Here is a 72089-nt window from a genome sequence, read left to right as displayed (position 1 = left end):
TTCCTTTGATGATGGTTCTCCAATGTCATGTCTAAATTCATTTGTATTTATAACACATACATCATCATTCACACAAGAATCCTTCCTCGGAAGGGGATTATCATCGAAAACAACATGTATAGACTCTTCTACAACTAAATTCCTTTTATTAAATACTCGATAAGCTTTAGAATTTAAGGAATAACCCAGAAAAAATTCCTTCATCACTTTTAGCATCAAATTTGCCAAGGTTTTCTTTACCGTTGTTTAAAACAAAACATTTACATCCAAAAGGATGAAAATAGGTAATGTTAGGCTTTTTATTTTTGAAAATTTCATATGGAATTTTCTTTAAAATTGGCCTAATCATTACTCGATTTACAACATAACAAGTGGTATTTGTGGCTTCCGCCTAAAAATATTTTGGCAAATTATTTTCACAAAGCATGGTTCTAGCCATTTCTTCTAAAGTTCGATTTTTCTCTCAACAACTCCATTTTGTTGAGGGGTTCTAGGTGCTGAAAAATTGTGACTAATACCATTAGAATTACAAAACTCGGTAAATCTAAGATTTTCAAATTCAGTGCCATGATCACTCCTAACACTAGTTATAGAGTAACCTTTATTGTTTTGGATTATTTTTGAAAATGTGATGAAATATTATAGTGCATCATCTTTAGTACTTAAAAATAGAACCCAAGTATATCTAGAGTAGTCGTCTACCAAGACAAATGCATATTGTTTTCCACCCAAGCTAGTAGTCCTAGTTGGCCCAAAAAGATCTATATGGATCAATTGTAATACTCTACTAGTTGATACGTCATTAATGGATTTAAAAGAAACTCGCTTTTGTTTTCCTTTAGCACAAGCATCATAAATTTTATCATTATCAAATTTAAGCTTAGGCAACCCTCTAACTAAATCACCTTGAATCAGCTGTTGCAAAACACTCATACTAGCATGTCCTAGTCTCCTATGCCATAACCAATTATCATGTTCATCCTTAGCCACTAGGCACAAATTAGTCATATCAACATAATCTAAATGCACCATGTATATGTTTCCTATTCTATGACCAACAAGCATAATCTGATTAGATGCAATGTCAATGACTTTACAACCATTAATATCAAACATGACATTGAATCCTTTATCACAAAATTGACTAATACTCAATAGATTATGCTTTAATTAATTCACATATAAAACATTCTTAATTTGTATGGAAGAGGTATTACCGATAGTACTAATACCTTCAATGTGACCTTTTGAATCATCACCAAAAGTCACTTCTCCTCCATTTTTGGCGTTAAGCTTAATGAACCGGCTTTTGTCTCCGGTCATGTGTCTTGAGCATCCACTATCAAGGTACCATGAGTTTGAATTTGTTTCTCGTGCCTTGTAGTAATGCTCCTTTTCCTACAAACATAGATTAATTTCTAATTTTTGGTACCCAAATTCTTTTGGGTCCATATTCATTAGTTTCCAAAATCCTAGTCCCCTTAGGTATCCATTTGTGTAGGATATCCTTATCTTTAGTAGTAATGAGCTCCTTAGGAACCCATATACTTCTATCGATTTTTCCATTAGAGGTTCTTTGGGGACCTCTATGATTGTAGTTTTTAAAACTTTTTCTAACAAAGTTGGATTTTGAATTTTCTCCACTTTCAAAATGTTTAGTTCCAACTTTATCAAAAGAAGCTTTAAGATCATCAATTTTCTTTTGATGATCATCATTGACCTTTGAAAGTAAATTTTGCAAATCTAAATTTTTCTTTTAAAACTCTTCTAGTTTGTTTTGCAGATCTTTGATTTTACTTTCAAGATCGTTATTGGTTTTGGATATGAGTTTATTTTCATTTTTCAATTTTGAAACATCATTTTTATATTTTAAAAACAATTTCTCATAATCCGAAGACAACCCATTATATTCCTCTAATAGCTCATCATAGGATAAATCATCAAAATCAGATGAGTTAGAGGTTACCTTAGAATCTTCCCCGAATGCCATCAAGCACAAGTTTGCTACTTCTTGTTCCTCTTCATCGGAACCTTCTTCATCGCTCCATGTAGCCACATGAGCCTTGTGCTTATTCTTTGATTGACCCTTCCTATTTAATTGTGGGCAATCATAATTGACATGCCCTGGCTTTTTGCATTCATAGCAAATGATCGGGTCCTTTTCTTTTGGTTCATTTTTTAGGCCTTCATTTCGTTTGAATTTTCTTCCTCGGTAAGGTCTCATCATTTTTTGAACCGTTTGGCAAACAATGCCATTTCATCGTCATCGTCATCTTCATCCGAATCACTCTCATTTTTGGTGGATTTGAGAGAAACTCCAATATTTTTCTTCTTCTCCTTCTCCTTTGGTGTCTCTTCAATCTTATCAAGGTCCACCTCATCTTCAAGCATCATTTCATGAGTGAGGAGTGGACCAATTAGCTCTTCAAGAGTTAAGGATATTAGATCCTTAGACTCGATGATTGTCGTCTTATTTGATTACCACGATTTTGGGAGGGAGTGGACTAACTTCCTCACAAGCTTTTCATTTGAAATGATCTCTCCATATGATTTGAGACCATTGACAATCGTTTAAAATCTATCCGTCATAGCTTTGATATCTTGATTTGGTTTCATCATGAAATTTCATAACTATGCGTTAGAATACTAATTTTAAATTTCTTTACCTCATCGGTACCTTCATGAGTGACTTGAAGTTTGTCCCATATTTCTTTGGCGGTTGTACAAGATGAAACTCTTCTCGTATTCATCTGGTCCAAGAGCACAAAATATGATATGGATGACTTTGGAGTTGAGCTGGAACATTTTTGTCTCTCTTTCACTCCATAATCTTGGATGAATGAGAGGCTTGAAGTATCCTTCTTCTACGACATTCCATACTCCCATGTCACTTGCTTGAATGAAGTACATCATTCTATTCTTCCAATAGGCATAGTTAGCCCCATTGAAGAAAGAAGGCTTGTTGACGGGCATCGAATCGAGACCGGAGTCGAAGTTTGAAGCGGAGGCCATTGATGGCTTTGATTATCGATATAACTCTTCCCGAATTAACTCAAGAAGCGATTAAACCTTCAAATGAGTTAGGCTCTGATACCAATTGTTGAGTTAGTCGATTGACGAAATCGGCCAAGAGGGGGGTGAATTGGCAATAAAAATTTGATGAAAGCTTTTGCAGAAAATTGAAAATAATTGCAAAGCGATTTAGAGTGGTTCGTCTTTCTCAACTGAAGTCTATGTCCACTACCTTAGCTATCCACAATAAGGATTTTCCACAAATTCACTAATTTGTCTTTCTTTTGAGGACAAAGAGTAACCTTACAAATCCTCAAGAATTATACCCCAAATTCTTGAGAACACTCTCTCCCAAAGAGAAAAATACAAATTTGCAAACTTACAAGGAAATCCTCACAATGTAGATTGTTTGCACAATTCTAGAACAAAGAAAAGAATACTAAAAATGAATACAATTGAGCACAATAAGTGTTCTTGAAAGCAAGATGAATATTGAATGAAAAATAGGCTTGAAATGCTCAAACTTGAGGTTTGATGCTTTCTCTTTGATTTTCTCTTGATTCTAGTTGCTTGATATTTCTTGTTTTTGATCAATGGCTTCTAAGCTTGCTTAAATACACCTTGAATCACTTTTGAACGTTGGGGATCATTAATGAAGATAATATAGCTGTTTTAGTGTGAAAACAATTAATTAAAACAGTTGGGAGCATCAGTGCATCGATGCATATCCATGGTGCATCGGTGCATCAATGTAAAATTCAAATATTTTGACCGTTGGACCCTTAGTGCATCGGTGCACTAAGCGTGCATCGATGCATCAAGTGCATTATATGTTTCAAAACAGCCAGAGTGCATCGATGCATGGCTGGTGCATCGATGCATGGCTGGTGCATCGATACATCAAATGCATTCGATGTTTTCATAAAATCCTCAGTGCATCGGTGCATGGTATGTGCAACGATGCATGAAATGCATTTGATGTTCAATTTAATTCATGATGCATCGATACATGGATTGGTGCATCGGTGCATCACTCTGAAAAATTGATTTTAGGCTTGATTTTGGTTCAAAATACTTTGTGAAAATTGTTTCAAAAATATATTAAGTATAAAACATATTTTCACATTTAGTAAGATTTGAAATTGATCTTAAAAGACTTGGAGTAATAATTTGATATTCAATTAATTAAATCGAATATACTTAGAAAATCATTTATAAAATCTTAAAATTCATTTAAATTTAATTTGTTATATCGAAACACAAAATGTTTTCAACACTTATTTTGTAACCACTATGCGAGAAATTTATAGTCACTTGATTCAACCCATGAGAGGCCCCAATCAGTGGCTAACTGACACCACTTGTGAACCAGTTATACCACTAACAATTAGAAGACCACCAGGAAGACCTAAAAAAAGAGGAGAAAGGAAGCGAATGAGCCTACAAATTCTCATGCTACAATGAGCAAGAAAGGTCTGATGATGTATTGCTCCAAGTGTGGTCAACCAGGGGAACAACCAAAGGACCTGCAAAGGGATAGTTGGAGGCAAAATGCCACCTAGGCGACCTAATTTCAACTCAACAAGGGAAATCAACAAAATAAGGGTTGAATCAAGGTACATCCAGAGAAAACTACATGTATATATTTCTTATTCTTTTTTAACCTTATATCACAATTACAATTATGTTTTGAGATTTTGGTACACTTATGACTACAGGTTAGGAGAAGAACTACAACAAGGATTACACCATCATCAAAGACTGCAACATCATCACAAGCTGCAACATCACAACCACCATCATCATCACAAGCTAAGCCTCCATTTGTCTTTATTCCTACTCCAAGCCACACATTTTATCCAACCAACCAGCAAACAGAAAATGTAATGTCAGTTAAATGGATGCCACCCTCACAAGAAGATGTGACTTCCAGCCAACAATTAAGCCAATTAAGCACTATAACCCAGACTTCCCAAGAAGAATGTCGAACTGTTTTTGCAAAACGACCAAGGATGTTATAGGTTGATATTCTCCAATTTTATTTGGATGATTTTAGAACTTAGATACTTGGGTTGATATTTTGGATTGAATACTTAAGTTTATGAACTATGTCTTTTGAACACATGTTTTTATACACATTGATATTTTGTTTCATATTTTGCTGGGTTTTATAGGTTGATACTTAAGTGCTTATGTGCACTTTATGTTATTGTACACATGTGTTGATTATCAACCACAACTCTTATTGAATGACATTTATTTTGTTTATCATTCATGTTTGACATTTTAATGATAAAAAAACTGTAAGCATCAAAGCACCAAAACACCAAGTTTTTTAACAAGCAAAGCTCATCAGCTAATTTTACAAAACCATCTAACAAGCACCATCATATTTAACAAGAACAAACCCGTTAATCCTAAAATTTTCACCCTCAATTTTTCATCCCATTACAAACCAAGAAGTACTATCATCACAAATTCCACCCTAAAATTTTTTCATCATCACCATTTGTTTTACGTACCAACCCACCCTAAAATAAAAATAACACCCCCAAACAATTCTCTCATTCCTCCTCCTAATTTCAATTTCTTTGATTTTCTTCAACAATCCCACAAGAATAACACGTGCTCGTGGAGTCATAGGAGGGTCAAACCAATAGAAAAATCGACAACCGGGTACAACCAAACTCCCATAGTTTTTACAGCCAAAAAATCTTCTCTCGGGATTATCATTGGACCATGATGTCCTCAGTTGAGCCGGATATCCACACCCACAAATTGGATATGCAAGGGCTTGCTCCATTATTCTGCTTCTTCCACCGCCGAACTTCTTCCTTCTTCCTATTTCTTCTGCTGCTGAAAATAAGAGGAGAAAATAAGCAAATGGGGTAATATAGGGTTAAATTAGGTATTTATATAACACAAAATACCAATCAAATGCCAACAGCGATCCTATGTGGACTAAAAAACTTTAATAAACCGCCCATGTCATCGCCGTCACGACATTCGAACGCTATGTCATAGTGTCGTTAACGGATTAACTACGGAGTGGCAAAATTGAAGTGAAACATAAACGTCCGTGCTAAAATTGGCAAAATTGAAACGTCAGTGGCATTTTCGATCCCGAGCATAAAGATGAATAGTATTTGATATAGATTACCTTTTTTTATTGTTCAAATTGGATTATATTGGAAGATCAGGTTGGTCATATGAACTTTGATGAGTTTTAAGGTGTGTCTGGAAAGTTATAATTAATGGAATAAATTATAATATTCGATTAAACATGTAATACTTGTACAATTATATTTAAATCTAATTAGGGTAGTATTTTAAACGTGCTAATATTTTGAAATGGATTAAAAATTTAATATTATATTTTGATATGCAAATATTTAATAGTATATTTTGGAGGCTATTTTTAATATTAATTTAAATTAATTCTAAAATAATTTGAGTAAAATAAATTTTAGAATTTAAGGTTTGATAGTATTTCGCAATTCTTAAATATATGTTGCATTAATCCTTTAAAATGTTAACAAACTTCCTACGTATAGTATAATATATATGGTAAAATTTAGTTTATGACAACATTTTGGTGGAGAGTTGTGGCCCGTGATTTAACGAAGAATGATGAATTGAAGATGAAGTATGATACGAGTCAAGGAGAAAATAAAGAGAGAAAAAACTTTTAGTCAAATTTGAATCAATTAGATTTAACGAAAATTATTTGACATGCCAAACTATTGATATCATTAGTTAGATTCAAAATAAAATATGATACTATAAAATTTAAATTCAAGATTTATGTTAAACTATCGATCACAACAAACTAAATGAGGAAGAATCCATTTGTAAATAAAAAGGGTAAATTATATGTATAACCATTGAACTATTGTTCTTTTTCATTTTGACTGTCAATGTTTTTTGTCAATTAGACAAGTTAACTATCTAAGTGTTTCAACCAAACCACTTATCATTAATATTTAACGGAGAGGATGATGTGCCTGTTAAAAAATTAGTATAATTATTTATTTGGTCTTCAATATTTACACATTCTAACAACTTAGTCTTCATTTTAATTCAATTAAATAAAATTTGATATCCAATTAGATGATGACACTTGTTGCCATCTTATTGGAAGGAAAGTAAATTGAAGGGGATGAAAGAGATTATGTTAGTACCTAAACCGCTCAGCCAACTCCAAAACTTGATATTAAAATAATATTTTTAATATATTCTATAACAAAATGAATGAAAATAAGGAAGTGAAAATACTAATGAGAGGACTCGAACTTGGTACTCTAACGAAAAAAAGAGGTAAACTACGTATCTAACTACTTAATTATGGTCAAAAATCATTTTGACTACTAATGTTTTGATTTGATCAATCATACCACTCAAATATTTCAATGCTTAAATCTAGCCACATATCGTTAATATTTAATAGAGTTACTACCGTTAATATTTAACGGAGTAGGTGACATGGCAATTACAATATTTTGATAAATTACACAATTGGTGACACATGACACATCCTAATTCGAGGGTTAAATTTATTTTAATTTAATAGATTTATTTTCCTCAAACCAGATGGTGGCACTTTAGTTGAAACAAAATAAATCCATACAACATAATGTAAGTAGAGAGAATTAAACACAAGACTCTTAGCTGAAATAGTACGAGTCAAACCATTGGGCCAAGGCATTCACTTGGCATAGGTTAGACAACAAATAAGATCTATCTTGTATCTTAGGGTCCCCGTTTGTTTCACGAAAATATATTCATGAAAATAAATTACATTTCCAGGAAAACATTTTTTAGAAATCATTTTAAGGTGTTTGTATGATGTTGTGTAATTCATTTTCCACTGGTTGACAAATCTTTTAAAATTCTTTATTATAAACGTCAAATACAATGAATAATATTATTTATTAACAAAATAATAATAATATTTTTCAAATATTAGAATAATTTATTTAATATCATTTATGTCAATATTATTATTAAAATATTATATCTACAATTTTATAAAAAAATATTACGATTATTATATTTTTATTAAAATAAAATTATTTTAAATATATTAATTATTTATTAAAATTAGAATAATATATTATTAATTATATTAATTATTTATTAAAATAATAATATTATTAAAATATTAAAAATAAGAATATTATATTATGTTTTAAAGAGTATATATTAAATATTCAAAAATTCAATAATATTATTTTTATGAAATTAATAAATAATATTAATTTTATTAATAATTTATCATATATTCTTAAAATAAAAGTATAATATTACATATTATACTAATATAATTATAACAATAAAATATAATTTTATATTATTAAAATTATCAATAAATATAATTTAATAATTAATATTTATATTAAAATTATATGAAAGTAATAGATTAATATATATTAAAATGATAATAATATATTATTAATCATATTAATCATTTATTAAAATAACAATATTATTAAAATATTAAAAATAAGAATATTAGATTAAGAATATTGTATTATATTTTAAAGAGCATATATTAAATATTAAACAATTCAATAATATTATTTTTATGAAATTAATAAATAATATTAATTTTATTAATAATTTATCATATATTATTAAAATAAAAGTATAATTTACATATTATAATAATATAATTATAACAATAAAATATATAATTTTATATTATTAAAATTATCAATAAATATAATTTAATAATTAACATTTTTTAAAAAATGAAATTAAAATAATATATTAATATTACATATATAAAATAATAATATTTTGAATTTTTATGATTTGAAGTGAAAAGTTCGTAAAATAACTTACGGAAAATCAGATGGTAATTCATTTCCATAAAATACAAAGGAAATTGAGTTGACCAAGAAAATAAATTACATTACCTATCTGTTTTTCACCAACCAAACACTGAAAAATGAGGAAAATATTTTTCAAAAAACCAATTACAAAGAAAGAAACAAACCCTTATTATGTAAAATTTATACTAAAAATTAATAATATTTTATATATATTAAATTTAAAAATATATTTTATATTCTTTTTAACTTATTAAATATATTTTATTTTGTATTAACTTATTAAATAAATTTTATTTTATTAGAGTAAAAATATATATTTTATCTTTATCTTCACTTAAAAGTATATTTTATTTTTATCTTAATTTTTAAAAATATATTTTAAAAATATATTAACTTAAAATATATTTAAATATTTTATTATTATTTTAATATAAATATATATTTTATTCTCATCCTCACTTAAAAATTTATTTTATTCTTATTTTAAATTTTAAAAATATATTTATTATTATCTTAAATTTTAAAAATGTCTTTTATTTTTTGCATTAACTTATTAAATATATTTTATTTTTTTGATAGAAAGTCACTAGTTTTATTAAAAATAGAAAATATTCAAAATTACAATGAAGATTTAAAAGCATAACTGTAAACCTAAAATATAATAATGTCATTTTGCTATTACTATTGAAACAAAAACTAGCCACCTAAATTACATAAGGACCAAAGAAGGAAAAGATTAAAAAACCTAACCAAAGAGCTCGAGCAAAATAAAGATATAAATAAATCTAATTGTATCAGTGAACGAACCACAAAAGAGGATGAAGCTATTTAAAGACCACCGACAAATTACAAATCAGAGTCGAGCGACATGAGAAAACTATACACGAATGCAAGACGCGTATCCAAATTAATCTGAGGGTCCAGAGCATGAGAGATCAACTTGATAACAAATAAGCGTCATATTGATCAGTCGTGGCGATGTCAAATCTAACCCTGAGAAAAAAGATAAACGAAAATGATGGTAAAAAAAATCAAAAGCTGTAAAAAATTAGAGATAAACGTGCCAAAAAGACAGAGATAAACGTGTTGCAAAGATAAAATTATTTTTATTAAAAACTAAAAGAAAAAAGACAACTGGCGGTCGACAACTAATATAAAAAATGTTTCCGCCGTCGCCTAAACAAAATCAAAGAATATAAAGTTGATTCGAACTATAGAAAATGACAAATTATGAAGAAATAAAAAAAAGGGAAGAGGGTGAAGGGAGAGAACGACTGGAAATATATTTTATTTTTATTTGAACATAAGAATATATGTTTTAATCTTATCTTCACTTAGAGAGTATATTTTATTCTTATTTTAACTTAAAAATATATTTTATTCTTTTTTTTATTAAACTAAGGTGATTATAAAGTAGTATATGTTCTAAATACTTTCAACGCTTTAAAAATGAAGGCTCAATCACCTTGCTACTGCCACTGGTACTTAAACTCGTGACCTCTAAAAACAAAATTGATTCCTTTAACAACTGAGATAAATAAGTTCATGCATTTTATTCTTAACTTAACTTTTAAAAAATGTATTTAAAATATCTTAACTTAAATATATCTTCTTCTTAAGTTAAAATATATTTTGAAGTTAAGATCTTTCAATATATTTTTAAAATTTAAGATACTAATAAAATTTATTTAATTTACAATTAGAATAAAATATATATTTTTAGGTGAAGATAAAAATAAAATATATATTTTTATAATAAAATATTTAAATATATTTGAAGTTAAGATATTTCAAAAAAAGAATATTTTTAAGTGATGATAAAGATAAAATATATATTTTTACATTAAAATAAAAATATTAAAGATATATAAATAATTTTGTTAAAATATTAAAGATAAAATATATTTTAGATGTAGCTTATTCTAAGATTTAATATAAATTTTGTATTTATTTTTGTTATTGTATTTAATATTATATTTTTCTTTTAAAATATGAAATAATTTTATAGTTCTTTTAATAATGTTAAAATGTTGACTTTTGAATAAATTTTAATTAAAAAGTATCCAATCATGTAGTGACACATGTAATCATTTAAATGAATATTAAATTTTATTTAATTGAATTAAAATGAAGACTAAATTGATAAAATATGTAAATATTGATGACTAAATTATACCAATTTTTTAACAACCACATTATCCCTTCTGTTGAATGCTAACGACAAGTGACTTGATTAGAACAATTAAATAATTAGGTGGTCTGACAAAATTAAAATATTAATCAAAATAAAAAAAGACAATAATTCAGTGGCCATACAGATTATTTATCCAATAAAAAAAATTTTGAATCTTAACGTTGAAATCATAATATTTCTGTTTTGAGTTTTCAAATTAGCAAATAAGTATTTAGAAAATACATCGAAATATCAAAAAAGTTAATTCATATGTAATTTAAGGATCATAACCCTAATAAATAACCTACCACATCAAGCATAATTTATAATTAGTCCATTTAATTAGAAATCAATCATTTGAGTATCAACTCATATGTTGTTCATTTTTTATTTAATTATTAAAATCCAATTAACTTATATATTAGAAAAAAAAGGATGTTTAAACCTCTGTGCTAGGGTTTTCTTTGCTCTTTTGGCTGCCATCATTCTGCCTAGTGATTGTTCCTATGAGATTTTCTCAGTTCTTTCTAACTTTTTCTAGTTTTTCTCTCCTTGTTTTTCTGCTGTGTTTTCTTGGTGCGTCAAGATTATGGGTGAAATCGAACGAGATTTGGAGGCTTTAAATTTCGATGAAGAAGAACATGAAGCTTTGATATTGGATAATTCATCGATCCCTCAAGATGTATCATTTGAACACTGTTTGGTAGGAAGATTCATTACGACTACATTGATTAATTTCCAGGCAATGAGGTCACTTTGGCCACGGTGTGATGGCCGATAGGGGGATTATATTATGGAATTGGAGGATAGTAGGTACCTTTTCCAGTTGTATCATGAGGTAGATGTTGATCGAATTGATTTGGAATGACCGTCATATTCAATTCTCATGTTTTGATTATTCATCGTCTTAAAAAGGGCAAAAATCTGATGAAAGTTGAATTGAATACAATATCATTCTCGATGCTTGTGAATGACCTTCTGGTGGGGTACATCTCAGAGCAAATCGAAAAATAGTTTGGCATCTTTATTGGGACTTTTTTATATTATGATGCGGCTGCAGTGAGTCTGGGATATAAAGGCAGATTGAGGATCCGGGTAGGTGTGGATGTGCGAAAACCCTTGAAATGGAAAAAATGGCTTTGGCGAATGAGGCTTTTACATATGCATCTTTTTAATATGAGAAACTTCGCTTATTTTGTTTCTACTGTCGAAAATTGGGTCATGGTGAGAATTTTTGCCCGATGAGAATTTTAAAAGAGAAAGACCAGTTAGTCGCCCAGTGGGATCTATCTATCCAGGCCTCCAAGAAGAAAGGGTAACGTTCATTTCCCTTGGTTGAGAGAAGAAAATGGCTGCTGGATCTGTAAGTACGAATGTCTCTCAAGGCATTACACTAGGGGATTAGGTAAATGATCAGGATGGAAAACACGGGAATGGGTGGAAAGGACGTTCATGGGATATCATTTTATACAAGATATAGCTATGAATTTGGATGTGAAGATGGCGTCCGTTGAAGAAGAGTATCCCTTAATGAAAAAGGACACCCCGAAGTGTCAATGAAGTAACTTGGAAAATATGAATAGTTCGAATGAAAATCTCAGTGCTAATATTCCCCCACGACATACTCCAGTTAGTAGGGATGAGGTGACGAGGACACCAATAATTGGAGTGAATACAGACACATAGGAAGTCCTATCATATCAGGCCAGCCAGATCCAATGAAGCTCTTAAGTTGGAATGTTCGGGGCTTGGGGAGGCTGTTGAAAATTGGTAAAAACACATGCACCGAAAGTGCATGTTGAAAAAAAAATGGAAATTGTCAAAAATGGTAGACACCAAATGGTATGTGCAAAAATTGTTGAAAATGGGAAATGGTAAAATCTTAATTTTAGTCACTATACTTTAGGATATTTACAAGATTAGTCCTTAAGCTTCAACTAGGAATACCCTAACCCATTTAGCTTCAAAACCATCCCAAATCATTCTAGCTTTCTCTCAATACTAGAGAATTTAGAGAGTTTTCTTGAGAGTTGTTTTCATGTTTTTATGAAGAGAGAATTGTCATTATTTTCTCCTTGGTAGATCGAGAGATGTTGTAATTCCTATTTTCTCATAGTGAAATTCTTCTACCGTTGCCCGTGGTTTTTACCCTATATTATTTAGGGGTTTTCCACATAAATTTTGTGTCTTCTTTATCTTTATTTTTATTTTCTCAAATTATCAGTTGCAATTTTGCTCTATCCAATAGCCGTCTTCCGCAACAATTGGCATCATAGACAAATTAGAGTGTGTAATATATACCTCCAACATAAGAATGTAAGAAGGTATTACCCTTTCTTTGAAGGTTCTAGAGAACTATTAATGATAGTTAAATAGTGAGAGCTATCCGTAATAGAAGCTATGACATCGAAATTTGATATTGAAAAATTCAATGGGAGAAATTTCTCATTGTGGAAATTGAAGATGAAGGTCATCATGAGGAAAGACAGTTGTCTAGCAATTATCAGTGAAAGGACGGTAGATTTCACAGATGACAACAAATGGATCGAAATGGACGGTAATGCTATGGAAAACTTTCATCTAGCATTAGCAGATGAAGTATTGTCAAGCATCGAGGAGAAGAAACAACTAAGGAGATATGGGACCATATCACCAAATTGTACAAGGCCACATTGTTGCACAATAAAATTTTCCTTAAGAGGAAATTGTATACTCTCCGGATGCCAGAATCTACTTCAGTGACGGAGTACTAAACACTAAACACTTTATTTTCTCAGCTTAAATCCTTAAGATGTACAATAGGAGAACAAGAACGTGATGAACTTCTACTTCAAAGTCTACCTGATTCGTATGATCAACTCATCATCAACTTGAAAAACAGTAATGTCACCAGTCTAGTCTTCGATGACGTTGCAGCTGCTGTTCTACAAGAAGAAAATCGGCACAAGAACAAGGAAGATAAACAAGTAAATCTGCAACAAGCAGAAGTGTTGACAACGATGAGAGGGAGATCAATAGAACGTGGCCAAAGCAGCAGTTACAAACATGGTAGATCGAAGTCTAGAAGCAAGAAGAATTTAAAGTGCTACAACTGTGGAAAGAAGGGTTACTTGAAGAAGGATTATTGGAGTCTAAATAAAAGCTCCAATCCACAAGGCAATACCACAAACACTTCAGATGATGGAGATGCTTTATGCTGTGAAGCGTCAACCACCGTGGAAGGTAGAAAGAGATATGCAGATATATGGCTCATTGATTTGTGAGAAACATATCACATGACCTCAAGAAGAGAATGGTTCCATCATTATGAACCTGTCTCAGGAGGATCTGTGTATAGTTGCAATGATCATGCCTTAGAGATATTTGGCGTGGGAACCATCAAATTGAAGATGTATGATGGAACAATTAAAGTTGTTCGAGATATGCGGCACGTAAAAGGCCTGAAGAAAAATTTATTATCCTACGGATTGTTGGATAATAATGCTAGCAAGATTGAAACACATAAAGAAATCATGAAGGTGTTCCATGGAGCGCTTGTGGTGATGAAAGGCGAAAAGATAACTGTAAACTTGTACGTGCTGATGGGAGAGACTTTGCTAGAAGAAGAAGCCTCTGTTGCCTCATGTAGTTCAGATTCTGCAATGTTATGGCATCAGAAACTTGGACACATGTCAGAACAAGGAATGAAAGTCCTTGTGGAGCAAAAGCTACTTCCAGGCTTAACAAATGTATCACTTACTTTGTGTGAGCATTGAATAACAAGTAAGAAACACCGATTGAAATTCAACACGTCAAATTCTAGAGGCAAAAGTGTTCTAGAATTGGTTCATTATTACGTATGGCAAGCACTAGTTACATCCCTATGTGGAGAAAAATAATTTGTCTCATTTATTTATGACTACTCTAAGAGATGTTGGGTGTACCCTATTAAGAAGAAGTCAGATGTGTTTTCAACTTTTAAAAACTTCAAAGCACGGGTGGAACTTGATTCTGGAAATAAGATCAAGTGTTTCAGAACAGATAATGGAGGAGAATACACAAGTGAAGAATTTGATGACTTTTGCAGGAAAGAAGGCATCAAAAGACAATTCATAGTGGCAAACACTCCTCAACAAATGGAGTGGTAGAGCGGATGAACAAAACCTTGTTAGAAAGAACAACAACAATGTTAAGGGATGTAGGCCTAGAAAAATCATTCTAGGCAGAAGCAATCAATACCGCCTGTTATTTGGTGAATCAAGCTCCATCAACTGCAATAGAGCTGAAGACACCAATGGAGATGTGGACTGGTAAACCAGCTGATTATTCAAACCTCCATGTATTTGGAAGTATAGTACACGTGATGTACAACTCCCAAGAAATTTCAAAGTGGATCCAAAATCCAGGAAATGCAAATTCTTGGGGTATGCTGATGGAGTACAGGGGTATCGCTTGTGGGATCCCACTGCCCGAAAAGTGATCATCAACAGAGATGTTATCTTTGTAGAAGATAAGCTACAAAGAAAAGAAGATGGTAGCGTTGGAAAGTCAGAGACTAAACAAATACATGTGGAAAAGGAGTTTGAACAAGGAGATTCTTCTGAAGCAGAACCAGCACATGATGAACAAGAACCAGAGAGTTCTGAAGCTCCAAACAACTCGTCAATCAGATCGTGTAAGAAGACGTCTCAATTGGAACTTAGATTATGTTATAGAAGGAAATATTGCATACTATCTTTTAACAGAGGACGGTGAGCCATCAACATACCAGGAGGCAATAAACAACTCAGATGCTCCACTGTGGATGATGGCGATGCAAGAAGAAATTTAAACCTTCATAAAAATAATACATGGGACATTGTGCCACTACCACAAGGAAGAAAGCCAATTGGTAACAAATGGGTCTTCAAAATCAACTGAAATGGTGACGATCAAGTGGAGAGTTATCGTGCAAGACTGGTGGTCAAAGGATATGCTCAAAAAGAAGGTATTAATTTCAATGAAATCTTTTCTCCTGTGGTTTGACTAACAACAGTTCGAGTAGTCTTGACAATGTGTGCTAAATTGAACTTACATCTAGAGCAGCTAGATGTTAAAACAACTTTTCTTCATGGAAATCTTGAAGAAAAGATTTATATGCTCTAGCTTGAAGGTTTTGAAGAAGAAGAAAATAAGAACTTGGTTTGCAGGTTGAACAAATCTTTGTATGGTCTAAAGCAGGCGCCGAGGTGTTGATATAAGAGATTTGATTCCTTCATTATGTGCCTTGGATACAACAAACTTAATTCAGACCCTTGTGCTTATTTCAAGAGGTTTGGTGATAACGATTTTGTTATATTGCTGTTGTATGTGGATGACATGTTGGTTGCAGGACCCAACAAAGATCTATTGAAGAATTGAAGGAACAACTTGCTAGGGAATTTGAAATGAAGAACTTGGGATCGACAAACAAGATTCTAGGGATGTAAATACACCGAGATAGAAGTAATAGGAAGATTTGGCTGTCACAAAAGAATTACTTGAAGAAGATCTTGTCACGATTCAACATGCAAGATTGTAAGCCAATTTCTACCCCTATTCCTATTAACTTCAAATTATCCTCCAGTATAAGTCCTAGTAGTGAAGAAGAGAGATGGAGATGTCTCGAGTGCTGTTTACATCGGAAGTGAGAAGTTTAATGTTTGCTATGATATGCACAAGACCAGACATTGCACAAGCAGTGAGAGTGGTTAATCGGTACATGGCGAATCTAGGCAAAGAGCATTGGAATACAGTAAAAGGATCCTTAGATACATCAAGGGACCTCAAAGTTGCATTATGTTATGGATGATCAAACTTACTTATCAATGGGTATGTCGATTCTGACTATGTAGGGGATTTGGATAAAAACATATCTACTACATGATATGTGTTCAAAGTTGATGGTGGGACTATAACCTGGGTTTCAAATTGCAGTCAGTTGTGGCTACATCCACAACAGAGGCAGAATATGTAGCAGCTACACAAGCCAGTAAAGAAGCAATTTGGTTAAAGATGCTATTAGAGGAGCTTGGGCACAATCAAAGTATGTCTCTCTGTTTTGTGACAGTCAAAACGCCTTGCATTTAGCAAGGAATCCGACATTTCATTCAGAAAAAGCACATACGAGTTCAGTACCATTTCATTCGTGAAAAGGTAGAAAAGGGACGGGAGATATGCAGAAGATCCATACCAAAGACAACATAGCAGATTTCATAACGAATGCGATCAATGTTGATAAATTTACCTGGCGTCGATCCTCTTGTGGCCTGTCAGAAATGTAAGCAACATGAATCGTATAAGGTAGAAAGAATGGTGTGAAGATATTATTGTTCTAATCAAATCTTCAAGTGGGAGATTATTGAAAATTGGTAAAAGCACATGCACCGAAACTGCATGTTGAAAAAAATGGAAATTGCCAAGAATGGTAGGCACCGAATGGTAGGTGCAAAAATTGTTGAAAATGGGAAATGGTAAAATCTCAATTTTAGTCACTATACTTTAGATATTTACAAGATTAGTCCTTAAGCTTCAACTATAAATACCCTAACCTATTTAGCTTCAAAACCATCCCAAATCATTCTAGCTTTCTCCCAATACTAGAGAATTTAGAGATTTTTCTTGAGAGTTGTTTTCTCTTTTTATCAAGAGAGAATTGTCATTATTTTCTCCTTGGTAGATCAAGAGAAGTTGTAATTCCTATTTTCTTATAGTGAAATTCTTCTACCGTTGCCCATGGTTTTTACCCTATATTATTTAGGGGTTTTCCACATAAATTTTGTGTCTTCTTTATCTTTATTTTTATTTTCTCAAATTATCAGTTGCGATTTTGCTCTATCCGATAGTCGTATTCCGCAACAGAGGCCTCGGACAGTTCGTCATCTCCAGCACGCATTGAGAGACGTGAACCCCTCGGTGGTTTTTCTGATGAAAACAAAACTACCGAGTAGTAGGATGGTTAGAGTGAGACGTAAGTTTGGTTTTAAAATGGAATTGATGCAGATGAGAATGGAAGCAACGAGGGTCTTAGTTTAGCTTGGAGGTAGGGTTGTATAGTAACTTTGAGATCGTTTTCGTTTTCGTATTCGTATAGTGACGTGATGATTTTTGATGATTTGGATAATTTGAACTGGAGATGCACTGGCTTTTACGGAGCTACTAAGGAAAGTCAGCGTATTGAATCTTGGAATCTCCTTAGACAATTAGATGATTGCCTTGATATCCCCTGTTTTTTTTATGATTTTAATGAAATTATGTTCTCGCATGAGAAAGCTGGTGGCCGTTTACGTAGAGATAGATGGATGCAGGATTTTCGTTCGACTCATGGTGACTGTGGTCTCGAAGATATGGGTTATATGGGTGTATGGTTCACATGGGAGCGAGGAAGACGAGCTGAACAAATGTTCGGGAATGGATGGATCGGGGTATTTCAAATATGCCTGGTGGAACCTATTTCCAAATTATAAACTTCAGCACTTAGTCCATGCTATGTCAAATCATTGTCCTTTGCTTTTGCATAGCAGTCTTATGCTGCAAGATCGTCGGTTCTAGCACTTCAAGTTTGAGGCATCGTGGTTGCTTGAGGAGTTTTGTGAAGTAGAAGTTTGCAAGCTATGGAGTTCATCAGGCTCTTTACTTGGTAAGCTTGAAATGATGTTCCGCGGTTTGGATAGATGGTTCAAAAATTTGCACCGTGAACAACGGGTTACTAGTGCTCAGATGTGGCAGAAATTACATGACCTTCTAGAGATGTTTCCGACTGATGAGGTACTGGATGATATTATGGAGATGAAACTTTATCTGAATATGGAAGAAAAAAAAAGAAATCTTTTGGAAACAACGGCCCGTGCGGAATGGCTTCGGACCGGAGATGAGAATACAACGTTTTTTCATCACTTCGCGACCAACCGCAAGAAACATAATAAAATACAGAGATTGGAGAATGACGGGGGTGATACTTTTTGAGGAATGTGTTAGGAAATATTTTCAAGAGTTATTTTCCTCAAATAATAATATGGTTGAGAATGAAGTATTGGAAGATATTCGACCCTGTATCTCGCCAGAAATGAATATGCGATTGGAAAGGGCTTTCACTCCCGAGGATGTCTATGCAGCGGTAAAGACTAGGTCCTCTTAAGGCTTTGGGGGAGGATTGTTTAGGGACTATTTTCTACCAACGCTTTTGGCATATAATCGGTGCAGAAGTTTCAGGATTTTTCCATTGGTATTCTTAAAGGTAAATACCAAATGCAGAAGATTAATAAAACTAATATTGTGCTTATTCCGAAAGTTCAATCTTCGCGAAAAATTACCCAATATCAACCCATAAGTTTGTGTAACGTGCTATTTAAAATTATTTCGAAGATGCTTACTAATCGGATGCAGAACCTGATGGATTAATGTATAGATGAGACTGTTAAGAACTTACAAAGAAAGTGATTCAAATACTAATGCATTTTCAACTTGTATTACTTGATATGATTTACAGTGCTTATATAGCTGAAGTTGCTGAACCTACAAGCAACATTACAAATATAACTGCTCCTAACAACTTGAGCTATTCATAACAACCTTCCCTAACAGCCTGAGGCTGTAATTCTCTGCAGCACAATTTTTCTTTGCACACGAAACCAACTGGAATCTTCTTGAACTTTCTTCATCCATGCACATGCAACATGACCAGCTCAATCATTCATCTAACGGAGACTCAAAGTTCTTTTATCCCGGGGAGGCTCATCTCAGATAATATTCTAACGACATATGAACTTCATTCTTCTGTTCAAAAGCATGAAGGATCTAAGGGTGATTTTGCCTTAAAGCTGGACATGAGCAAGGCGTACGATAGAGTGGAATGGTAATTTATTTGGGCTGTCATGGAGCGTATGGGTTTCTCCCAATATTGGATTTCTTTACTTCAATCTTGTGTTTGTTCTGTCTCGTATGCAGTTGTTATTAATGGTAAGGCGGGGGAAACGTTTTTTTCCACATTAGGGGTTTAAGGCAAGGGAACCCTCTAAGTCCCTATCTTTTTCTCCTATGTTGTGAAGGCCTTTCTTCTCTCATTCGAAGGGCTATGTTGGAGATTCTAAAGGGTGTCAGAATAAACAGGTATGCCCCTCTTATTTCTCATCTGTTGTTTGCGAACGATTGCATTATTTTTGGTGAAGCAGATGCAAAAATGGATGCAATTTTGTAGGACATTCTTGCCACATATAGTCGGAATTCAGGACAAATGGTGAACCTTGATAAATCTGGACTCTTTTTTAGCTCAAATGTAGTTGATGATAAAAGGCATGCTGTGAGACGGACTTTAGAGGTTTTCCACACTTATTCCTCGTCATTCCTGTAATTATTGGACGTAGCAAGAAGCCAGATTTCCAGTATTTAAAGGTAAAGTTTGTAGCACGCATTCATTAATGGAGCAATCGTTTTCTCTTTCAAGTGGGTAAAGAGGTGTTTATTAAATAGGTTTTGCAAGCTTTACCTCTCTATGTGATGAACTGTTTCCTACTTCCTAAGAGTTTCTGTGCGGAATTGGAGGGGCTCAAGGCGCGTTTTTGGTGGCAAAAATATGATAATTGAAAAGGGATTCATTGGTTCTCGTGGGAAAAATTAAGTACTTTGAAGGATTTTGGGGGAATGGGCTTTCGAGATATGGCGAAATTCAACACAACTTTACTAGTGAAACAGGGTTGGAGACTTTTTTGCCTTTGACGTCACTGGTTAGTAGATTGTTTTAAGCGAAGTATTATCATTTGACCGATTTCCTTCATGAGTCCCTAGGTGCCCGACCTTCGTATGCTTGGCGTAATATTTGTAGGGCGCGTGGCCTTCTTGAGAAAGAACTTCACTGGAAAATAGGAGGTGGTCGTTCCATTTCTGTTTGGAATGATTACTGGTTACTTAATTCACCACCGCGAAAATTTTCAAACCCTACTATTGATTCCTTTGTTCGAGTTTCAGACTTGATTGATACTGAAGTATGGGGATAGAAAGAGGGCCTGATTCATAATTCTTTTTCCTGAGGAGGGTGCGAGTCTGATTTTAAGCATTCCATTGTCTCGTTATAACCGGATTAATAAGAAAGTGTGGAGTGGTGAAAAATCTAGCCATTATAGTGTTCGCAGTGGGTATCGTTTCCTTATTTCTACTGATGGTAATGTAGATGTGTGTTTTTTTAGGAATCTATGGACTAGTGATTGTCAGCAAAAAATTAAAAATACATGGTTGGAAGTTGGTTATGAACTATGTGCCCACTCGTCAAAATCTCTACACGAAGCGTATCAGCCAAGATCCTATGTGCTCAGTATGTTCGTTATCTCCCGAATCAAACATTCATGTTATTTATGGGTGTAGTTTTACACATACAGTCTTTGCAATTAAACCTGCATGTTATTGATGAGCACTGGACATGTTACGACTGGATGGTTTGGATGTTTACAAATAATTCCAATATAATGCATGGTAAAATTTTAGTGGCTATCTGGGCAATTTGGTATTCTCTAAATAAATATTGCCATGAAGGTAAAATGATAAACGTGGTTGAAATTAGGGGTGTAAACGAGCTAGTTGATCTCGAATCGACTTGAAAACTCGCGAGGTTAAAATTTTCAAGCTCGACTCGAACTCTAAATCCTGAACTGAAGCTCGTGAGCAGCTCGAAAAGGCTCGAAATAAAAAAAAATTTAAACTTAACTCGATTAAAGCTTCAAACTCAAACTCAAACATAGACCTTAAATACATAAAAATCTTACTTTATTTTTAAAAAAAATCAATACATAAAAATTAAAATTATTAATAATTTATTTTCTAAAAAAATAAAATCTTAATATATTATATTTTCAAGCTGCTCACGAGCTTTTCGAGTCGAATATCGAGTAGCTCGTTTCGGCTCGTTAAGAACTCGAGTTGAGTCCATTCAATTTGAATATTTATCGAGCCTTAATCGAGTCGATCTCAAGTAACTCGCGATATGTCTCGTCTCATTTACCCCTAGTTGAAATTATTACCTTTATTAGAGCCTTTTGCACGGATTATGGTTTGGCCAATATTCATCTGTTTCTTCCACCCAGAGTCAGGATGATTTGGTGGTTTTCTCCTTTGGCACTTGCTGTCAAAGCAAACTTTAACGCCCATCTCAAACAAATAGAGAGCATTTCATGGTCAGCCTCTGATGAGCACGATCTATCGAAAATCAGCGAGTGGATCAGTGAAACGAAAGGTCTCTTTGGGTTATTACGTTCGTTGGACTTTAGTTTCGGTCCAAGAGAGTGTAATCGGGCGGCACATCTCTTAGCAGGTGACTCTTCGATCGGAGATGAAGATCTCTTTTGGGTAGAAGAGGCTCCAAGGCAGGTAACCCTTCTGGTGGCCGAGGATAATCATTTTTTGGACCCTTCGTACTGCATGCTTATTGTTTTGTTGTAGAAAGGTTCGATATTTGCAGAGTTTTCTCTATCTTCCTTTGTTGGTTGTTCATCGTTATCTGTGCAGTGAGAAGACTGATCGAATATTTGGTTTCTTTTGTTTTCTTTTTTCGAGCTGCTTGTTTTGGCTTTTCATTTTCTTTTCTGGTTCAGTTTGTTCTTATTTTGGGTTGTGCTTATATTGGCACGTCTTTGGTTTTACCTTGGGACACAACTGACTTTTTAATAGTCATGCCGATTTATTTTCAAAACCTATATATTATAAGACATATCTAATTATTGGAAATCATAAAAATATTTATGTATCAGACAATGGTAGGTTCAAAAATATTTTTAAAGGTGATGCTAATAACATAAAATTTTTATACTAGGTGAGCATAAATAAAATTTTAGGGTTGAAATAATTAATAAAATAGACAATTAATTAAAGAAAATTCGAATTTTAAGATTGACACATATCTACCCTAAGCTTACCGTAGATCCACCACTAATATCATATATTAAGATATCATTTATTGTAATTCTAATATTGTACAAATCAAAATAATTTTGCGTAAACTACACGGGTGACCACTCAACTATTCCCCATTTTATTTTGACCATCGATGTTTCAATTTTATCAATCAGACCACCAAACTATTTAAATAATTCAATCAAACCACTTGACATTAAAATTAATGGAGACAATGGTGTGTAGTTATAACGTCACGTGTTGCAATTTAATTAGAGAATTAAATTTATTGAATTTAATTAAAATTAGGATTAAATTAGCATCTTGTGTATGTAACAAGGACCAAATGTGTAGTTATAGAAAAAATGATAAATGAGACGTCATCCTCTTTATTAAATTTTAACGGCGGATGGCTTGATTAAATCATTTAAATTATTGGATGGTATGATTGACGAAATTGAAGCATTGGTGATCAAAATGAAATTGGACAATAGTTGAATGGTCACCTATGTAGTTTACCCTAAAACTTTTCAATTAAAAAATTACCAAATAATCAGACTTTGTAGGGCACAATTTGAATGCGATTGCAACCACATTTTCACATTTATATTTCAATTTTCCAATAAAAAAACTTTGCACAATATCATCAATTTTTCAATCCAAAAAAAATACCCTTAAACTTTTAGATAGTTAATATTCTAGTCAATGATGACACTAAATAACACATTCAAATACACTAAACATCTAAATATCATTTTTTTTTATCTTCTTCTTTAGAATTAAAAAATTCCACTAGTTTCGAGTTTCTTTCCATATTTATGATGAGAATTATGATCTCCATCATGGGCTATAGAGATTACAACATCATGTAGTTTTATGATTACATGAATTATACAATTTATTTAGCTTTTTAAAATTAAGGTCTATTTATTCAAGGACGAAATGCTTATATTGGTTAACTTATCCATAGAAGTCACTTTCAGATTGGGTTACATACAGACCAATGATGAATTCATGGTGATCAATTTTCAATTTTCATTTTCTTTCGAGTATTGCAACAGACTTGATGTTTTGTAATTTCTTAGACCAATTCTATACATTACAACTAGATCTAGCAAATTACAAACACATTTCAAAACATCTTAAAATACATTAAAATAATAATAATTTCAAATAGAATATATAAAATATAAAAGATTGGTGGTAAAGTAAAAATGCTAACTACAATCATGTATCCAAACTAACCCATACATCATAACAAAAGTAATGTACGTCATAAAACATGTATCTCAAAATATAGACACATGTCATAAAAATAAAAGCATTATGGAAGATGGAAACATTACAAGCAAAGTACGCTAAGTGATGTGTCGATCCTCCAATTGCCAAGCCAGGATACATATCCAAAAGTATTTGAAAGGGAGAAGTTGGGGAGTGAGTTAAGGAGCTCAGTGTGTTCCAATAAGTGAATTATAAAACATACGAATACATTTTAAAATTTGTTCATTAACATAGTATAAAAGTGGCAGTGAGGAAAATCACTTACATACCATTCAACCGTACACAGATGAAGTGCTTCCATAATGACTTACCTTAGGCCTATTGAGCCTAAGAGCCAACCTAAGGGATCACCTTGGGTCCATAAGAACTTACCCTAATCGAACCGTAGAAGCCTACTTAAGGGGGTGCCTCAGGTCCATAAGGTCTCACACTAGGCTCTAAAGTGGTGCCTTAGGATCCATAAGGTCTTACCCTAGGCCGATTGGGCCTAATAGCCTACCTAAGGGTTGCCTTAATTCTATAAGAATTTGCTAGCTTGATCAGAGTTGAATCAACAGGGACTTCATATCACATCCAAGAAGTACCACAAAAAAAAACAATTTTAGATAATAAATAATAGTATCAAGATACCATAAATTAGACATGTTTGTTTTTCCAGTAAATAATAACCAGATCAGGTATCATGCAAACATGACTTTTAATTAGTAAATCAAGAATCATGCTTTCAATTAGATAAATCATTTATAAGTCAAATTAGAAAATGCGATCACATGCACATGATAATTTAGAAAAGTATATAAAACATTTATATAGCACCCAAGGAACATACCTCACAAAAAAGGGTTAGTCTGCAAAGTCTACTAAGTACTTGCCTCTCCATGCTTTACAATAGTGCTCGAACCTAAGACATAATAAAACAAATTTATTATCAAAGCAATATTTTAATTTGAGTATTCATAGAGTTTATAGAACCATACAAGTAATTAATGGCTCGTGCAGTTGAATAAATCGAGAGGAGCTAGGTTGAGATGATGTACGGTCGAGAGAAATTTATGTACCTTAAATAAACAACAACACAAATTAGTTCTGTTATAATATCGAAACGATGATTATCAACAAATAAAAAAACACAATCGAAATGGAAAAACAAAGAACATCAAGATTTACGTGGTAAAAGAAAACTTGATTATCTAAAACTTGATTTCTGGTAAAGAAAAACTTGATTTCTAACCCTAACCCTTAGGATTTTTATAGGGATAGATACTTGATTAAAGGAAAACTAAATAAAGTAGAATCTACTTTAATAAAGTTCTCTACTTTTAACCAAAATGGGTTTCTACTTTCCCAATATTTATATATTAATTAATTTGTGTCACTTTGAATTCTAGTCAAACTCTAGCAAATCTCCACCTTGAAACGAATTCTGAAAGTACAAAGGTTTCAAGACAAAACATCCAAATTCGAGTTGACACCCAAACTCAACAAAAAACAATTCTTCACTTCAACGAACAAGTTGTCCACCACATCCACAACACACCTCAAAAGGTAATCTTCAATAATGGACACCGATCAAGACCAAACTTTTTCTAGGCTTGGATTTAGTCTTCACATCAACATAGTTATCCTAAGTGTCAATTTTGCTCACAAATGTTTCACCACGAGCAATATCATACACAACATGATCCCGATCATCAATGATAGTTCTATCTTCAATTCATTATGTTCATGAAATTGGACTCTTTTATGCTTCACATAATTGTTCTTCCCACGGTTATTTTGTTTAACAACGTTATTTTACACGGTGGATGAAACATCAACTGCATTATCTAAAACTGTTGAATCATGTATAACATAAAACTTGATAGTTTTGCTTTACCCTTTCAACACAACAAGAGAATCCTTACATATTTTCATAGCTCCACCTTCACTGGAGAATTTGTACCATTTTGAATCTAGAGTACCTAACGAAATTAGATTTCTACTCAAATTTGGAACATGTCTCACATTACCAAGTGTTCAAACAATCCTATCGAACATCTTAATCTTGATTGTTCCAATACATGCGACTTTACAAGAGACATTATTTCATGAAAATACATCACTTGTAGATACAACTTCATATGTTGCAAACCAGTCATGAATAAGAATTATATGAAAACTACTACCATAGTCAAATATTCACTCATCACTTTTAATAAAGTTGTCGTCAGCTGCAACTAGGAGTTCTCCGTCATCGTATCCCTATACTATACCGACCTCGCCATATTTCCTAGAGTTTTACTCTTCAGATTCTATTTTGATTTTATTTTGCAACTTGTAACATTCCGGTTTAACATGACTTTTCTTTTTACAATAGTGACAAATTTTACCTTTGTTGGAAGATTTTGATCAACTCCTTCCAATACAATCAGAAGAATGCTCGTCTTTTCTACCACTGTCTGAGCTATTCGATTCATGCATCACGAGATAATCTACCTAGGGCTCGACCATATACAAGATGTTTCATCTTGTCATACTTTACTTCTAAAGTTGCTCTAATTTAATAATCAAAGATGCAACTGTTATTTCTTTCAACACATCCTGTAAAATTTGATTTGATAAGTGTAAACGAACCTGAGAAAGAGCTTTACAATCCTTATGATTTTCCTCATTTGTCCATTATGTTATCGGCTTCTCATCAAATCCTTCTATTGCATCATCGAGATCTAACTATGCAAGAACATCACGAATCTTTACATGCCATAGAGAGAACCAGGGGTTTCGATCCAACATCAAAACAACATACTTCATTGTTCCCATAATCTTAAACCTGAAGCTCTGATACCAATTTTTTATAATATAGGAACGATAATTATCGGTAAATAAATAAACAAGATCGAAAATAAATAACAAAGAACACCAGGATTTACGTGAAAACCCCAAAAGGGAAAAACCACGGCAGATGAGAAGAATTTCACTAATATGAAGGAAGAAAATAAAGAGGATTTTGGTGAAAGAAAACTTGATTTCTAACCCTAACCCTTAGTATCTATTTATAGGGATAGATACTTGATTACAAAGAAAAACTAAATAAATTAAAAATATACTTTAATAAAGTTTTATACTTTTAACCAAACTGGGTTTCTTGCTTTTCCAATATTTTATATTAATTAATTTGTACAACTTTGAATTCGAGTCAAACTCTAACAAGTTCTTACCCAAATTTAGATGCGCTAAAAAAGGTATTTAAATACATATGCACTTTTAGGTTCAAGGTTCTATTCGGAGGCTTTCAAGTTAAAATTTGACAAAACAAACTTAAATTTAGAGAGGATAAAGAAAAAAAAAAATGAGTTTTAGTCAAAGTCAAATGTCAAAACTGGTCAAAGTTAATGGTTCTTGTTAAAGTCAATGGTTCAATTCTAACCTGGTTCGAGTAGACTCAGACCAATTCAGGTTGACTTAGATTGGTTCTAGAAAGCTCATGATTGAGGGAGAAGCCTTGTGCATAGGAACGATGCGTTGCGACATGTGCGACGATCCAAATGATGTCTAAGGTGATTTGATTGTATAAGATATACTAACTCACCAAAATAAACTCAAATACCAAGAAAAAAGTTGGAGAAATAATCAAAAAGATAGAAAGCTTACCCATGACATACAGAGAAAACATGACGACAAGAAATGACGATGGAAGAAACCGATTGAATTTTGATTGGAACAACACGAGAGTTCTAGTGGTGGTGGTCGGTAGTGAAAGAGTGCTTGAGCCGGTTAAAAATCAAAAACAACAACAAACATTAGGTTTTTGATGAAACTTCGAGACGTCATCCAAGGCAAACGAGGAGGTTTCACGATGAGGGATGGTTAGATTTTGATCACGGGACGAGTGGAACATGGGGGTGATGAGTCAGACGGTAGGAGAAGGCTAATCAACGAAGATGTAGTTGTTTGGATGGTGAAGGTGAAATGTTTCTGAAAATTGTTTCTCATAAGAAAGCTGATTTTGAGGTGTTATAGATCTTATTCATATCCAATATATAAGTTATTATTAATATATCAAAACTCAACATAACCTTAGTCTGAATGGTAGAGGCATAGTTAACCTACTTAAAGTCATGGTTTAAACCTATGTTTCCCATGTTTTATTATTTTTTTCCTATGGTTAGAAATGATGGGTAAATTTGGGGTTAGTTCCCTAAAGTGTCTAAAAGTTGCAGAATGAATCCCAGATTATAAAGTCTAATGATTTGCCCCCCAAATTTAGCTAACCAAGATAAATATAATTTAAATTAAAAATTAGGGTATGTGTTTAGTCTTGATTTGTTTACATATTGGACATGTATACCCTCAGTGTTATTCTCTTTCATCCTAGGTTTCTCATAGATTTCGATACATTTTCGCTCTTCAATAATGAATAACAATTGAACTATTCTGCAAATCCAATACAAACTTAGAAAATAAATAAAAAAAATAACGAAATAAAAATAATCTAGAATTCATCTATGTGTGGCAGGTATTTAATTCATGAAACACGGAAGAGAGATAAAACTCAATTATCAATAACAATTTCATATTTTCCTCATTATTTCATGCAATATCTTATTTCATTGTTTTCACTATATATACTAAGACCTAGATTTTTTTCAAGAAAGAAAGTTCGAAGGAAACAAGTAGATAAAATAAGTACAATCTGAAAACAAATGTCCGATTGCTTAAAATAACATATCAAAGTCTTCCAAGGTCATGTTATCCGGTAATACAATATCATCCAATTCCATGGTGTTGTTTCCCTCCTTGTTTGATGTACTTTTTGATGTTCCTTCTTCTATTGTAGGCTAAAGAAAAGTTTGATTTGAATCCATTAAAAACTAATGGTTTTGCGTAAACTTTAGATTTTGATATTGTCAAGTAAACTCAGTTCTCACCTCATTCAAAAGCCAATTAACAAAAATCGAGTATGGAGACTCTGGCGGTGGATTCTCTTCCCTATTTGTTTCATTATTGCCCATGTTGTTGCTTTTGTTGTTAATGTTGGTGTTGCTATTGTCAATGGTGCCATCTTTTACAATGTTATCATCTTCATGGATATGGTTGTTAAAAAAATATTTAGATCAGATACTGAAAACACAATTGTACAACAATTTCATTATTAAACTGCCTTTGATGATATCACCATATACATATTTTAATAACGTACATACCTTTTAAAATTTTAAAACATACGTAACATCCAAATTTTGTATGTTATAACTAAGATTGCATAACAAGTATGTATACCTATCAGAGTTTGCAGTGGGTGTAACATCCAAATTATGCGTTATGTTGCAATTAGGATTATATAACAAGTTGATTTCAATGAGTTGCTTTTGATGTTATTATTGGATGCTTGTTTTGTTGACATACATACCTCTCAGAGTTCAAAAAGGGTGTAGCATCCAAATTTTGTAGTGTGTTGAATTAGGACTAAACAAGTTAATTTCAGTGACTTAGTTTTGATGTTAAAAATGGATGCTGCTTTGATGACATACATACCTATTAGAACTTAAAAACGATGTAACATTCAAATTTTGTAGTGTGTTACCATTATGACTGCATACCTCCCAAAGTTTAAAAGGGTGTAAAATATAAATTCAATATTGTGTCATAATTAGATTGTATAACAAATTAATTTTGATGAATTGCTTTGATATTAATATTAGATACTTATGTTTGTGATATATACATCTTAGAATTTGAAGTGGGTGTAACATTTAAATTTTATAATGTGTTACAATTAACAAGTTAAAAATCCAACGAGTTACCTTTGATATTAATATTGAGTGTTTGGTTTGATGATATATATATATATATATATATATATATATATATATATATATATATATATATGAGTTTAAAGAAGTTGTAACATTCAAATTTAACATTGTGTCATAATTAAGACTGTATGACAAGTTAATTTTAGTGAATTATCTTTGATGTTAATATTAAATACTTACTTGGATGATATACATACCTCTTAGAGTTTGAAGTGGGTGTAACATCCAAATTCTACAGCATGTTGCAATAAGGACTGCATAACACGTTAATTCAGTAAGTTAACAATGATGTGGATGTTGGATGCTTTCGTTGATAACATGTATACCTCTCCGAGTTCAAAAGGGATGTAATATCCAAACCCAGTAATATGTCATAATTAGGACTGCAAAACAAATTTTCAATGAATTGCCTTTGATGTTGATATTGTAGCTTGATTTGATGACATAAGTACCTCTCGGAGTTAAAAAAAAAGTTGTAAAATCCAAATTAACATTGTGTCATAATTAGGACTGCATGACAAGTTAAATTCGTGAATTTCCTTTGATGTCAATATTAGATGCTTATTTTGATGATATACGTGTGTTTGGTTCACGGAATGTAAGATTTCCAGTGGGAATGTAAGATTACCAGGGAATAGGATTACTGGGAATGTTGTATTTTTGTGTTTGGTTTGTTTAGCAGGAATGTAAGATTACCGTGTTTGGTTAAAAGAATAAAAGATTATTGTAATGTATATTTGACCAAATTGTCCTTATTATATATTTTTTTAACAAGTTGGAAATATTTATATATTTTTTTACAAAATTGAAAATATAAAAAAGTTTAATGAAAGGGTAAAATTTTATTTAAACCATTGAACTTCATATAAAATTTTAATTATAGATTTTTTTGTAAATCTAAAATAGTTTAAGGATAAATTTGTAATTTAACCTTCGTGGAATTTTTATTATTCAATGACAGAAGAATGATATTTTTAAAAAAAAATTAAGGGTATTTTAGTCCAAAACGCCGGTAATCCAACAATACCTAGGGAAGGAGGTAATGACATTCCCGGTAATATACCCCAAAAAATCTAATATTGCTAATAAAACATTACCGGGAATGAGATTCCCGGCCAACCAAACATGGGAATGTGGATTCCATTTCCATGGGAATCCCACATTCCTTGATCCAAACATCCCCTTAGGATTTGAAGTGGGTGTAACATCCAAATTTTGTAGCGTGTTGCGGTTGGGACTACATAACAAGTTAATTTTAGTGAGTTGCTTTGGATGTTAATATTAAATGCTTTCTTTGATAACATACATACCTTTCAAAGTTAAAATAGATGTAACATCCACATTTAGTTATGTCATAATTAAAACTAGAAAACAAGTTAATTTAAGTGGATTACCTTTGATGTTATTATTAGATGCTTGTTTCGATGATATACATACCTCTCAGATTTTGAAGTGGGTGTAACATCCAAGCTCAACCCGGTATTGTATGTATAGTTGCAACAACAAGTTCTTTTCTTGAGTTTCCTTCGATGATATTAGATTCCTTTCGATGACGTACATACCTCTCGGAGTTCAAAGTAACATCGAAATCTTGCACTATGTTATCACTTGGACTGCATGATAAGTTCATTAGATTTGGATTGAATTGAAGTTGAGATATCAGTGGCATTGTCGAGGCACCCATTTTGATGATTCTACTTCTAGGAAAATATACTGAAAGCTTCAGAAGAATTCAGAGTTAAAATGGGGGAACTGTCATAATTATCGTAACAAGTTACCGTTTGACTTTTTTTACCTCTGAAAGGTACATTATTTGCTTGATGTCCCTAAAGTAAGAATTAAAAAGCATGAAACTTTAGCATAAATTAGAATTAAAGCTTAAAATTTGGAATGATATCACATATGGCAATGATGTGATTCCTATGACTACTTGCTGCTGAAGCTAGAAGTGAACATTAGATGTCATTTTGTTGTGAATTGAGTTGAATGGTCACCTATGTAGTTTACCCTAAAACGTTTTCAATTCAAAAATACCAAATAATCATACTTTGTAGGGCACAATTTGAATGCAGTTGCAACCACATCTTCACATTTATATTTTAATTTTCTAATTAAAAAAACTTTACACAATATCGTCAATTTTTCAATCCCAAAAAATACCCTTAAACTTTTAGACATTTCATATTCTAGTTCAATGATAGCACTAAATAACATATTCAAGTACACCAAACAACTAAATATCATTTTTTTATCTTCTTCTTTAGAATTAAAAATTTTCACTAGTTTCTAGAGTTTCTTGATAGAATTTCATATTTAAGATGAGAATTATGATCTCCATCATGGGCTATAGAGATTACAACATCATGTAGTTTTATGATCACATGAATTATACAATTTTTTTAGCTTTTCAAAATTAAGGTCAATTTATTCATGGACGAAATGCTTATATCGATTAACTTATCCATAGAAGTCGCTTTCAGATTGGGTTACATGCGGACCAATGATGAATCCATGGTGATTGATTTTCATTTTCTTTTGAGGATTGCAATAGAAACTTGATGTTTTGTAATTCTTTAGACCTGATCTATACATTACGACTAGATCTAATAAATTACAAACACATTTCAAAACATCTTAAAATACATTAAAATAATAATAATGTCCAATAGAATATAAAATATAAAGATCGTGGTAAAGTAAAAATGCTAACTACAACCATGTATCCAAAATAACCTATACATCATAACAAGAGTAATGTACATCATAAAACATGTATCATAAAATATAGACACATCATCAAAATAAAAGCATTTTGGAAGATGAAAACATTACAACCAAAGTACGATAAGTGATGTGTCGATCCTCCAAGTGCCAAGTCCGGGATACATGTCCAAAAGTATCTGAAAAGGAGAAGTTAGGGAGTGAGTTAAGGAGCTCAGTGTGTTCCAATAAGTGCAATATAAAACATATGAATACATTTTAAAATTTGTTCATTAATATAGTATAAAAGTGACAGTGAGGAAAATCGCTTATCTACCATTGAACCGTACATCGATGAACTACATCCATAATGACTTACTTTAGGCCTATTGAGCCTAAGAGCCAACTTAAGGAAGCACCTTGGGTCAATAAGAACTTACCCTAACCGAAGCGTAGGAGCCTACCTGAGGGGGTGCCTCAGGTCTACAAGGACTTACCCTATGATTATTGGTTGTAAAGAGCCATCCTAAAGTGGTGCCTTAGGATCCATAACGTCTTACCCTAGGCCCGTGGGCCTAAGAGCCTACCTAAAGGTTGTCTTAATTCTATAAGAATTTACTAGCTTGATCAGAGTTTAATCAACAGGGACTTCATATCATATCCCAGAAGTACCCCGAAAAAAATAGTTTTAGATAATAAATAGTAGTATCAAGATACCATAAATCAGACATATTTGTTTTTCAGTAAATAGTAACTAGAGATCATGTATAATGAAAACATAGCTTTTAATCAGTAAATCAAGAATCAAGCTTTCAATTAGATAAATCATTTATAAGTTAAATTAAATAAAATGAACACGTGCACATGATAATCTAGACAAGTATTTAAAACATTTATATAGCACCCAAGGAACACACTTTGCAAAAAGGGTCAGTCTGGGAAGTCTACTAAGTACTTGCCTCACCACGTTTTACAATAGTGTTCGAACTTAAGCCAACTATCAAAGTAATATTTTAATTTGATTATTCATAGGGTTTATAAAACCATACGAGTGATTACTGGCTCGTGCAGTTGAACAAATCGAGAGGAGTTAGGTCGAGTTGACGTACGGTCGAGAGAATTATATGTACCTTAAATAAAAAACAATACAAATTAGTTCTTACCCAAATTTTAGTTGCGATAAAAAAAGGTATTTAAATACATATGCACGTTTAGGTTCAAGGTTCGATTCGGAGGCTTTCAAGTTAAAATTTGGCAAAATAAACCTTAAATTTGGACTCGATACGTAGAAAAAAAAATCAAAGTATGACTTTTAGAAAAAGTTAACTTTTAGTCAAAGTCAACGGTCAACGTTGGTCAAAGTCAAAGTCAACGATTTAGGTTAAAGTCAATGGTTCAATTCTAACTTGGTTCGATTAGACTCATACCAATTCGGGTTGACTTATATTGGTTCTAGAAAGCTCATGACTGAGGGAGAAGCCTTATACATAGGAACGATGCTTTACGACAGTTAAAATGATGGCTAAGGTGGTTCGATTGTATAAGATATACTAACTCACCAAAATAAACTCAAATATCAACCAAAAGTTGGAGAAATAATCGAAAAAGGTGACCGAAAGCTTACCCATGACATACAAAGAAAACACGACAACAAATAAATGACTGTGGAAGAAACCGATCGAATTTTGGTCGGAACAAAATGAGGGTTCCAGTGATGGTGGTCGACTAGTGAAATGGAGCCTAAGCCGATTGAAAATCGACAAAAACAACAACAGACATTTGGTTTTCGATGAAACTCAAGGCATCCTCCAAGGAAAACGATGAGGGGATGGTTGGATTTTGATCACAGGACGACATGGAACATAGGGGTGATGAGCCAAGAATGGACGGAGAATGCTAATCGACGATGATGTAGTGGTTTGGATGGTGAGGGTGAAATGTTTCTGAAAATTGTTTCTCATGAGAAAGCCGATTTTAAGGTGTTGTAGTTCTTATTCATATTCAATATACAAGTTATTATTAATATATCAAAACTCAACATAGCCTTAGTCTAAATGGTAGAGGCATAGTTAACTATACTTGAAGTCATGTTTCAAAACATATGTATCCCATGCTATTATTAATTTTTTTCTATGGCTAGAAAGGATGGGTAAATTCGTGGTTAGTTCCCTAAAGTGTCTAGAAAGTGCATAATGAATCCCAAACTTCTAAAGTCTAATGATTTGCCCCCCCCCCAAATTTAGCTAACTAAGATAAATATAATTTAAATTAAAAATTAGGGTATGACGTGTTTAGTCCTGATTTACATATTAGGCATGTATACTCTCAGTGTTATTCTCTTTCATCTTAGGTTTCTCATATTTCGATACATTTTCACTCTTCAAGAATGCATAGCAACTAAACTATTGTGCAAATCCAATCCAAGCTTGGCAAATAAATAAAAAAAATAACAAAAAATAATCTAGAAGTCATCTGTGTGGCAGGTATTTAATTCATGAAACATGGAAGAGAGATAAGCCTCAATTATCACCGTCAATTTCATATTTTCCTCGTTATTTCATGTAGTATCTTATTTCATAGTTTTCACTGTATAATTCTAAGACCTAGATTTTTCTCAAGAAAGAAAGTTTAAGGAAACAAGTAGAATAAAATAAGTACAATATGAAAAAATGTGTGATTGCTTAAAATAACATATCAAAGTCTTCCAAGGTCATGTTGTTCGGCAATACAATATCATCCCATTCCATGGAGTTGTTTCCCTCCTTGTTTGATGCACTTTCTGATGTTCCTTCTTCTATTGTAGGCTGAATAAATTTTTTATTTGAGTTCCATTAAAAAATAATGGTTTTGCATAAACTTTAGATTTTGGCGTTGTCAAGTAAACCCAGTTCTCACCTCATTCAAAAGCCAATTAACAAAAATTGAGTATGGAGACTCTGGCTGTGGATTCTCTTCCCCATTTGTTTCATTGTTGCCCATGTTGTTTCTTTTGTTGTTAATGTTGGTATTGCTATTGTCAACGGTGCCATCTTTTTCAATGTTCATCTTCATGGATGTGGTTGTTAAAAAAAGATTTAGAGGAGATCCTGAAAACACAATTGTACGACAAATTTCATTATATGAAGCTGCCTTTGATGATATCACCATAATAATATTTTAATAACGTACATACCTCTTAGAATTTTAAAACATATGTAACATCCAAATTTTGTATGTTATAATTAAGATTCCATAACAAGTATGTATACCTATAAGAGTTTGCAGTGGGTGTAACATCCAAATTCTGCATTATGTTGCAATTAGGATTGTATAACAAGTTGATTTCAATGAGTTGTCTTTGATGTTATTATTGGATGCTTGTTTTGTTGACATACATACCTCTCAAAATTCAAAAAGGGTATAGCATCCAAATTCTGAAGTGTGTTGCAATTAGGACTGCATAACAAGTTAATTTCACTGACTTAGTTTTGATGTTAAAAATGGATGCTTACTTTAATGATTCAATATTATGTCATAATTAGAATTGTATAACAAATTAATTTTGATGAATTGCTTTGATATTAACATTAGATACTTATGTTTGTGATATATATATACATCATAGAATTTGAAAGGGTGTAACATTTAAATTTTATAATGTATTACAATTAGGATTGCATAACAAGTTAAAAATCCAACGAGTTAACTTTGATATTAATATTGAGTTTTTGGTTTGATGATATATATATTTGAGTTTAAAGAAGTTGTAACATTCAAATTTAACATTGTGTCATAATTAAGACTGTATGACAAGTTGATTTTAGTGAATTATATTTGATGTTACTACTAAATGCTTACTTGGATGAGATACATACCTCTTAGAGTTTGAAGTAGATGTAACATCCAAATTCTGTAGCATGTTGCAATCAGGGCTACATAACAAGTTAATTTCAGTAAGTTACCAATGATGTGGATGTTGGATGCTTTCGTTGATAACATGAATACCTCTCCGAGTTCAAAAGGGATGTAATATCCAAACCCAAAAATAATATGTCATAATTAGGACTGCAAAACAAATTAATTTCAGTGAATTGCCTGTGATGTTGATATTGTAGATTGCTTTGATGACATAAGTACCTCTTAAAGTTTAAAAAAGTTCTAAAATCCAAATTAAACATTGTGTCATAATCATGACTGCATGACAAGTTAACTTCGGTGAATTACCTCTGATGTCAATATTAGATGCTTACTTTGATGATATACATACCTCTTAGGATTTGAAGTGGGTGTAACATCCAAATTTTGTAGTGTGTTGCGGTTGGGACTGCATATCAAGTTAATTTTAGTGAGTTGCTTTGGATGTTAATATTGAATGATTTCTTTGATAACATTCATACCTTTCAAAGTTAAAATAGATGTAACATCCATATTTAGTTATGTCATAATTAGAACTAGAAAACAAGTTAATTTAAGTGAATTACCTTTGATGTTATTATTAGATGCTTGTTTCGAGGATATACATACCTCTCAGATTTTGAAGTGGGTGTAACATCCAAGCTCAACTCGGTATTGTATGTATAGCTGCAAAACAAGTTCTTTTCTGAGTTGCCTTAGATGATATTAGATGCCTTTTGATGACGTACATACCTCTCGGAGTTCAAAGTAACATCAAAATCTTGCACTATGCTGTCACTTGGACTGCATGATAAGTTCATTAGATTTGGATTGAATTGAAGTTGAGATATCAGTGGCATTGTCGAGGCACCATTTTGAGGGTTCTGCTTCTAGGAAAGTATACTGAAAACTTCAGCAGAATTCAGAGTTAAAATGGGGGTAATGACATAATTATCGTAACAAGTTACCGTTTGACTTTTTGACCTCCGAAAGGTACATTATTTGCTTGTTGTCCCTAAAGTAAGAATTCAAAAGCATGAAACTTTAGCATAAATTAGAATTAAAGCTTAAAATCTGGAATGCTATCACATATGCCAATGATGTGATTCTCTGACTACTTGCTGCTGAAGCTAGAAGTGAACATTAGATGTCATTTGGCTGTGATTTGATTTGATTACATTATATTATAATCTCTAAAGTTATTACTTAATGCCATAACATACCACAGATGAGCTTGCTAACCCTCCAAGTCCTAGTCGTTGGTCCATCATACCAGGCATTATTGTTGGTAGGTACTGTGATTTTCCAGAAGAAAAAACTTGTGATTAGTAATTACACGTAAGAGTAATTTAATATAAACAATCTCTTCAAATATATCTTCTTTGATAGACTCATAAAGTATGTTGTGCCATAACTTACCAGATTTGAGGTTCTTAATGCTCCCAATGGCTGCTGATATAAATTTGACAACATTCGAGGGGATTATTGTGTAAGATGGAGAATTTATATAAATACTGTTAGATAAAGATGACTTACCGTTGATGAATTTCCATGCATCCTGAACTGCAAGTTCCGAATACCATGAACAATCTGATCGCAATAAAAAAGCTTGTTAGAAAAACTTCCAAGCAGTTTAGCACTTTAAACAAATTATGAGGGGTTAAATTTGAAGTTTATAGCTTGAAATTAATACCTGGATTGGGGAGTACACAGGTGGGATTGCATTTTGCCGAGTTAAATAAGAGTTTCCAGGTCGGAAAATGGGAGAGTAACCAGCATGGCTGCTGGATGCACCTGGTGATATTCCTCTAGGTTGATATGATAGATGTCCTAAACCATTACGAGTCCTGGAAATCACAGCATTAATCACTATATCATATGCATCGGATTCAGGTTTGAATAATGAAAACCCAATTCTAATGGTTTGGAGTAGGGTTAACCTGTAAGGGTAGGTCCTAAGATCATGTTGCCTTCCAAGGATGGAACTCAGGCTTTGGCTTTCCCGGTTCAACACTTGCTTTCCAAGTGTAGGGTTGAATACAAATGGTGTTTGTCGACCTTGCGATATCTGCATCACCATTTTTAATTACACATTTGGGATAAAAACAAAAACGTAATATGTTTTCCCCTTTAAACTATATCAAAATTGTGTATATTTTAAAAAACTAATACCCGCTGATGCCTTGTTTGCCCCAATAATGGATACGTTTCCCTAAGACACCTTTCCTGCAAAAATCAACAAAAGACATGGTCAGTTACTAATATATCTTGGTACAAACAATAACAGATACTCCATAATTTAGTATATTTGAAAACTCACTTTCTTATCCTTGAATTCTTGGAGGGAGTGGTGCAGGTTTGTCTCACACGACGAGATTTGAGAAAGTGAAACACTTTCGTCATTCTCAGCTTCATACTCCCTTCATGAATATGAATTCCAGATTATATATATAATGAATAGGAATAATGGAAAATTCTAGTGGTTAGCCATAGTCGAGAGTTACTTGAGATTGGCATTCACAATTTCCAGCTCTACTTCAATTTTCCTGATTTGCACTTCCAGGTTGCGCTAAACAGTAAATTCATAGCACTCAAGGTAAGATATTACTATCAACGTATAAAATTAAGATCGATTCAATACTAGAAGTTGTATGTGTATTTACTTTCACTCTGCAAGTAGTTCATCAGCCAGGGTTTGACCACCACGTCAAGGAGTTGTCGATGCAGGCATCAAATGAAAGTGAAAGTTTTAGTTACAAAATTATTAATAAAGCTATAAACTAAAAACAATTTACAATACACTTGCATGCAATATTTCATTGATTTTATATTCAATTTGAAGTTGCATTTTAATAAACAAAAACTAAGCAGGAGACTTTTTAATCTGTAGCGATTCATAATAAAAAAAATGATAATATATAATAAATTCAATGTGTTTTTTCGTATTCTGAGATTATCTTCTTTTGGTCATAACAAATGTTATTAATTACATTATTTTTATACATTAATTAAATTATTAATCAATTTATCATTTTTTAAAAAATAAATACAAACTCGTATAACATACTTATTAGGAAAAAAAATTAAAAAAGTCGATCAATTTTATTACTTATGAAGTAAAAAATTAATTAAAAGAACAATTACTTCGTAAAGAACCTTTTAAAAAAGTAAAGTAGGAATATGAAGTCATCCTTTTTATAGGCTTGTAGTTAATGCTTGTGCGTATTATAGAACAAGAACACATGAAATGTAACTCCCAAATACTACAACCGACAAAACCCCTCAAACTTACAGTCAAATTGATGAATGCTGGCATGCAACAATAAAAATTTGAGTATTTTTTTAAAACAGTAATAATTTAAAAGAAAAAGAAAACTAAAATTGACAAGCAATTTGATACATTTTATTTGGATCAGATTCAACTTTAAATGATAAATTTACATATCGATCCAATTAAATATTTTATTTTTGGTATTTATAAATAAAAACGACAAATATGTTCTGTATTAACTATTAGTGGTAGAATTTAAGTGCGAATCTCAACGGTACGGAAAAGGTTTTATTTTTATCCCATATATATATATATATATATATAATGCAAAGTTGTATGAACTAAAGAGAGAGAAAATAGATAGAAGATAAACAAACTGATTCTCGAGGTGAAATAGCTTGATTTCATCTCCCTCAATGTAGTCAAGTTGCTTCATCCTATGTAACCTCCACTGCATACATTTGAAAATATCACATTAATTTTCCTCTCTCGACAATATGAACCATAAATTAAAAAAAATCACAACTCTAGATAAAAAAAAATAGAAATACTACCTCTAAACATGTTATACTCCTGCTTTCACCAACAATTTTGTTGAAATAAACCCATCAAACCGATTAGCTCAATGATTGTAAAAAAAAATCAAACAAAAAATATAGAAATTAAATTCCATACTGATATCTTTTGTCTGTCGGTAAGTTGATGTAACGCTCAAGCACATGTTCCATCCTAGTAGAGAAAAAATAATGATAGAAATAAGCACTTAAAATGAGTGTGGAAGAGAAAACAAAGAGAAAAGTTGAAAATGATGACTTTTCCCGGCGGAAGAATTTGCAGAAGCGGGCGCAGGGAGAGAATGCGATGAGTGCAATATCAACGCCGCAGTTGACGGAGATTTCGTTAGCTTTTCGAATAAGACAGGCTCTACGTTTGGATAATGTCCCTGGAGTTGTCGATACTTCATCATCGTCTTTCTTTCTCTTCCCTGAACTAGCCATGAACAGGAAAGAACGCAAAGGAACTATGAACTGTTTTGTTCAAACTGTGACTAATTTCACTTGTAGACGTGGGCATTTTATAAGTGGGTTTTATTTCTTTTTTGTTTTCTTTTTGATGTGTTACATAATTTTGACTAATTACCACAAAATAAAAAGAAATAAAAAATGCTAACAAATTCGCAATTTCGAGTTTTTTCACTATTCAAATTGTGACACCTCAAGCTCTAAGCCCGAGGGAGGTTAAAAAGCTTGTGGTAAATAACGTCAAACATCCCAAAATTATTAGGCGAGCTCTAAATTAATCCTTAAACTTCAATACATGCTAATTGAGTCTCAATTCATCAATATAATTCTAGTCAAGTCCTTTCATTGTCATCAAATTACATTTTTTATTAAATAATTTATTAAAATGTAGCCGTTAAATTAATTTATAGATTATAATTTGAAATGTTCAGTACAATTGAATCCATAAAGCCATATTAATAGTAAAAAGAAATGTTATTCTCCCTAAAAGTCTCAAGTTCAAGCAGTTATGTCTGCAAAGTATGCGCACATTGTCAATAATGAAGAAAATTATGAACAAATACTATCTCAATATCACATCAGACTATTAAAACAATGCTCAGTGCGATTAACTAAAAGGATTGTTTGAAATGGAAGGGAATCTAAATTTAAGAAGTTGGTAAGTAATAATTTATGATGATGTAAAAAGAAAGTCCACACGTAGGGAGTTTTAGTGACAATGCAGATTCCCCGCTGTTACGTAGTAGTAATTGTTAGTAATTCTGGATAAGTTTTGAGGCGTAATGGTCAAGCCTTTTTCTTTATTTGTTTGGATACTTCTCCGTGATGCTTTTTTTTTTCTTTTCTCAATTGCATACAATTTTTTCTTCTCAAACAACGGTAATTTAATTTTCTAAATTCAAGCAGAACATGATCTTTTTGTTTCTTTATTTATAGATTCATGAAGCATAAGCATTGAAGAAATTTTGTGTAAGAAGAACACCTAGACAGCATCGGTTTTGCATCAACCCGTAAGAAATTATAAAAGAAAGCTAAAAAACCGTTGACTCACAACCAAAAATTGTGCAACCAAATGTAAGCTTATTCATAATTAAGTGACCAAAATATAAATAAAAAGTTAATGTCCTTTTGGCATTTAACGACACAATGACTTGATTATTACAATTGATTAATTGAGTGACTTAGTTGTGATTTTCTGAAACACAATGATCCAATTGTAAACTTACAAATAATAGGGGTGATGTGTGATACAATTTACGCTTTGTTTGATCCTTATTAGAGAATAAATGTTTTATTTTAGCCTTATGCAGGTAGGTAGGGTCGTGTTAGGGTTTTCGGTGGTCTTGTACAAATTCGTATAAAGAGGTTCCTATTTTTTAGATATATTCGATTTCGGGGCAATAATAGTGGCGTTTTCTTGACAAACGCCTCAATAAATCCATCTATAATGGCGTTTTATCAATAAAGCTGCAATAATAGTGGTGTTTTTTTAAAAAAAACGTCACAATAGGTCTATTTATAGTGGCGTTTATTGGTAAAATGCCACTATATATTTTTTTTGGGACCCCATTTTTTGGGGGGCCTGTGCGGTCGTGCAGTTTGCGCCCCCCAGTTATGGCCCTGCAGATAAGGGTGAGCGTTCGATCCAGTCAAGTCAAAAATATCAAGTTGCTCGAGTTGAAGAGTCCTATTTTACAACTCGGAGTGGAGTTGAAACTTTTTCGACTCGAGTCGAGTTGATTTTTTGAGTTTATGTTTAAATTTAATTTATAAATATTTATAATATTATAATATTATTTGATTCTAATTTTAAGTAAATTTCTATAATCATATATACAATACAAATATATTTTTTCATATGTGATATATATATATCATATAAAATCAAAGGAGTCAACTCAAACTTATAAATCTATTGATTACTAAAAAATTGAGTTATTCGAGTTGTATTTTACAACTCTATTTGAACTTAATTTTCTTTTGAATGTAGTTGAATTTATAAAATTATAACTCGAAATCAATTCAATTGAAAAAAAATTAATTTTTCGAGTTAAATTGAGTTTGAATCACCCTTAAATGGAGGAAAGAAAAAACCCCTCAAATGTGTTTCTGTAACGGCTGTTTTTCGGCGGCGGACAAAACTCACGTATGCTTGAAAAAAGTAGGAGGGAAAAAAGTCAAATCTATTAATAAATAATTTAAATATTTGCTTTGAGATTACAGTTGTATTTTTCTCAGTGTTATAATTATAAATTTATAAAATTGTAATTAAATTAGTTTATATAATGCACAAATGAAATTATATTTAATGTATCGGTATAAGTGTAATCAAAATTAATTATTACAATATATAAATAAATAGATTGATAATTAGTATATATTTAAGTTTAGACTAAAAAACTTTAGAGTGAAAATTTACATATAATATTTACACGTATTAAATCATAAATAATTTAAACATTAAATAAATGATATTACATCAATTGATAAATAAAATATTTTTAATTAATAGCAGTCTCTAAGAATAAATCATAAAATTATACATGAATAGTAATTTTATGTATGTTATTATAATACATAAACTTTTAGTTTTATTCTACTATTTAAATATAATTTTAATTTTATTCAATTATTTAGATGAAATTTGAATTGTTTACCTAAATCGTTTAAATATTTTTAATTTAATTATTTAAATACAATATTAATTTATGTAATATTTAAAGAACATGGATAGGGATGGCAACGGGCCGGGTTCGGGCCGGGTATTGGTCCCTCTGTCCCTGTCCCCGTTTAAAAAACTGATACCCGTTCTCGTTTAAAAAACTGCGGGGATTTAAACGGGGATCCCCGTCGGGTAATCGAGGAAAACTGCGGGGAAACGGGTATCCCCGTTTAGCATAAACGGTTATTTAAACGGGTATTGGGCCGGGTATTGGGTCGAGTATTGGGTCGGTATTGGGCCGGGAATCGGGCCGGGTATATATATATATTTAAATTAAATTTATTAATATTATATATATATATATATATAAATAATTATTTTTAATATTTATCGGGTTGGGTATCGGGACGGGTAATCGGGGCGGGGATTACCAAACCCGTCACCGTCTCCGTCCCCATTTAAAATAAATAGGTTTTTCCCGTCCCCGTTTATCATCCCCGAACCCAACCCGTTTAATTCGGTTTTCGATTTTCTCCGTCGGGTTCGGATTTTTTTTGCCATCCATAAACAGGGATCACCATCTTAGCGCAATTAAAAATTAAGATTTTAAAGTTTTTAATTTATCGATGAAATCCGATACACTTTTATATTTATTTTTTGTTATTGAAATTTTATAAAAAGCATGAATTATTAGATTTTATATATCTTTATTTTAATTCTAACATCAAACACATAAAAATAACATGAAAGACAGTGATATAAACTTTTCAAAGAACACTATGTCCAACATACTACAAAATAAGCATGAATCAAATGATTTCGGTGATTAAAAATATTTTTTTTTTAAGTTTCGAGTTTGAATACAAATGTTTGAGCATTTAATCCTAAATGGTTTAGAGATTTTAAACAAATAAAAAAACCTATTATATAGCTAAGTTTAATTAAAAAATATAAAAAATTCCTCAAACGAAAATCTATTAATATTTCTTTTCAAGAACATCTTAATTTGTTAGCAAATCGGAGCAATGCAATTTGCGAAGTGTTATTTTCTTGGGGCAATGCCTCAATGGAAAATAAAGATAAAAAAGGAAAAGAAAAACTGATACACAGTGATCAAAAGGACAGAATTTTGAGTAAGAAATCTCATGCACTCTATGCTTCTAAGAAAGCATTAAATTGTCTCTAGCCTTACGCAAACGAGGCGTTATGCAAGAAGCAGCTGAGGCAGGGTACGATGTTGGGCACGATGTAGTGAACCTTACATACCGAGATGATGATGATTCGTGTGATTTTCTTCCTGTTGATCTTGTTTGAGTCGATCCATTTTTCAAAACTCCTTTTACATCCTTATCATCGAACATGAAAGCAGCCGAAACCGGTAAACTAGAATTGTTCCTAATATTTTTAATCAACTTCAATGGGAGATCGAAGTAGGTGTTCATAGAGTCACCTTCATCAACATCAAGGTCTGGTATTATCGTTGATGAAGCCCAGGAGCCGCATTCGAATTTTTCCAGGGAAACTGTTCTGGATATCGCATCATTATTATTATTCTCCATCATCGTTGCTTCTTTCTGGGCTTTACTTGCTTGGCCTTGATAAGCCCTGGTAGGAAACTGCAAAGGGCATTGCATTTGAAGTCAATTTCATTTCCATCCATCTCATCACTACCATTGTTAATCACATCCGGATTGGAGATTAAACTTCCATGTGGATGATGCTTGTTGTAATGAAAAGCGTTTGCCTCGTACATCCAAAGATCGTCGAGTTCATCTGGTGGTGCACATGTTCTGCCATCTCCACAAGACTTGCTTTTCCGAAACATGCTGCTTTTTAGTGACGGATGCTTCTTTACCAACTTGTCAACCTGCGGAGGCGATGTTTGGATTTCAGTTTTCAAGTTCTTCCTCGGCAAGATTGAGCCGAAACGAGGGGGCGACATCGCGGAGTTGGGAAAGCTATAACTTAAGAAGTTGTGCTTTGCAAAGGGGATGGAAGAGGGCTTTCAGTATCGGCTTGGGGAGCTAACATCATGTGGAATCTTATTTCTCCCATGGATGATTCTCGCAATGAAATTGGATCAACAGATATATGTTTCTCCTTGTGCAGGCTATCCTTTTTGACCAGGATTCTAGGCACCTCGATTGCTAAGTCAAGCTGGTGCAGATCCTTGTAAATCTCATCGAGTTCTCGAGCAATTTTGTTTGACGTGGGAACTATTTTCCGAGTAGGAAGTGCCATTGAATCGAAAAGAGACAAACTGCAAGACTTAAACAAGAATGAGACTGATCGCATATATGGAAGAAGCAGCTTATGGTAAGTGATTTGCATGTCGAATAACTTGGCTCCATATTAAGGAAATTACAGGCTGATTATCAATACAAAATCCATTCATCTTTACTATAATCAAACAATTGATGCGTGCCACAAACACTAAGGATTGGCTTTGTTAAATCAGGAAATGCTTGCACGTTCATGACTTCAAAAGTAGTCAATCTAAAATAATATTTTTTTTTAAATCCAATTCACATATGGGGTTTTATTTCCAGTTCAGTTGGTTGCTTTGACTTGTTTTAAATGGACTCAACAATGTTAATTAATAAAAATATTTTAATTTAATTTAATTATAGAATCAAATCTATAAAGATCAATATTATCATCAACATTCATTTGAGTTTTTTTTCAAAAAGAAATATGAGTTTTTTTTCTTCTTATTATACAGAGGAGAGTGCAAATTAACACCCTAGCTTGAGTTTCCAACTGCACTAGCTCAACTACATGATTTATATTTTAATAATATGAATGTTTGATATATCAATTACACATAAATTTCTGAATTAATCTAATACCTTTATCATATTAAATTAAAGTAATATATTATAAGTTCATTAATATATATTTAACAGGTCAAAAGTTTTACATAAGATAAACAATTAAATAAATAACGACAACCTACTTTTAACTCCTTCAATCCGTTCATGTATTTATCCATTTGAATTTATATGTTTTATGACCCTAGTGATTAGATAAGAAAATTAGACGAAGAAATAAGAGAATAAGATCAAGGAGAGAAAAGAAGAGATTCAAAAAAGCTTAGAATTCATTCAATCATATCATTGCCTTCTCCTCCTCTAGTACATGGTTTTATATAATTACAGTGTACCCATAGTTACCCTACAGCTGGCAGTCCTTGTTGTACTGAATATAACAACCTGCACAAATAAGAAAGTTGTTTCCTATCCTTAGTGGGTTGTAGAACGTGTCAAGTCCATTCTCAATTTCAAATCCCTAACCCTTTCTCTAATTTCCCCAATTCTCTTGCTCCGAGTCTTACCTCTTCTCCTCTGTGCATGACAATACCCCCTCCGTGAAAGGATCCTTGTCCCCAAGGATCAAAACTTTGAAACCGAGGCCTGAGAATGGTATGAGCTTCCCAAGTATCGTGATTTGAGTTCAAGTTCATCCATCGTACAAGTAAATTCTGCCAGTAAGGTTGCAATCTTATGTATACTTCTTCTCCAATTTGAAACTGTCGTTCACTTCAATTTTTGTCAACATTTTGTTTAATTCTATTATGCAACATATCTGGGACCTTATGCACTGTGAATTCTAAACACCATAGCAGAGTAGGTGGTCTATCGGAATTTACATTCACTTCATACAACACCTCACCATTGTTTTGTGAAACTTTGTTCTTCCCTATATCTTTTGGCCTCTCATTTCTCCGTTTCAAAGTAACAAGTTGCCCAACTCGAAGACCATCAGAATGAAGAGGTAGAAACCCAATAGTTAGGTATGGTTCGTGGATTGGTAGCTCAATAGACCCAAACTTATACCCCACATCTTTCTTATATTTGCCCCAAACCCATTGTTGGGTTTCAACTATTGGAATCACTTCGACAACATTTAGTACATCACCGTCTATTTTCTTTCCGATAAGAGCAATCATCTCTACCATTTGAAATTTAAGGAAAAATATTTCAATTGGTTCAGACAATCTAAGTTCTCCAGCAACTGAATATGATCGAACAGATGTGTACCCAAATAACAAACGACTATTATAATATGCATCTGCCTTCATTTTAATAGGTGTGAACATGTTACGAAGGACAACAGTCGCCGAAACTGTCACCTTTGCATCGTCACAGCCACCCCAGCTAAGCATTCTCTCCTCAACTTTCTTCAGCTTCTTTTTCATCCTGATGTCCACTTGCTTGGTTATGAATTTATCCCATTTCTGCTCGAATTTAGCTTGGTTGACTGATATAGGAATCTTTCCATCAGGACGAAAAGGAGTTCCATCCAAAATTTAAACTGCTAAAGCAACAGAGGGCTCCTTTAGATATGTAACAAGTGCATCCCTCTTTTTCCTTCCTGTCTCCTTGTCAACATAGATCTTCATACGAGGTCTTTTTGATTCAGGGTCCTCTTTGATTATTCCACACTTGGAGAACACCTCAACCAATTCTTATGCATTAACATCATCGGGCAGTCCAGTCACATAGACATGTGTATTTACTTTCAATTCAAACCACGGATCGGGAGGTTTATTAGTTTCCTTCTTATCAACTGGTTTTTCCAATAATTTTCTCTTGGGACTAGAGCTTATTTCCATTTTCTCACCATTTCCATTAACATCTTCTCTAACAGAGGCATCAGCAACAGCAACATCAGTAGCACTTACAGTTGGAAAAACTTCATATTCTTTCAAGAATGTCATCTCTTCTACTCCATAGTTCTCGTTTTTTGTTGATATGTCATCCTGAGGAACCCATGGTCTCATACTTCTATCCCACTTGTACCTGGTTCCATCATCATCAGTAAATTCTTCTTCACCTTTTGGTGGTGTTAGAGGCCTGTCCTGGTCATCAAAACTGAAGCCATCACTAGTACTTATAGAAACAGATCCATTTTTCAAACGTTCTGCCTCAGTCTCTGCCTCTCTAATATCTCTCTGCCACTTCTCAAATTTCCTCACTACCACCAGCATCATTGGATGTCACCTCCATTCTATTCAAGAGAGCAACATCATCGCCTGAGGGCACTGTAGCAGAAATATTATTGGTCTGATGAGAAATTAGAAATAAACTCAGGAATTGAGGACAATGATTGCCAATGAATTCTCCCTTCAGACCATGCAAGTTTACTTTTGGAGAGGTATCCATTTAAAAAATGCTCTGTTGTTTGACACCGTAGAAAATGAACCACATTTTCCTTTGAAGGAGAATCAACTAATTGTTTTTGTGAGTTTATAACCATTGAATCTCGCCCTCCAAGAGTCCGGATAAATCCACGACAAATGGTTGAAAGGAAGCAACTTGAACCGACATAGGCAATTCTTTATTTTCTCGTGAAATCGGTTTATTATATCTAACTAGACTGACGTTCTATTGCAGTCATGAATTAGCTTTCATGGTGCTGGTGCAACAATCTACCACAGATGCATTCAGATTCTTCTCAATTAGAAAGTCAACCGAATTCATCGAAGCATATTTCCACGTCAAAAGACCTTCATGAGTGCAAGGTACATATGGAACATCAGATTTTTCAATCTTTGCATCATGATTTACTCCTTTATTGTCCATGGAAACAAGTTTGTCCTTAGCCCTCCATCCTGTGTCATAATAAGTGGCAGTGTTCTTTCCCAATTTTTCCAGAATCTTCATTCCATCAGTCTTAAGGAGGTTAGGAGTACTTACTTGAGCATTCTCTGAAATGGTTTGCTCTTGTTCCTCGATGTCCACTAGATTTTCCCACGAAATCAATTTACTAAGCCAACTTAGATTATCATTTTGCTGTAGTCGTGAACCAAATTTTATGGTTCCAGTAATGGATGGAATTGCATCAAATGCTCTTTTTGGCAATTTATCAAACACTTGATACCCATCATTTGTATCTTCTATTGCCACATGTAACATCTGCTTAATTTAAAGGCTGTTTTGGACTTGCTCCTCCGTCCTCCCTGTCAAAATCCCCAATATCTGCTTCATGTAGATTTGAGTCATTGTCATCCTAGCTTCCAGTTTACTTATCCTATTATCTTGTTCTTCCCACAATTTAGGAGGTTTTGTGTCATCCGTTGCTTGCGTCACCAGAGTTGTAAGTTCTGCAATCTGCTGCTGGATTGAAGAAAGATTAGGAGTTTCGACCATGGTTTGGTATTTTTCTGGGTATAGCAATGAACAAGTCGCCAGGAAGAGTGACTCTGAATACCAATTTGTTATGACCCTAGTGATTAGAGAAGAAAATTAGACGAATAAATAAGAGAATAAGATCAAGGAGAAAAAGAAGAGATTCAAGAAGCTTAGAATTCATTCAATCATATCATAGCCTTCTCCTCCTCTAGTACATGGTTTTATAATTATAGTGTACCATAGTTACCCTACAGATGGCAGTCCTTGTTGTACTGAATATAACAACCTGCACAAATAAGCAAGTTGTTTCCTATCCTTAGTAGGTTGTAGAACGTGTCAGGTTCATTCCCAATTCCAAATCCCTAACCCTTTCTCTAATTTCCACAATTCTCCTGCTCCGAGTCTTACCTCTTCTCCTCTGTGCATGACAATATGTTACTATGCATATAGGATGATTGTGTTAAAATATTGTATATTCATAGTTAACCATTTGTAAAGTTTATTTTACTATATGAATTAATAAATATTTATTATTAGTATTTTATGATTAATTAGGTTTTATTATTCACTTCAAAAAAAATTCATTATAATTATATAGTATACATTTTTTCTGGTTTTTTTATTGTTCCCCGGTTTCAAGGCTTCACCTTGTCTAATTCAGATCGACCTGCGTCGCACACCTGATTTTGATGGGTGAGTCTCTCAACGGGAATTTTTTTGCACACGCAAGGACTCGACCTCAATATTTTGCTTAAGCGGTATCAAAATGCTTACCACTTGAACCAATCATGTTAGTTTCTTTTTTCTGGTTTTGATTAGTGTTGGATTTAAATAATTACAAGTTCAAATTTTTTCAAATTTGAATTATGTTATTTTTCTGAATAGACTTAAATTGTATTAGAATTATATTTTTCGGGGTTCATATTTTCTCATCTTCAAATCATTATTGTTGATGCATTTTTCTTGATACTTGTTAAGTGAGCAGTGGTCATTGTCAACTTGTAAATTGTTAACGCGATTCATATCAAATAATCTCATTTTTGTGGAGTGAAAATTAGTGAATAATATACTATATATCGATTAACTAGTATAAGCAGTGCTTTAAACTCGATCACAAACTCACAATATTATAGGCAAACTCTCGTACGAAACTATTGAGATTGTATATACTTGTGTAAAACGGCTTTAGCTGTTAGAGTGGTTCGTTACAATTAGGGTTGTTAGGGTAGTTTCTTCAGTCTGTTAAGGTTGCTGTATTTGATATATAACCATGTACTGGTTCATGAATAATACAAGTTCTTTTCCTCCTACTTTACAAAGTTTCCACCAACTTCTCATCATGGTATCAATCGCTGGAGGTTCTGAGGGAAGTGTTCTTGTGCTTGCTGCATAAATTTCGTTGCTTCGCGTCATGTCTCTTACTCCGGATGGTGCTCTCTGTGTTGAAACCCAATCAAGAAGTGTCAAGATGTTCACCAACAAGCATGAAAATATGGTGCTTGATCAGATTAACTTCCTATTATGGAAGCAACAGGTTCTTCTCAAAGTGAGAAGTCATCGTCTGGAACGTTTGTTAACCGGTGCGATGCAGCCTCCACCGGAGATGATTGCAAATGATGGTGGTGTTATGATTCCGAACGAAGACTATGAGGATCTTTTTGCCCAAGATAGCACGGTTACTTCTTGGTTGTTGTCCACGATCAATGACTATTTTTTACCTTAATTCGTTGTTGCCCAGACAGCCACTGCTGTGTGGAAAACCATCCTTCAATTCTTTGCAAATAGGTCTGCAACCTCGGTCATGAATTTACACTATAAGTTGCAGTCCCTCAAGAAGGGTGATGATAGCATGAGAGTTCTTCACTAAGGTTAAACAGATGTATGACGCTCTTACATCCTGTGAAAGTTATGTTTCAGTTGTAGAACATATTGCAAGTATTTTTAAGGGTTTACCAAGGGACTATCGGTCGTTTATGGAGGTTATTACATATAGTGGTGATTCGCTTCCACTTGAGAAAGTTTATCATATGTTGATTGATGCTGAGACCCAACTGGCATGCTTTTCTGCTCAAGAAGAGGTTCTTGTGGCAAGTGCACATGTTGCTCAGAGTACTGTTAGCAATAATTCTACGAATAATGGTTAGCAATTTCATCATGTTCCTCTCGTGCTACTGGAGGACGTTCTACTAGACGAGGAAGGGGCAGGCCACGTGTTCAGTGTCAGCAGTGTGGAAAACTAAGGCACTTGGTTAGTAGATGCTGGTATAGGTTTGATAAGGATTTTGTGGGTGTTGATGGTGATAGCTATTCCAAACAGGAGTCAGCTAGTGCTCAGTACACAGTGTTGGAAGATTTTGGCTGTGACCATTGTGGTAACAATTTGAAGTTAATAGTTCAATCTGATGTTTCACCGCTGGTAAATATTGTTTCTACTCTTGATCTGGAGCAATGGGTAGTGGATTCGGGTGCCACACTGTTGGGACCGTCGAAGCACCCCATGGCACAACGAAAACAAACTCGACAGTCTCACCAGCGATCCATGTACGATAAAACTGAAATCGGGAAGAAGGAATACTTTTTCTCGCCTTGGGTTCCTTGAATAGCAGCAATACAACAACGACTCATGATCTCACGAACGATTCGAATCCTAGCCTCCACGAAAAATCATCTCGGCCTCTACTCAGTTAACCCGGTTGAAAAGTAGTTGAGAGCAATTTCTTTCTCAAAACAATTTTGAGGAATTTCAAAATTTCATAAGGGGTAAAACGACTGCTAGACTAACATATCCCTTTTATATGTGTCGCCCTAGCTATTAGGGTTTCAATTCAAATTTAATAAGTAATATAATTACCCTAATTATATTCTTTTAATTAAATTTGATATTTTAATATGTAATTAAAATTACACGCGCATATATATATATATATTAATATTAACCACAGATTTTTATTTATGTACAATAATATGGTACATATGTAACACATTTATAAATTACTATTTTCAACCATTAGGTGTGACCCTGTAGGTTTCTGTAACATTAGTAGTAATAATTAGAACCATTCTAATATTACAAACAATGAGTGACATCTAGCAATATATCATTGTTACCTAAGTTACAGGAAGTCATGATTCGACATAACATGTTCGTGACTAACTCTTTTAATATATTATATCCTTTTGTCCTTTATATCTAGAATAGATGCAAGTCTTGGAATAGTCATACTTATATAGCTCATCTATTATTTCTTAGCTTCTAAAGTAGACTATAATAAACGAATAATTAATGGTATCTCATATCAACTTATTTGAGCATGGCCATGCAATTCTAGTCTCACTCAATCAAGTGGCTTGTGATATATTTCCTATTATGTAGGAAGGACAAATCATATCTCGATCATTCATACCCCACTATATATATCGTGATATATTCAATTTTAGTCTTTATAGTGCAACCAGTTACAGAGTACGTTTAACTATATCAAAAATACAACAATATGTTGAGATAATAATGATCTCAAGTCTAAGGATCATACATATAGTTGTCACTACGAGTAATATCATGACCGTCACATAATAATCCAAGACATATGCCCATAGCGGATCAATCTAATACATTATTCTCTAACAATATTCATGCATCAACTTTGACATCTCTATGTCAATGGCAACTCATTATCATCAATCAATAACATGTTAGTCTAAAGCGTATCATTATTGTCCATGCCCATAATAAAACTTGACTAAGGATTTTTAATAATAATCATATTATTATATGAACATTATCTTTTAGTTTATTTAATGCACATAAATATAACAAAAGAAAATAATGGTAATGCCTTTATTCAATAAATACGGTAAAGAAAATATGTCAATACAATTATCATATGATTGGTCTTTGGGCATACCCTAACACACATCATGTGACACTTGAACCTGGAAGCAGTACACAAAGAGCTAAACAATATTGGTCAGGTATGCTTACTGTTGGTAATGTTATTTCTTTGGATGTTGATATGATTGGTAGTGTAGTGTTACCTTCTCACTACATATCTCGTTCTCGTAATCTATTTTTGAATGACCTTTTCCATGTTCCTGGAATAACGAATACCTTATTATCAGTGTCCAAGTTTGGTAGGGAAAATGGAGTATACTTTGAGTTTAGAGCACATTGTTGTTGCGTTTCTGATAGCTCCATAGGTGAAGTTTTGCTTCAAGGGCGTATTGAGAATGGCATATGTGTGTTTTCTGAGACTGGTGTATCAAGTGTTTGTAAAAATTCCAAAGACAATGTTGTTCACTCTAGTAGTTTCAATTTGTATGAAATTTGGCATCGACCATTAGGTCATGCCACCTATAATACGGTTGTAGATGTATGTACATCAATAAATGTAAAATTTTAAAACCATATCAATGAGAAGTGTGAAGCTTGTTGTATTGGCAAGAGTCATAAACTTTCGTTTGAATCTTCGAGTATTGTATATAGTTAACCTTTTCAGTTAGTGTACACAGATCTTTAGGGGAATGCTCATGTTGCATCGAAAGGGTTTCAGTATTATTTGACCTTTGTGGATGAGTTTTCAAGGCACACCTGGATTTTTTCTTTAAAATAAGTCCCAATCAGTTTCGGTATTTAACTTATTTCAACAGATGGTCTTGAATCAGTTTGGGTAACTATAAAAGTTGTGCAAAGTAACTGAGGGTATAGAAGTCTGTCCCTAGTGCTGCTCAAAGTAGGCATCATGCATCGTCTTACCTGCTCCATACCTCAGAACAGAATGGTGCGATGGAAAGGAAATCAACATATAATAGAGTTGGCTTTGGTGTTGTTGCCTCAGAAGTTTATGCCTATGAACTATTGGTTTTATGTAGCCATGACAGTTGTGTATGTCATCAATCGGTTGCCAGCAAAGGTGTTGTGAGGCGTTGCCCCATTTGAAAAGTTATTTGGTAAGAAGCCAGATTATAGTGAACTATTGGTTTTATATAGCCATGACAATCGTGTATGTCATCAATTGGTTGCCAAAAAAGGTGTTGTGAGGCATTTACCCGAGTGAAAAGTTATTTAATTGTTAATACTTTTCTCGCTTGAGGCCATTTCAAAGGCGTAAGCTTGAATTTCACTCACAAGGGTATACGTTTTTGGGGTACAGTTCTCAGCATAGAGGATACACGTGCCTTTGCTCCGAGTGGAAGTGTTTATGTGTCTAGACATGTAGTGTTTGACAAACCGGTGTTTCCTTTTGCAGGTTTTAGTAAGAATTCACAGACTAATGGTGTGTGTCATGTAGTCGTAAACATCTCAAGCAATAGAAATTGTTGTTGATCCTCGCAAGTTTCAGACAGAAGTTAATAAATAACATAGTTCTTTATTGTTCTCAGGGGTGTATGTTGAACCATGTTTTATAATATTTTGATATAACATAATAAAGCAAAAATGTTTTGGAATTGATTGAATTTGTTCAAATTTTTTAAAAATAATTCAAAGTCCATTAAAATAGAATTTGAACACAAAATGCTTTTCTGAGTATGTAGTACCGATACTGTTTTTACAGTATCGATACTGGATGAATAATATCGATAATATTAACGTGGTAACGATACCAAAGGTAAGAGAAGTATCAATACTCTCAAGGTAGTATAGATACTACCAGTTGTTTTCTAAATTGCTCAAATTCCATAATGCAAAATAGGTATCGATACTCAAAGGAGTACCGATACTACTTTACATAGTAGTATCGATACCATGAGCACAATATTAATACTGGTCAAACCCAACAGCTAGTAACATCTACTTTATTTAAATATTACAAAGGTAGTACAGGTACTCATTAAAGAAGTACTGATACTCCCTATCCTGGGCAGTTTTATTTTACAGAAAAATTATCCCCAATGGCTATAAACAACCATAAACTCATTCCAACATATAAAAACAAGTTGAGGACACTTGAAGAAGGGTTAGAACACCTATCCAAGAAATCAAACACAAGAGAAGAGCTTTTATTATTATTTTCCTTTCTCTTGTAAATATTTGTGTTTCTGAGCTCATTGTAAATCTTTCAATTGTTTTCTTGTGAGCTTGATTTTCTTGTAAACATCATACCTTGTGAGGTTTTCTTGTTTACATCTTTTTACCATTGTAAAAGGGGACTGGTTCTAGCTAAGCCTTTGAAAAGCAAGGGAGTTGTAAAGGTTATTGTCGAAATGAGATTTAAAAGAGGGCCTCCATTTTGAATAATTTGATGACCGATTAATAATAAAACGTGATTCGAGGAGTCGCCACCAACCTTTGATTAGGGTGTGATTGGGACCACCCAACGTGTATTTGTCATTTAAAAAATATTCATTTTAATTAAAACAACAATTTAATTAAGATTACATACTCATAATATTATGTGAATTTTAGTACGAAACACAATAATATTTAATTATTTCCTATCGAGAAGAATCAACCTCTCATGCCTTAAAGTAGTCGATTCTTACTCTAATCAAAATAAGAAAATATTATAATTACATCATAAAGTTCATTATTAATTCAAAATAATAACACAAAATAATTTTAAGAAAGAAAATAATAATATCTAATTATTTCCAATCGAGAATAAATGACCTCTCATGCCTTAAAGCAGTCATTTATTACTCCAATCGAAATGAAGAGATATCACTATTTTGTCTTAAAAAACTCAATGTTGATTCGAGAGAAAACCATAATATATAATTAATTCCAATCGAGAATAAATGACCTCTCATTCCTTAAAGCAGTCATTTATTACTCCAATCGAAATGAAGAGATATCAATATTTTGTCTTAAAAACTCAATGTTGATTCGAGAGAAAACCATAATATATAATTATTTCCAATTGAGAATAAATGACCTCTCATGCCTTAAAGCAGTCATTTATTACTCCAATCGAAACGAAGAGATATCACTATTTAGTCTTAAAATTCAATATTGATTCGAGAGAAAATTATAATATCTAATTATTTCCAATCGAGAATAATGACCTCTCATGCCTTTAAGCAATCATTATTACTCCAACCGAAATGAAAATGTATTAATTTGAGTGTTATTATTTTGAAATCCCATTGAAAAATACATGCAAAAATAAACAAATTAAAAGCATTCATCAAACAAGTGCAGTTAATTATTTATTTTACAAACATTTAATGAGAATAAGGGTGCTCAATTATTTAAATACATCGAGACAAGACCTTAGATCCGATCTAACAGTCTTTTCTCGGTGAACTTAATTAAAAGAACAAAGTCTTTTTCTCAATCCCCAAATTTTAAAATGGATTCAATTTAATTCGTGTCACTAAATGTGATAAACTTTCATTTTAAAATTATCGAATGTAACTTTCTTATACGTTAAGACAGCCACTTTACGGAAATATTAAAATGAACGAATATTGCCCTTAGTCAAATTATTTTGATTAGAGTCAAGAAATGCTTATAAGAGTATCATGAAAATTAATAGATAACAAAACTAATCAGGGACTAAAATGAAATAACATAAAAGCAACATGCAAAAATTGAAAAAACAACATGCAAATAGGACTAAAATAAAAACAAACAAATCATCATGTCAAAAATTAAAACAAAATAAAATGCAAAAGTGACTAAAATAAACATTTTTAATATTAAGTGCTAAAATTAAAAAGAATAAAAATACATAAAACATGGGTACTAGAATAAAATAAAATAAAATTTCATGGTTAAAATAAATAAAAACAGATCGAAAGCCAAAATACAAACATACTGAAACTATAGGGACCATTTCATAATTATTCCTTTTTATAAGCCTAACCATATTTTAAAGAAAAATGGGTAAATTACTAAATCAATCTAGAAAGATTTAAAAAAATTAAATCATCACTACACATGACCAAATGTAAAAACACGCCTAAATAAGGGGGACTAAATAGTAATAACCCAAAATAAACAACATGCATAAGAAACGGGTAATAACATTTCAGTACCTACAGGTGACCAACATGCAAAACACGTAAAACTATGGGGGACTAACAACAAATAATCCAAAAAATATAAAGCATGCACAAAAATTGACAAATAGCAAGTTCAGTCCCTATAGATGACTAACATGCAAAAACACGTGAGAGTTAGGAGGAACTAAGAGTGATTTTCCCCTAAAGTCCACCTATATATCCTATTTTTCTCCATTGTTTTCATTTTAATTGAAACCTTAAAAAAATATCAAACTCTCTCCCTTTTTTCTTCTTCCCTCGGCCGACCTATTATCGGTCGCCTCACCAAAACTGTGACCACCGTTCGACCGCCGTTCCGAACGCCACACACGGTGGTTGGAACACCTAAATCATCCCAAAAATCCCTTAGCGCTTAGATCTACACCCCTAGACACGAACCTAAGGCCTAAACCACCTAAAAGCTCCCTAAAGACCCCAAAAAGCCCTTTCAAAGCTTTGATTTTTTGCCATCTTCGGCCACCGTGGAAGATGAACTGATTGTACGATTCAACTTCCCCCTCAGGTACCCATCTCTAGATCTCTTCCTCGTTTCTATTTTGTTTCGTAAAATAAGCTTTGTTCTTTTGTTTTTTATTCGAAACTGAAAAATAATAATGAAAAAATACCTTGAAATTTTCTCTTGTTTTTTTTTTTGCTTGTATTACTTTCTGGAAAACCGAAAAAAGGGAAACCCTTTTTCTTTACAACAGTATTCAGCTTTTATAACCCTTGATATTACAAGTTTTTTCTTTTTTCTTTTCACTAAAATGAAATCATTATTGTCTAGCTATTTGTGGTTGCTTGTTGTAGAGTTGTCTTGCGCGGATGGAAATGGAGTGGTGTATTGGAGCTATTGGCGCGTGGTTGGTGGAACCGACGGTGGCAGGGTTATGGTGCAGACCTAGTCAGAAGTGATCTGGACTGTTAGATGGGGTCCAGATACGACGATCCATGAAGAATGGTGCTGGAGCTAAGGGTAAAACCCTAGTTCGTGATTAATCTAAGCCGTTGGATCTCTCTTAGATATCCAACGGTTGTGATCGTGCGTCTCCAGGGAAAAAGAGAGTTAAGGTTTTTTTGGGGGTTTGGTTTTGTTTGGGCCTGTGTCTGATTAGTAGGCTGGGTTGTGTAATGGGTTTTGGGACGACTTTAATTTTTTGGTCCGATTAGGCTGTTGTAACAGCATGCACAAATTAATAAAAGTAATAATAATAGTAATAATGGTAATAATAATAATAATAAAAATAATAATGTCGGGACGAAAAGAGGTGTCGACAGTTATCTCTTGATCATGTAAAAAGAAAGAACAAATTAATGAATTTGTTAAAAAATCTTTAGTGAAGAGCTAAGGTAGTGGATGTATACTTGACTGAGAAGTCGAACCACTATAAATCCTTGTGCAAATTGTCTATCTCTTTTTTCTTCTTACTTCCTAAACTCAAAACCAATTCACCCACTCTTGGCAAATCATTCGGTTGATCATTGAGCTTCAACGTAAATCCCAACAGTGTATGAATGACATGTTGGAGTTTCCTTCTCGAGGCAATGTAGGAAATGTTGATGACTTGAAGTCATCATCAAATGAAGGATCTGCAGGTCCTATATACTTCAGGTGGACAACAAAATGAACTGCGTCTGTAGATGATCCGTGGTATAGAATTAGTTCCTGCTACTGTTCCTATGAGTTTAGTTGTGAATAGACATCCTATGTTAACACGCGATGTTTTTAAACCAAAACTTATATGGTGACCAGTGATACAATAGAACCAACCAATGTTCATGTTGCTCTTCGGTCTTCTAATTGGTGAGTTGTTGTCCATGCTAAATTAGGAGAACTAGAGAAAAAACACATGGAGTAGTGAAGCTACCTGCAGGAAGGACGGTTGTTGGGTAAGTGGATATTTAAACTAAAAATAATCTAGATGGGTCAGTGCATCGATATAAAGTTTGGTTAGTGTCCAAAGGTATTCTTAGATACATGGCCAAGACTTTAATGAGACGTTCAACCTAGTGGTTACACTACTCTTAATGTTGTGTTATCTCTAGCTGTGGCAAGACAATGACAGTTGCGACAACGCATTCTTGAATGGAGAGCTCGATGAGTAGGTTTTCATGCAACAACCACCTCGGTTTGAACAATAAGCTGAAGATACTAGTCAGCTAGTGTAGGTTAAACAAGGCATTGTATGACATATGTCAAGCACCAAGGAATTGGCACGAGATATTGAAAATACTTGGTTCAGCTAGGGTTCAGGGAGTCTAGGGTAGACTCATCTTTATTTGTTCGAAACAATACTAGAGAGCATATGTTTATGCTGATATGGATAACATTATCTTGACTGAGACTTTGAACAAGGAGATCGAACATGTGGTTAAATCTTTTGATGTTGATTTTTCTATGAAAGATCTGGGTGAACTAGGATATTTGTTTAGGTCTTGAGGTAAAAAGGTGGGTGAATATCTTGTTCTTAGCCAACAAAAGTTCATTCTTGAACTGCTAATGAGAGCTAAGATAGATCGCCCTAACCCAGCCTTGACTCCTATGATAGTGTCTAAACTGGCTCAGGATGCTGGAGATCTATTGGTGATGCTCGTGAGTATCGCAATATTGAACTAGGATATTTGTTTGGTCTTGAGTAAAAGGTGGGTGATATCTTGTTCTTAGCCAACAAAGTTCATTCTTGAACTGCTAATGAGAGCTAAGATAGATCGCCCTAACCCAGCCTTGCTCCTATGATATGTCTAACTGGCTCAGGATGCTGGAGATCTATTGGATGATGCTCGTGAGTATCGCAATATAGTGGGTTCTTTGTTATATGCTTGCCACACACGACCCAATATTACCTTTAGCGTGAATAAGGTTGCACAGTATATACATGCACCTCGTCAAGGCCATATGCTTACTGTCAGGAGAATATTGTGTTTTCTAGTAGTTACTTTGAAGTATTCTTGGTCATGTTCCTAGAGACGCGAAGGTGAAGGTGATAGCGTTTGTGGATGCGGATTAGGGAGGTAGTCCAGATGATAGGAGGCCTATCTCTAGTAGTTGTGTGTTTGCCAATGACAGCCTTGTCTCGTGGACTTCGAAGAAACATAAGTCTATTTATCGATCCACCATAGAAGCTGAATATAGGAGTGTGGCAGATGCAACGACTGAGGTTTCGTGGATTTATACTCTTCTGCCTGACATGAGAATTGAACAACAAGGTGATCATGTAGTTTGGTGTGACAACAGTGGTGTAGTGGCTATGAATAGTAACTCGATTTATCATGCAAAGGAAAAACATGTTGACCTTGATGCTCACTTTGTCCATGAAAAGATGGCAACTAAGCATCTTATTGTGAATTATGTGCCAGCAAGTCACCAGGTGGCTGACGGGTTCCTTGTCAAAAACCTCCTTTGAATAGTTTAGGTTGAAAGTCCATGTGCAGTTTTTTGGGGAAGAGGAGAAGAGTAGAGAGAATGTTAAGATTGTAACTTCTGTTGTGCGGCACCTAAAAATTGGCGTGATCGGTTAAAATTTAGTCCGGTTATATTATATCATTTAACCGAAAATATTATCAAGTACAATAATATATTATGTAGCGCTTATATAATGTAATAGGTAACGCTTATATTGACCTATTTTCTAACTAAACAGGTATATTTAAACCAGTAACATTACAAATTTACCTATTACATTATAATTATCGGTTTTGATGCTTTTGGGATTGATACAATTTTAAATGTATCGACACTTTATACTTGCACCTCGTTGTGCTTTCATTTTGGGAAAAAAGTATTGACACATATTTAAAGAGTGTCGATACATAATGTAAACCTATTTTCTAATTAACCAGTATATTTTTACCGGTTACATTATAAGTTTACCTGTTTATGGGTTTTTGTTCTTTGAGAAACTGATAACATGGTGGGTTTCCTAATGTTATTCTTTTGTTATTACAAAGTTTTTGTTCGTTCCTTACTAGGTTTTGCTTAAAATATCCAACTTTTTGTATTTTAAAATGAAAATTCTAAAATAAAAATGACCACACAAGCACATTTTTTTACTATCGGTTTTGTCATTTCGAGAGCGATTTTGTCATATTTTTACATGTTATATTGTTATGGATCGATACATTTTTATAAAGTATCGACATTTATTGGCGCTATAACTTCTTTTCTTTTAAATTCCAAAAGTGTTGATACTTATAATAAAATATCGACACTTTCAACATATATGGTAGCTCTTTACCGTTGTCATTTCGAGACCGGTTTTGTCATATTTTTACCTGTTATATTGTTATGGATCGATACAGTTTTATAAAGTATCGACACTTTATTAAAGCTATAACTTCTTCTCTTTTAAATTCCAAAAGTGTCGATACTTATAATAAAATATCGACACTATCAACATATCCGGTAGTGCTTTACCTGTTTTGTCATTTATAGACCGGTTTTGTCATTTTTTTTACCTGTTATATTGTTATGGATCGATACATTTTTATAAAGTATCGACACTTTCAATATATCCGGTAGCGCTTTACCTGTTTTGTCATTTATAGATCGGTTTTTGTCATTTTTTTTACCTGTTATATTGTTATGGATCGATACATTTTTATAAAGTATCGACACTTTCAATATATCCGGTAGCGCTTTACCTGTTTTGGTCATTTATAGACCGTTTTGTCATTTTTTTTACCTGTTATATTGTTATGGATCGTACATTTTTATAAAGTATCGACACTTTCAATATATTCAGTAGCGCTTTACCTGTTTTGTCATTTATAGACCGTTTTTGTCATTTTTTTTACCTGTTATATTGTTATGAATCAATATATTTTTATAAAGTATCGATACAAACCGACAAGCTAAGTTTTCCGGTTGCCAAATTTTTTAATATTTCTTCATGATTTCCACCTATTATTATTACTCGATATTTCCGGTAGCGCTAAACCGAATTTGTCAAATCTTTTAATGTATCCGGTAACGCCGTATATTAATCCGCTTTCCTACAATCTAGATTGTATACATTTGTGTAAAATGGCTTTAGCTGTTAGAGTGGTTGGTTACAGTTAGGGTTGTTTCAGTCTGTTAAGGCTGATGTATTTGATATTTACGTTGTAACCATGTACTGGTTCACGAATAATACAGTTCTTTTGCTCCTACTTTACAAAGTTTCTACCAACTTGTTGTCAGAAACAAATTAGATAATTAAACCTTTAATGTTTAAACACTTAATGAAATGAGAAGAGATCAAAGATCTAAACTCAAAGAACACTCTAGGAAATGTTTCTAAGTAGATTGCAAGAAGTAAGGTTTAATACTCAAGATGTATAACATCTTTCAAACGATCGTCCTTTTATAGTCAAGTTTGTTATTCTTCTTGAAGATCATTTACAAGGAAATAATCATACTATCTTCAATCACCATATTAATTTGATGGAATTACTTATAAGAAAATTAAACTATTATTGAAGGACATTGTAAAATGGTAAGTTTACCGATTAAGGAATAATGATTAGCTATGTGCTAATGATAATTTAGGGCCCATTTGTTTGAAGTATTTAACTTTCTAGAAAATACTTTCCACTCGAGTTTGGTTGGGAAAACCAATTACAGTCGATGGGTAGAAGGATGTGAACACGGTAAAACAACTTACCGAACATTTTCCTACTTTTGACGAGTTCTTTTTTTTTTTTTTTCCCAAATTCTTTATCCTAGACCTAAGCAACTCATCATCTTCACCCATCCATGGACATATCCACCTCTCACTGGCTATCGTCACTGATTCTCTTCCTCTCATCGGCTCCTTTTTACTATTACTATCACTCTGGCGTCAGTAGAGGTGAGCTTCATGCTCTTTTCTTTTTGAGTTCTTGCTCTCTCTCAAACTACTTCTTTGATTTTTTTTCTTTAGCTCTTTATGTTTATGTTACAATGGGATAACTAATATACTCTAAACTCTACAACCATTCTCTGAATTATTTTAAGCAATCCAAACGGACTTCTTATGGCAGTGAGCATTTACCCAAATTCCTTCATATTGAACGTCGAGGACAAGACAATTGCTTGCGAACAAGCGTTGACTTTATCAAAGGATTTGGATTTTCGGTTCATTAAGTCGAAGGGGATGCCCTCATCGTTATCTCCAAGTGTTGTATTCTATAATGGATAGACCATTGGTGAATGATGTGTCTTATAATATTTTAGAAGAGAGAAAAAAAGAGAAGGATTTTGAGTTTTTCTATTCCATTTCAACTTTTATTTTCTTTTTTTAGTTTACAAATGTTTCCTTTCTCTTTGATTGAAATGTTTTGTATTTGTTCACATCAATAAAGATTAGCTCTACATATTCAAAACAAAAAAGAAAGAAGGAACGTGGTGTGATACTAATTATGCATAGGATTATTATTATTGAGTTAATATAGTGTAGCACTAATTATATAATTGGAATGACATTGTTTAATGATACAATATCAGTAATATTAACATTTGTTTTCTTTAATGTAGGTATGAAAGAGATACATTTATAATAAAATTTTAAGATTATATTAAATGAAGGCTTAATACCTAAATAAGTACCCAAACTATATTGTTTTTCCTAAATATGTCTAAACTATTTTTTGACTCATCCAGGTGTCTAATGTTACAAACGTTACATTAGGTGCACGGGCTGTCTACGTCGTTAATTTTCCATGTTAAGTAACACGTGTCACAATCTGATGATTTTGAAATTTATTTATTTTAAAATATTAAAAACATTATGATATTTATAAAAAAAAACACTTAACTTTTCTTATATTAAAATAGTCCCAAAATCCCAAATCCTAACATTAATCCGACGTCGCTGCCCTTTCCGGCCATGACCACTCCACCAACATAGTCCCTACCATCCTCGTACTCACTCATATGTTGTCGTAATTTTCGTCGATTGGCCGTCGAAATCACATGGAATTTCGATTTTCATCCTAGGGTTCGTGGGTATAAAACGTAGATTCATCGCCGATCGATCACGATTTCATGGGGGTTTTGGCCGCCGGGGGGAGGGGATGTCGGGTGGAGCTTCGTCTACGGCAAAAGGCAACAACCGACGTGGGTTTAGGGGTTGAAATAAAAGTTTTCAAAGTTTTGGGTTTATTTAAAAATTTGTGTTTTCTATATATATATATATACCACGAAAACGGCTAAAGAATATGGTGACATCCATGAAGCAAAACCAACCCCTTTCATACTGTTCCTGACTATCTGGAACTCCCTTTGATTAAGGCAGTCCATCCCTAAACCTTCACCCAAACCCTGAATCTGTTGACTTCAACCACAAACAATCCATCTCTAACCCCAAGAAATCTCTTCTTCCAACAAGTTATATACCATGGTTTCAACAAATCTCAATCAAGTCGCCAAATAGAAAACAACTTCAACCAAAACCTTTACACTTATTCCGATGGAGGGCTTCATTCCAGGCCAACAAGGTCAGCAGAAATTGTGTTCTTCGATATAGAAACAACAGTACCCAAGAGCCAGTCAAGGTTCTGGGTATTGGAGTTGGTGCCATTGTAGTTTGTCCAAAGAACCTGGTTGAGCTAGAGAGCTATAGTACCCTGATCAAGCCCAACGACTTGTCTGCTGTTGCATTGAGGTCCGGCCGATGTGATGGGATAACCAGAGATGCTGTCGCAAATGCGCCTGCATTCGAGACGTTGCCGACAAGATATTCAGCCTTTTGAAGGTAGGATTTGGGCAGGGCATAACATTCAGAGATTCGATTGTGTTCGTATCAAGGAGGCGTTTGCCGACATCGGTAGCCTCCTCCAGTCTCTTTTGGGATCATTGATTCTTTAGGAGTTCTCTCAGAGAAGTTTGGAAAAAAGCTGGTAATATGAAGGTACAAAATTCATATCAAACTTGTTATATGTAAGAATTAATATCATTTTAAGACATGACAGCCTGTTATGTTCGAAATAGTTGCCTGATCTGATTTCCTGTCGAGCAGATGGCGAGCTTAGCTACTTACTTTGGGCTCGGGCAGCAAAACACAGGAGCCTGGATGATGTTCGCATGAATTTGGAGGTTCTAAAGCATTGTGCAACTGCTCTTTTAGTACGTTCTCAGCCATAAATACTGAATTTTACTTGGAATCAAAAGAGCAAATGTTTCAAGTATTTGAGTTTGTATGATGCTAGGAATCAAGCCTCCCTAGCATATTGAATGCAGTTGGAAGAGCCCCAACGATGACGACGCGAAGTAGAAGCAGTGCCGGAAAATCGACATGCAGGGAAGAAACCAGCAGGAAATCACCGTCCCCATCTTCGGTTTGGATATCAAAGACATGCCCTACAAGGGAAGTTTGGGAAGGTTTAATTCATACTAATTTATCAATAATTATGTAACATGATTTCTTGAATGACGACTAAAACGGAAAATGAACTCATGGAGCAGGTGACAGAAGAGAAGAATCTATTGCGTAAAGCCAAGGAAGCCAGCCTATTAACAATTTGCTCAAGCATTCTCATTCAGTGCTCAGATGAATCAGAAGAGAAGGCAAAATTCCTCTTCAATGAGAATATGGAATGATGCATGAGGGTCTTTCCCCTGGCTTATTGAGTTGATGAATTATCTCAACTTCATGATAATTTGGGACGCCCTTTTTGTGATTTATTCATTAATTATTTGTATATTTCGATTAATCAATTCAATTTGTGAATATGATAAACTGTGTTCCATATATTGGACGGCTTCATGCTTCCTTAAGTTCTCGGCCGTTTCCTTTTTGTTTGAATCTGCTAAATTAGCTTAGAATGTCGAACGTTCTCAAGACAGAACCTGCATAATGACAAAAAAATTAAGTTTAACATTTTATTTTGGGTTAAAATAGTTTCTATTTAAATAAAATTATTAGTCAACAACGATCAACATCTGAAATTAACTCGGTAGAAATAGATGGACACAGCTGCCTAGGTAGCACCTTCACTTCTACTACATCAACATCTGAAATTAACTCGTAGAATAGATGGACACAGCTGCCTAGGTAGCACCTTCACTTCACTACTACGTCAACAATTTCTTTTGTAAATAATTATAGTTAAAATTTTAATTAAATTGTTTACAACCATTAGAATATGACACGTCATATTTTGATTGCAACTTTAAATCTCTTAATCAATCTTTAATTTCTTAGCATTCTTCTTCTCTTGTCTAATCTTTATACAGAAAATGTTAAAAAAATTAATTGATGGAAGTTACCTTGAAATAGTTTTCTATGAACTTTTATAGAAGATAAAAACCCGTTATGTTACATCGATATGAATACAAGAATGAACACGGAGATGAAATTAGAATAAGAAACAACATTTCGATTAATCAATTCAATTTGTGAATATGATAAACTGTGTTCCATATATTGGACGGCTTCATGCTTCCTTAAGTTCTCGGCCGTTTCCTTTTTGTTTGAATCTGCTAAATTAGCTTAGAATGTCGAACGTTCTCAAGACAGAACCTGCATAATGACAAAAAAATTAAGTTTAACATTTTATTTTGGGTTAAAATAGTTTCTATTTAAATAAAAATTATTAGTCAACAAACGATCAACATCTGAAATTAACTCGGTAGAAATAGATGGACACAGCTGCCTAGGTAGCACCTTCACTTCACTACTACGTCAACAATTTCTTTTGTAAAATATAATTATAGTTAAAATTTTAATTAAATTGTTTACAACCAATTAGAATATGACACGTCATATTTTGATTGCAACTTTAAATCTCTTAATCAATCTTTAATTTTCTTAGCATTCTTCTTCTCTTTGTCTAATCTTTATACAGAAAATGTTAAAAAAAATTAATTGATGGAAGTTACCTTGAAATAGTTTTCTATGAACTTTTTATAGAAGATAAAAACCCGTTATGTTACATCGATATGAATACAAGAATGAACACGGAGATGAAAATTAGAATAAGAAACAACATTTTTTAAAATTACAAGATACAAATAAAATAAGAAAAATAGTAAATATAAAATAAATTATAAAAAATTTAAATTCCAAATCGACAGTTGCCAATATTTAATTTAAACAATTTCTTTAAAAGAAAAACTCGATAATCCATTTCATTTCTCCCTTGGAAAACAAACTTTTTCACATTTTCCTTCATTTCCACTTTTATCTTTCTCTATCTCTCTTTTACATATCAAAACTCAAACCCTTCAACAAGTAGCTGAAACAACCACACCCACTCCACCAAATCACAGAAACATCAATCCACATGATATTTTTGGAACAATGGCCGAAAGAAGAACTCGTCCTTAACCATATATATCATCAATTCTTTCTTCCAAGAGCCCTCCCGTCGGTGTTTGCCATAGGTCTTGGATCCCTTCTTTATTGTGTTGTGTCGTAACCGGTTTTTGCCCGGATACGAATTTTCCTAGGCAGAAAGTAATGTGAATGAATAAATGGTTTTTATTGAAATGTTTTGGAAGTCGCCATCGACTTTTTTGGGTTATGTAGGTCGAATACCTAAAAATAATCTTTTAAAAGAGTTTTTAAGAAAAAAACTATTTAAAAGAAAAATCGGTCTGCGTGTAACCAAAAATTCATTCTTTTTAGTAGTAAAAGGGATTGTGGTCGGTTACGTTTGGGGATTGATTAGCACTCCACAACGCCCAAAATTGGTACCCGTTAATTATAAATTGTCTCTAATAATAGAATTTAAGAATTTGAATATAAATTTAATTTATGATCTTATTATTTCATATTCAATCGAATAATCGTATTAAAATAATTTGAATAAAACTAAAGTAAATATATATTTAGGTTTTTATAAATAGAGTATTTGTTTATTTAAAAATATCAGAAAAAGACATCTAGTTACTTTAAGACAGTACATTTCTTTGATAAATAAATAAATATTAATAATAATATGATAATTTTTTCTAAAAATAATTTAAATAAAACTAAATTAAATATAATATTTTATTTATTTAAAAATATAAGAAAATGACATCTAATTACTTTAATATAGCCCTTTCTTAATATTTAAAAATAAATAAATATTATTATTTAATCAAATATATTTATATTTATATGAATAAAATGAAAATAATAATTAAATTAATAACTTAAACATATTGAAATTAAAAAGATAATAATAAAATTTAAAATGCAATTAAACAGTGACTAAAATAGAGAAAATTAAAACTATAGGAGTAAAAAAATAAGAAAACTTATGGTAAAAAAATTAAAATCAATGATTCAATTATAAGATATCAAAATTAAAGGCTATAATTCGTAATATTATAAAATATAGGTGCTAACAGTGTAATTTATCCTTAATTAATTATTTGGGGTTAAAATATAAACAAATAAAATTTATGTACTAAATATGTATTTTACCTTAAATATATATATACACATTTAAGGGCTATAATATAATAAAATAAAATTTGAAGATCAAATTAGAATGCGCAAAAATATAATTCCAGTGACTAAAACAAAATATTATAAATTCAGAAGGACTGCGGACCTTATTGGACCATCCCTAAACTACACATACACACCTCATTGAAACGACGTCGTTTTGATGAGAGTATAAAAGCCCTATAATCGGCCTTAAAGAGCCAAAGCTTATTATTTTCTTTCTTCTCTCTCTCTCAGGAGAGAAAATCTCTCCTTTCTCTCTAACCTTCTCTCACCGGAGAGAATTACGGTCAACGATGGCCACCGTGCTCCGGTGCCGATCGCCGCCGGTGGCTGGAATTTCCTAAATTACACCAAATGAAATATTACAACACCTAAAGGTCGAATCCGACCTATTTTTTTCCTAAATCCCTTTAGATCGACGTAGATCTAATTTTTTTACCTTTGAACTTTCAGTTCTACGTCGATGTATGGAAGCTTCGACGACGATGGTAAGTCTCTTCCTCTTCTCTCGGTTATTTTTCGTTGCTTTGTGCTGTTAGCGTTTCTTGCTGTTGGGTATTGTTTTTGCTCCGTGTCTTGTTGTGTTCTGTCGTTGGTGTCATTTTATTTTGTAGGTTCGGTGAGGCTTTTATAGCCTCATCGATGTTCTGCTCGGACCGGTCCCAAGAGGAGTCTTTCGGTGACTCACCGAACTATAGTGGTGACTCACCATAGGGCATCGACGTAGAGGGCAGCTGGCTTCTGGAATTTTCGACGAGAGTTGGGGCATGACAACTGAGCATCGGTGAGGTGGTGGCAGCAGAGATGGCGACCACATGGTCCTTAGGGTATCATAACCCTAGGGTTTCTTGTTGGAGAGCTTTAGACCGTTGGATCTTGCCAGATCCAATGGCTGATGATATTGGCAGCTGGATGCTGAGATGATGAAACCCTAGTTGATCCAACGACTGATGATGTTGGCGGCTAGATGCTGAGATGATGAAACCTTAGTTGGGTTTAGGGTTACTGTTGGACCAGGTCGGGTATCGAGTCAACCCAAATCTGGGCCTTCTCGAGTTTGGGCTTGGATCGGGTCTCCTTTGTACTCTGGGCGGTTTGGATTTGGGATCCAGTGTAATTGGGCTCCGGGTTTGGACCTGTAATAATATTAATAATAATAATATAATATAATAATAATAAAATAATAATAATAATAATAAAATAAATGAAAAAATGGGCAAAAAACTAGTATATGCAATTGCCCCTCTTTGCTCATTCTTGTGTTTTCAAGAATAGGGCAAAAACGAAAAGAGACAATAAGTTTTTTTGTCCATTTGACTTTTCTTGATTAGGATGGAAATGTTGATGTTGATTTATCTCCTTCTGTGACGAATCGAGCTAAAGTTAAACAAGTTATTCAGATTATGAACTTATTCTTCCTCTTCAGATGAGTTCTTCTTATTACGAACTCTATATAAAATGGCTTTGCTGCTCTACCTCCTTCTGCGATGGAGTCAATCAAAATATTGAATAAGTTCTTCAGATTATGAACTTCTTCTTTCTCTTCAGATGAGTTCTTTTTATTACGAACTCTATCTTGGAAATGGCTTTATTGCTCTATCTCCTTCTGCGATAGAGTCAATCAAAAGATTGAATAAGTTCTTCAGACTATGAACTTTTTCTTCCTCTTCAGATGAGTTATTCTTATTATGAACTCTATCTGAAAATGTTGATGTTGCTCTATCTCCTTCTACGATAAAGTTAAGCAAAAGGTTGAATAAGTTCTTCAGACTATGAACTTCTTCTTCCTCTTCAGATGAATTCTTCTTATTACAAACTTTGTCTGTAAATATTGATGTTGTTTTATCTCCTTCTGCGATAAAATCAAGCGAAAGGTTGAACATGTTCTTCAGACTATGAACTTCTTCTTCCTCTTCATATGAGTTCTTCTTATTACGAACTTTATCTGGAAATGGATATACTGCTCTATCTCCTTCTGCGATAGAGTCAAGCAAAAGGTTGAATAAGTTCTTCAGACTATGAACTTCTTCTACCTCTTCAGATGAGTTCTTCTTATTATGAACTCTATCTGAAAATGTTGATCCATCGAGTGATGGATTCGAATCTTTCCTGAAATCTTTGCTACTCTTTGAAATTCCTGTTAAATATTCAACATTGATAAAATGAATGGAAATGCCCCTATTTTTGTAAATGCATAAATATGATGCATGAATATTAAGTTCATCTTTATTTGACTTCAAAGTGGCAAACTCGGTCTTCCTTCACTTAGTCAAAATGTCATTTCAAGCTGGGATTCTCTTTTTTTGAAGAGCAAACTTTATATCTACTTTGCTTCATTTGCATTAAAGTCTCACAAGAAATGTTTCATTCATGGAGTTCTTGTTGTAGACAGAATTATGACCTTGTTGCCCCATTTTATCTTTGATAAAACTGACTTTCTTCGTCTGGACTTGTGTAGAAATCCAATAGAGCTTTCATCTTTGAAAAGAGAATATATCATCTTTGAAGAGGGAATCTATCCTTTTTGAAGAATGAATCTATAATCTTTGAAGAATATAGATGTAGATATGCCCAACTCAGCAGATATTAATTTGGAGAGCAACGTCTGTTCTGATTTGACTCTTGAAACACATCATAAAGAGGATTTATCCTAATTCTTTTCATGTCTCTACATCTAATCAGATCTCGAACAAAGCCACTTGAACCATATTACGTCGAGATATTTAACAACATCCAATTATTTAATCTTAGTTGGCCCCACTAGTTTCTTGTTGTTAAAATTTCAGCTTCCCTTCTGTGGAAAGAAATCTTCATCATATATCACTTCTAACCTTGGGGTTGAAGAAAACAAACTTCATCTTGGGTCTAAAAATTGAAACCATATGATCGTAACATTGGTTCAACACCTTAATCACTGGTTTGTAAAACATTTGACAACACATTCATCCTTTCTTGTGGTTTCTGCACAGATGTTCGTAAACATTTTGACAACACATTCATCATTCCCTGTGGTTTCTACACAGATATTCATAAATCATTTGACAACACATTCATCCTTTCATGTGGCTTCTGCCCA

The 72089-nt window shown here is 33.1% G+C and overlaps 1 protein-coding gene and 1 pseudogene across 1 annotated transcript; one reads left to right on the top strand and one right to left on the bottom strand.

The window, feature by feature from the left end:
* Positions 1–44657: 44657 nt before the first annotated feature.
* LOC120216305 lies at positions 44658–45059 on the bottom strand. The gene has a single exon (XM_039213772.1). It carries the CDS (start codon positions 45057–45059, stop codon positions 44658–44660), a length of 402 nt encoding a protein of 133 aa, XP_039069703.1.
* Positions 45060–64896: 19837 nt separating this feature from the next.
* On the top strand, positions 64897–66210 carry LOC120216304 (annotated as a pseudogene).
* The last annotated feature ends 5879 nt before the right edge of the window (positions 66211–72089 follow it).

The sequence above is a fragment of the Hibiscus syriacus genome, unplaced genomic scaffold, assembly GCF_006381635.1.
Source record: "Hibiscus syriacus cultivar Baekdansim isolate YM2019G1 unplaced genomic scaffold, ASM638163v2 tig00110160_pilon, whole genome shotgun sequence".
Classification (NCBI taxonomy): domain Eukaryota; kingdom Viridiplantae; phylum Streptophyta; class Magnoliopsida; order Malvales; family Malvaceae; genus Hibiscus; species Hibiscus syriacus.
This window is presented reverse-complemented; position numbering and strand designations above follow the sequence as displayed.

Excerpts from the sequence above, each read along its gene's own strand:
- LOC120216305 (XM_039213772.1), bottom strand. The coding sequence starts at position 45,059 with ATGATGGAGAATAATAATAATGATGCGATATCCAGAACAGTTTCCCTG.